The 71,421-nt window shown below is 43.6% G+C and overlaps 2 protein-coding genes and 1 pseudogene across 2 annotated transcripts; 2 read left to right on the top strand and 1 right to left on the bottom strand.

Annotated features, from left to right (window-relative positions):
• Positions 1-12,183: 12,183 nt before the first annotated feature.
• LOC138070740 (non-histone chromosomal protein HMG-14 pseudogene) lies at positions 12,184-12,481 on the top strand (annotated as a pseudogene).
• A 24,027-nt stretch (positions 12,482-36,508) lies between these two features.
• On the top strand, positions 36,509-52,818 carry NKAP (NFKB activating protein). The gene is made up of 9 exons (XM_068962744.1): positions 36,509-36,987; positions 39,611-39,691; positions 41,682-41,752; positions 42,060-42,200; positions 43,951-44,014; positions 45,408-45,517; positions 45,616-45,691; positions 46,757-46,906; positions 51,979-52,818. The coding sequence occupies exons 1-9, from the start codon at positions 36,602-36,604 to the stop codon at positions 52,151-52,153; spliced, it is 1,254 nt and encodes a 417-aa protein (XP_068818845.1). The 5' UTR covers positions 36,509-36,601; the 3' UTR covers positions 52,154-52,818.
• A 2,736-nt stretch (positions 52,819-55,554) lies between these two features.
• Positions 55,555-64,713, bottom strand: AKAP14 (A-kinase anchoring protein 14). The gene is made up of 5 exons (XM_068963106.1): positions 64,557-64,713; positions 64,381-64,472; positions 58,955-59,134; positions 56,808-56,821; positions 55,555-55,684 (listed from the first exon to the last, which is right to left on the bottom strand). Exons 1-5 carry the CDS (start codon positions 64,711-64,713, stop codon positions 55,555-55,557), a joined length of 573 nt encoding a protein of 190 aa, XP_068819207.1.
• Between the last annotated feature and the right edge of the window lie 6,708 nt (positions 64,714-71,421).

The following is a 71,421-nucleotide window of genomic DNA, read 5'->3' as shown; positions in this document are numbered from 1 at the left end:
TCTCCCTGCAGTCCAAGGGACTCTCAAGAGTCTTCTCCAACACCACAGTTCAAAAGCATCAATTCTTTGGCACTCAGGTTTCTTTATAGTCCAACTCTCACATTCATATGTGACTACTGGAAAAACCATAGTCTTGACTTGACGGACCTTTGTTTACAAAATAATATCTCTTTTTAATATGCTGTCTAGGTTGGTTTAACTTTCCTTCCAAGGAGCAAGTGTCTTTTAATTTCATGGCTGCAGTCACCATCTGCAGTGATTTTGGAGCCCAGAAAAATAAAGTCTGACACTGTTTCCACTGTTTCCCCATCTATTTGCCATGAAGTGATGGGACCAGATGCCATGATCTTCGTTTTCTGAATGTTGAGCTTTAAGCCAATTTTTCACACTCCTCTTTCACTTTCATTAAGAGACTTTTGAGTTCCTCTTCACTTTCTGCCATAAGGGTGGTGTCGTCTGCATATCTGATGAAGGAGTCTTTTGGGCCTAGAAAAGAAAACAACAGTTTCAAAGGCCCTTGCTGAATCATCTAACTTCGGAGAAAACAAAACAGAGCTTTAGGTCTCGCCCTGATGCTCTAGGCCGGTTGCATCTATCTGGGACTTATCACTCCCTGTCCAGAAGCCTTCCACCCCCTACACCTGCCCAGAAAACTTATCACCCCCTGCCCAACTACAAATGCCATCTCAACTAAAAAATATCCAAAACATCCCGCCTGATTAACGTTTCCCTTATCACTTCCACAAGCCTCCCTACAAATATGGAGCCTCCCTTATCCCTCTCCACGCTCAGCCTGGTCGTTAGGCCAACTGTTGCCCCTCCTTGCCTGAATAAAGGTCATCTTTCCTCTTTCTGCCTTGGCCCAAACTCTACCTTACATCTGAGGTTATTGATATTTCTCCTGGCAATCTTGATTCCAGCTTGTGCTTCTTCCTCTTTCACTTTCATCAAGAGGCTCTTTAGTTCTTCACTTTCTGCCATAAGGGTGGTGTCATCTGCATATCTGAGGTTATTGATATGTCTCCCAGCAATCTTGATTCCAGCTTGTGCTTCCTCCAGCCCAGCGTTTCTCATGATGTACTCTGCATGCAAGTTAAATAAGCAGGGTGACAATATACAGCCTTGACATACTCCTTTTCCTATTTGGAACCAGTCTGTTGTTCCATGTCCAGTTCTAACTGTTGCTTCCTGACCTGCATACAGGTTTCTCAAGAGGCAGGTCCTGAATCAAGTCCCAGATTATTCTGTGTCAGTAATATATTACTAGACTTCCCCGGTAGCTCAGCAGTAAAGAATCTGCCTGTAATGCAGGAGACCAGGATTTGATCCCTGGGTTCAGTAGATCCCTTGGAGGAGGAACTGCAACCCACTCCAGTATTCTTGCTGGGAAAATCCCATGGACAGAGGAGCCTAGAGGGCCAAAGTCCTCGGTGTCACAAAGAGTCAGACGTGACTGAGCGATTGAGCATGAGCAATATATTTACTAACGGCAATATCACTAATTTCCTTTTGATGACAATAGTTTAAGTTTTAATACTAGCAGTAAAAATATAATGGTAGCTAATGTTTTTGCATGTTACTGCTCTAGGTGCTTCATACATTAAAATTCTTAAACTTAACTACTCAATAATATATTAATAGGTACTATCATAACTTTCTCTTTTGTTTCAGGAAACAGCTTTATTGAAATATAATTTCTATACTACTACTTATCAGTTTTTCTTCTATTTTTATTTCTGTTCATCTGTTCCTTCTATTTCCTTCATGTTCATGTATTTGGTGTTTTTTAACCTTACATTGTGTAAAGGTCAATTTTTTGGTTTAAAATAAATTGAAATCTTTGACAAATCAAAATCATACCACCAGTCTAAAAAGAAAAAGAAAAGCATGAGAAGGAATGAGGGCAGTGTCTAGTTGCAAAAACTGACTCCCAGCTGACAGACAAGAAAACGGGGTCCTCAATCCCACAACCACAAGGAAATGACTCCTACTAACAATTTGAATTTGACCTTGGGAGCAAATAAATCCCCATAGCCGCCAGGAAGGAAAGCAACTCTGCTGACACCTTGATTTCAGCCTTGTGACACTCTCAACAGAGGATTCAGCTGAACGACATATTACCTGCGCTACCAAACTACACAATTGAAAAGAATAAATTTGAATTACTTTAAGTCACTAGTTAGTGTTAGTTGCTCAGTCGTGTCTGACTCTTTGTGACCCCATGGACTGTAGCCCTCCAGGCTCCTCTGTCAATGGAATTCTCCAGGCAAGAATACTGGAGTGGGTTGTCATTCCCTTCTCCAGGGGATCCTCCCAACCCAACGACTGAATCCAGGTCTCCTGCATTACAGGTGGTTTCTTTACCATCTGAGCTACCAGGGAAGTTCTTCAGTGACTAACTTTGTGTTAATTTGTTTTGGCAGAAATGGCAAATGAATACATGGTGTTCAAGAAGATTCCAAGACTATCTCTGGTTACTGTGGGAAAGTGCTCGATGATTAATCAAAGATGTGCACCATGGACACAAGGGAGAGGTGGCTTTGGGGCTTCCCTGGTGGCTCAGTGGCGAAGACTCTGCACTCTCAATGCAGGCGGCCCAGGGTTTGATCCCTGGTCGGGGAACTAGATCCCACATGCCACAACTAAGAGTTCCCATGCTGCAGCTATTAATATCTTGGGTTCCAAAGGGAAGATCCCACATGCTGCAACTAAGACTCAGCACACCAAATAAATAAATATTTAATTTATTTAAAAGTTACCATTAAGATGAAGAGGCTTTTTTCTGGCTCCTCAAGTTCACACATTGTAACATCTTATATGCAGAAAATCTCCATATAATTGCAGCTGGCACACATTCCCATGGTGGAGCCTGGCTCTCCTATCAATAGCTGGCAGCACAGCCAGGAGCAAGTCACCATATCCCTCAGAAGGTCCAGGGAAAATGGGAGGAAAACATGGTCATGAGATGCACATGATTCTTCCTCCACTAGTTCTTTTAAAAAAAATATTCATTTAATTTTTGGCAGTGCTGGGTCTTCGTTGTTGTGTGTGGGCTACTCTTCGCTGCAGTACACCAGCTTCTCATTGCAGTGGCTTCTCTTGTTGCAGAGCACAGGCTCTAGGTGCTCAGGCTTCAGTAGTTACGGCACCTGGGCTCGGATGCTCCGTGGCACATGAAATCTTCCCAGACCAGAGCTCGAACCCGTGTCCCCTGCATTGGCAGGTGGATTTCCAACCACTAGACCACCAGGGAAGCCCCTGCACTAGTTCTTTAACCTGGGAGGAAACTGAACAAATTGAAGGAAGAAACAGAACAGGCTCTATCTTGAAAGCAGGACTTCATCTTGGGCCAGACTGTGAGCTATATGCCCAGTATCTATGGAAACGACATACCAACTGGAAAACCAGGCCCCCACTCTCCATCGCCTAAAAGAATATCCTAATTATCTGTGTAACTGAATAGAATCATACATTTGATTATGCTTATTGGGGAATGACCACAAGCCTATTAATAATTATCCACTACCTAGGCTTAAGGCATATGAATCACAAGTTAACTTTGATTGTATCTTTCTTTTTCCTTTGTTCAGACTAGTTTCAGGGAACCTTATACACTTAGGGTATATAAGGTTGTCACAAAAACTGGTCAGGGTCCTTGGCTAACAGGAGACTCTGCCTTGGGCCCGCCGGTGTAATAAACTGCGCTCCACTATCTGCATTGTCCTTCTGAATGAGTTTGTGTCCCGGAATGCGTGGCTACAACAAAATAACAGGGTTTGGTTTGGTAAATTGTTTCAAGCACACAAGAAAGTTGAAGGAATACCAAAACAGTGCGCTGGCACAACTCTCACCTATATTTCAAACATTTGTATATGTTCTCATGTTTGCTTTCTCTGTCTCGTGAACTTTGAAAAAATACAGTTACAGTTATCATGACATGTATGTTCTAAATACTTCCACTATCTCCTTAAAAAAGGAAATACATAACCCCCAAGCTATAACCTAGGTACCACTAGATGTCTGTGTCACTTGACTTGTTAGTCAAACAATAAAACTGTGAGCTGAAAAAATATTTGTTATTTCTAGTTATCTCTTTGTTGTTGCTGTCCAGTAACAACTCATGTCCAACTCTTTGTGACCCCATGAACTACAGCACACTAGGCTTCCCTGTCCTTCACTATCTCCCAGAGTTTGGTCAAACTCATGTCCATTGAGTCGATGATGCCATCCAACCATCTCATCCTCTGTCACCCCCTTCTCCTCCTGGCCTGAATCTTTCCCAGCATCAGGGTCTTTCCCAATGAGTCAGCTCTTCTCGGAGAAGGCAATGGCACCCCACTCCAGTACTCTTGCCTGGAAAATCCCATGGACGGAGGAGCCTGGTGGGCTGCAGTCCATGGGGTTGCTAAGAGTCGGACACGACTGAGTAACTTCACTTTCACTTTTCACTTTCATGCATTGGAGAAGGGAATGGCAACCCACTCCAGTGTTCTTGCCTGTAGAATCCCAGGGACCGAGGAGCCTGGTACGCTGCCTCCTATGGGGTCGCAGAGTTGGACACGACTGAAGCGACTTAGCAGCAGCAGCAGCTCTTCTCATCAGGTGGCCAAAGTATTGGAGCTTCAGCTTCAGCATCAGTCCTTCCAATGAATATTCAGGGTTGATTTCCTTTAGGATTGACTAGTTTGATCTCCTTGCTGTCCAAGGGTCTCCCAAGAGTCTTCTATAGCACCACAGTTCAAAAGCTCCACAGTTATCTCTAGTTCACGACTTATAGTACTACTGAAATATCTATATGTCATTATCTAGAATAATCATTGATAATTGAGAAGGAATTTTCTCAAATTCTCAAAGGCGTTTTCTAGGTCTCTGTTATGCCCAGTGTCCAAGTCCCCAAAACTGAGAGAACAAGACATCCACAGCAATGCAAAAGCATAAAGGGGTTTATTGCTAGCTCAAGCCAGAGCTCTTGTCACATCCAACACAGTGGAGTAGAACAAGAGCCCCAAGCCCAGATTTACAGCAGTATTTATAAGTTTAGAACAAAGACAGGGAGTTGGCAAGGGTTGATTGGCTGCAGGGGTTTCCTGGTATTTACTGATTGGCCAGTTATCATCCCTCTGATTGGCCAGAGTTATCATCTCTCTGATTGGCCAGAGTTATCATCCCCGGAAGCCCGGGAAGCATGACTCAGGGATTATTTTTGGCCTAGTGCACCTCTCTGAGCCTGTCATGGCTCTGGTGAGGTTGTAACAGTCTCACCTTTAACGACTTATTCTACTTCTCTCTAGTTATCCATAGTTAACTATACACCTAGTTACCACTATTTACTTATAGTAATAGCACGTTCCTCCAAGAAAAACAAAGATTTTAGGCGTGAAAGTTTTCAGTTTTGGAGTCTTAAGTAGGTTTTTAGTTGTTTATAGCTCTCTCGTTACATATTTACATAGGTACCACTAATTACCTACCTTTAAATAATTTCTTCCAGAAGAAATATTAATTTGAGAATATTTTCAGCATCCTGACTTCAAGTAGGTTTCTAGTTGTCTCCAGTTATTCCTAGATAGGTAGTTACCTAGGTACCACAAATTGTCTATAGTCCTAACTTATTAATTCTATTAGAAATATGATTTTGAGTTCGACAAAAAAGGGTTTTCCAGCTTCCTGCCTTCACCTACTTAGTCTAGCTACAGGTAGTTATCTCTATATAAATCTTCCCTAGGTGAGTTTATTTAGAGGGCTGCATCCACATTACAAAAAGCTGTCACACGACCTGAATAGTAACGGATATCCTAACTAGGCTAGGGAACACCAGGACCATAACCGTTAGAGGTTTCTCCGGTTATAACTAATCCCAAGCCCAAACTGTTCATTGTAGGTTAGGTGAGTAGGGTGGAGAACAAGAGTTCTGGAAGATGGTCCCAAATAAAGGGAGCGAGATGAGGAGAAAGAGGAGCGTGAGCAGGGGAAAGGTGGGCGCTAAAGAGGGGACTGCTGCTGCTGCTGCTAAGTCGCTTCAGTCGTGTCCGACCCTTAGAGGAGGCAAAGAAGAAAAAGAGGCATTTAACCCAAGTCCAGGGGCTTTCCAGGTGGCTTGGCGGTAAGGAATCCGCCTGCCAATGCAGGAGACGCAGTTCCATCCCTGAGTCGGGAAGATTCCCCCGGAGAAGGGAATGGCAACCCACGCCAGTCTTCTTGCCTGGAGAATCCCACGGACAGACGAGTCTGGCGGCCTATAGTCCAGGGGGTTGCAGAGTCGGACACGACTGAGCGACCAAACAACAGCAACCCAGTGCACACAGCGCCCAGCATAAGAACCCCGTGCACTTTTGCAGAGGGCCGGCAGCCCCAGACGCGGTAGCGGAGCACAGCAAAGCAGATGCTGTATCCTCCACAATCGCGTCCAGGGCCAAAGCAAGGGCCGCGCGCAGTGTTCTACACGTGCCCTCTGACGTAGGTTAGTACAAATTTGGATTACTTGTTGCATTTGCAAGGAACAGGCTGGATTTCTCGCAGCAGGCATCCGAGGACACTGTGTGCTCTGCAAATACAGCCCCAATTTCCTGCCCCCAGTACCTCCCAGGGAACAAGACCGGCTCTGCTTTTAGTGCCTTATTGCAAAAACCCAGCAAGTAGGCTCCCACCTAATCTTTCCGTCTTTATGACTAGCCCGTTTCATGGACTTTGAGACCGAATGGAACAGAATCACAGTCCCATCCATTAATTACCGACTTCTCAGAAGGGAGTCGATCTCAGAGCTCACGCGACAAGGGGGGACGACTGTCGTCTCAGCCGGCTGGGGTTGCTGGGGCCCCACGGTTTCTCCAGTCCCATCTCTGCGTCTCCCGCTCCGGGGGCAGGGGGTTGGGGGTGGGGAGGAACTAATGGCAACAAGCCTGAGCCCATCGAAGGCCAGGCGGAGAGACGTTCTCCCAACATTTCTCCCAGGGTCCCGGGACGCCACATTGAGGTCTCATTCCCAAACCCCCTCTCCCGCCCCAAGTCAGCTCGCACAATCCGGAGAAGCCCCTAGTTCAGGACCGCCCCAAGGCAATAGCCGGGAGTATTCAGCTCAGCCACAAGTGGGAGCTCGCGCGCCCCCACCCGCTCGCCCCCTGCCAGGACTCTCCCCACGCGCATCCCTCTACTCTATGGCCATGCCCCGTCCACGTGCATGCCCCAACGGCTACGCCCACCGCACGCGCCGTTCCTGGGGAGTCGCGTAGTCGACGCCGAATAGCTAGCGCGTCGGCGTGGGCGTCAACGGCCGCAGATCAGCTATAAACTCCCAACGCCGCGAACCGGACCTCTGGATCGCCACCGTCAACAGCGCGGAGTTGGCCGAGCCACACAGCTGGTCGGACGGCGCTAGCGACATGGACCGTGAGCCCAGAAGCCACCACGAAGACTCCGGTTACCTCAGCCTGGGAGTCGACGAGCTCCAGGAAAAACCTGGTCAGTGCCCGGAGCGGGATAGGTGCTCTGGCGAACTCGAGGGAAAGGCCCTTTCCCTGGGCGAGGCGAGTGGACGGGACGCGGCTGCGGCACGGTCGCCGTCGCCTCTCAGGTCGCGGGCCTGCTCCTCCCGCCGCCCCGCACACTCGGCGCTCCGACGCCCAGACTTCTTGTCTTTTTCCTTTCCAGAGACGAACCCCACCGAGGTCTCGGGCATCGCAACAGGTGCCGCCGTCGAGGAGGAGTCGGGATCAGAACCCGAGCCGGGAGCGGCGACAGCAGAACAGGGCCAGGTTGGGGCGGGAGCTCCCGAACCCGTGGTCGACGAGATGCTGAAGGGCGGCGGTGGCGGCGGCGACGGCGACGAGGAGGAGTTTCCACAGGAGCCGCTGCAGGCGGACGGGGAGGATCCGCAGCCCTCGGACAGGCAGCCACGCTTCCACCGCTGCTCGTTCCGCCGGCTGCAGCTGAAGGAACTGGAGAGCGTTTTCCAGCGCAGCCAGTACCCCAATGTGTTCGCTCGGTAAGTGGCTTGCTCTAGAGGCGCCCAAAATTTTCTGCGACGTTAGGGCTCTTCTCCCGACGCCTTTGGCGCTGTCCCTTACCCCAGAGCCTGAACTCGGTGGGGGGCTCGAGGCCCTTGGAGGCTGCCCGCCCTTGGGCTCCCGGTTTGGGGCGGTGCGGTGAGTGAGTGAGTGAATTAACTCCGGAAACGTAGGTTTCGGTGAATAACGTTTCATTGGATCGGGGTTTAGGTCAGTGGGAGGCGAGTGAGACCCCGTTGTGCAAACGCAGGATTGAATCTTGCCTTTATTTAAAATTTTAGATAATTTGGTGGTCGTACAGTTTTGCGCGTTTAGTCTTTAAATATTCATTTGGTTTCACCTGGTCTTGGTGGCAGCATGCGCGATCTTTAGTTTTGGCCTGTGGGATCTAGCTCCCTGACCAGGGATTGAACTGCTCCCCCTGCCTGGGGAGCGAGAAGTATTAGCCACTGGACCACCAGGGACGTCTCTGTGCATTTAATCTTGATTCTTAAATAGTGCATTAAAAACGCTTAATATTGAATACTGAGTTTTTCAGCGCTCCCATAAATTTTGCGCACAAAGGAAAATTCTCCCTAAAGAGACCCTGAAACTATGTTCCCTGGGCATTTGAGAGAATACACATTTTAAAACAAGCATACGTATATCTCATTTGGTCCACAACTCCAAATACTGAATATTTGCCTTTTTCTCCCCTTAGGAAGGAGCTTGCGATTCCAATCGATGGGAGCGAAACCAAAGTGCAGTTCAGCAAGCCTGAAAACAACAATTTGTGAGGGCAGCAATTATAAAACCTGCTTCAAGTCTTGGACACTTTCGTCCTAGACATTCTCAAGTTTGTTTTTCTTTTTTTGATGCCTTTTCCGTGTTTAGCAAATAAGTTTTGAACTTTGGGGGCTTTGGCAAGTGGAAATGGGATAAGTAAACACCAGTTTATGGAAATTGCCAATTATCAGAAGTAATGTGATTTCCTAAAAGAGCAAGAAAAGGAAATCACTGTTGTTCCTATTTCCTGTGAAAAATAAAACATAATAAAGTTCAATTTCCTTTACTGAACTGATATCCTTTTATTATTTATCCTTTTATTCCTGGTATCCTTTATTGAGCACTTTGTGGGTCATGTTGGGGCTGGGTCTGATTTGGGAAGCGCACATTAATGCATTAAGGATCTAGGTTATGAGAGAGTTCAACTCTATTACTTAAAATACCAAAAAGTTCTTAGCTAAATGAGTGAATTTATAAATATTCAGGCACTAGAGTTAGGGAATAATTCACATACACTATATGAGTAAGTGTCTGTTTAGTTAGGCTGCGACTGATATGGGGAGACAGGTTAAAAGTCCAAGTGCAGGGGACTCCTGCCATTGTTTTTAGTCTTCAGTAAAGCAGTGTAGAAAGTGATAGCCCTACATCTTTTTAAAAAATATTTATTTGGTTGCACCAGGTCTTAGTTGGGGGTATGTGGGATCTAATTCCCTAACCAGGGATTGAACCCAGGTCCCAGCATTGGGAGTGGGGAGTCTTAGCCACTGGACCACCAGGGAAGTCCTAGCCCTACCACTTAATGTTTGGTATGCTATGATGTGTCAGCCTGAAATCATTGCTAAAATAGTGACATTATGGTGGAGGGTAGGAGCAAGGTATACAAACTGGAAATTTGTCTAAAATTGAAACAATTGTAAATAAAGTGGCACTGAGCTAAGAGTGAACAGTTTAAGAGAACTGCATACAGTCAAACCATACACCTGGTGGATGGGGTTCAAATTGAACTTTATGAGTGAATATCCTCTTGAGGACTTTCTAACATCAAAAGATATATTTTTGACGGTATTATTTTAAAGAGGTGGGTTTTGTGGAATCTGTTTGGTGTGGGGTGGTGGGGGAGCATTCAGTTCAGGCCAGATTCTTTACCTGTGTTCACTTGAAATACTTTTTTGTTTGCTCGGGTAGTGATGACTGATTTGTAGGTCACGAGATTACCATTTGAGACTGTAGAAAACCATAGGCTGTATTAGAGTATTTATCCAAAAATCTCAGATGAGTTTATTAGCTTTGCTTCATGGTGCCTATGTGAGTGCAGTGATGGATACAAGCTGCCGGACTGGTGGTGGTGAGTTGTAGTGAACTTGGACCCAGGTAAGCTAAATTTTCCTCACCTCTGTAGGCTGAAATATCAAGGCAGTGTCCAGGGTGTCAGCAATTCTTATGTCCCAGTAAGACAAGCCACAAGCCTCCCTGGGCCCTCCATAACCAGGCCTGCCTTGTCTTGAGGGAAACCTGTTTAAAAATCCAACTTGCTCATATTGAATATCTCCTTCAGACAGAAGGAACTTTTTTTTAATTTTTTTTACTTTTTAAAAAAAATTATAATTGGAGGCTAATTACAGTATTGTAGTGGTTTCTGCCATACATCAACATGAATCAGTCACGGGCACACATGTGTTTCACATCCAGAACCCCCCTCCCACCTCCCTCCCCATCCCATCCTCCAGGGTCCTCCCAGTGCACCAGCCCTGAGCACCCTGTCTCATGCATCAAACCTGGACCAGCGATCCACTTCACATACGATAATATACATGTTTCAACGCTACCCTCTCAAATCATCCCACCCTCTGCTTCTCCCACAGAGTCCAAAAAACTGTTCTTTACATCTGTGTCTCTTTTGTTGTCTTGCATATAGGGTCATCGTTACCATCTTTCTAAATTCCATATATGAGTTAGTATACCGTACTGGTGTTTTTTTCTTTCTGACTTACTTCACTCTGTATAATAGGCTCCAGTTTCATCCATCTCATTAGAACTGATTCAAATATATTCTTTTTAATGGCTGAGTAATACCCCATTGTGTATATGTACCACAGCTTTCTTATCTATTCATCTGCTGATGGACATCTAGGTTGCTTCCATGTACTGGCTATTGTAAACAGTGCTGCGATGAACATTGGGGTACACGTGTCTTTTTCAATGCTGGTTTCCTCGGTGTGTATGCCCAGCAGTGGGATTGCTGAGTCATAAGGCTGTTCTATTTCCAGTTTTTTAAGGAATCTCCACCCTGTTCTCCGTAGTGGCTGTACTACTTTGCATTCCCACCAACAGTGTAGGAGTGTTCTTTTTTCTCCACACCCTCTCCAGCATTTATTGTTTGTAGACTTTTGAATCGCAGCCATTCTGACTGGTGTGAGATGGTACCTCATTGTGGTTCTGATTTGCATTCCTCTGATAATGAGTGATGTTGAGCATCTTCTCATGTGTTTGTTAGCCATCTGTATGTCTTCTTTGGAGAAATGTCTGTTTAGTTCTTTGGCCCATTTTTTGATTGGATCATTTATTTTTCTGGAATTGAGCTGCAGGAGCTGCTTATATATTTTTGAGATTAATTCTTTGTCAGTTGTTTCGTTTGCTATCATTTTCTCCCATTCTGAAGGCTGTCTTGTCACCTTGCTTATAGTTTCCTTCATTGTGCAAAAGCTTTTCATTTTAATTAGGTCCCATTTGTTTATTTTTGCTTTTATTTCCATTACTCTGGAAGGTGGGTCATAGAGGATTCTGCTGTGATTTATGTGGGAGAGTGTTTTGCCTATGTTCTACCCTTGGAGTTTTATAGTTTCTGGTCTTACATTTAGATCTTCAATCCATTGTGAGTTTATTTTCATGTATGGTATTAGAAAGTGTTCTAGTTTCATTCTTTTACAAGTGAAAGGAACTTTTAGTATGCTCAGCTTCCCCCACACCCAGGGTGACTCTATCCCTGGAAGGTAGGGGGTAGAGGCAGTTGGACCACTGAGGATCCACTGTCAAGATACATTTCTCCACCCTGTACCAGACATAGCATTAACAGAAGGGACTGGATGCAATCCATCAGCTGGACTAGCATCTAAGAACTGGAAAAACCACTAACGAGTGTTCAGAGTGGGAGGAAAAAGTGGAAGGCAAAAGTGGAAGCAAAAATGGAAGCCAAAAGATATCTGGTTATCGGGAAGCTTGGCACTTAGTACTCACTAAGGGTAAACTGAAGGGAACGGGGCTGTGGTGGAAACTTTCCTAAGATATTTTATCAATAAAGAAACAGCTTCTCCTAGTGGGCAGCGGGAAGAGTGGCAGCAGTCAGGCTACTCGGCCTCGTGAAGGCTCTTGGCGCGCCACAGCCCTCAGGCTTCCAGCTCTCGCCTGCCCTGCCGCCATGATGCCCAAGAGATAGGTCAGCTCTGCAGAGGGGTCAGTGAAGGAGGAGTGCCAGAGGAGATCGAGGTTGTCAGCTAAACTGGCTCCTGCAAAAGTGGAAGCCAAAAAAGGCTGAGGGAAAGGATAAATCTTCAGACAAAAAAATGCAAACAAAAGGTAAAAGAGGAGCAAAGGGAAAACAGGTGGAAGTGGCCAACCAAAAGACTAAAGAAGACTTACCTGCAGAAAATGGACAGACTAAAATTGAGGAGAGCCCAACCTCTGATGAAGCAGAACAAAAAGAAGTCAAGTCTGATTAATATGGCACACCCAGTCTGGTCAGTGGTCCCTTCTTATACAATCCAGAGGAATATTTTTATCAACTATTTTGTAAATGCAAGTTTTTTAGTAGCTCTGAAACATTTTTAAAAAGGAGGAAATCCCACCTCGTCCCATTTTTTAAGTCTAAATGCTTTTTTTTTTTAAGAGGTGAAATCATTTCAGTCAGTTCAGTTCAGTTCAGTCACTCAGTCGCGTCCGACTCTTTGCAACCCCGTGAACCGCAGCATGCCAGACCTCCCTGTCCATCACCAACTCTCGGAGTCCACCCAAACCCATGTCCATCGAGTCTGTGATGTCATCCAACCATCTCATCCTCTGTCATCCCCTTCTCCTCCTGCCCTCAATCTTTCCCAGCATCAGGGTCTTTTCAAGTGAGTCAGCTCTTCGCATCAGGTGGCCAAGGTATTTGAGTTTCAGCTTCAACAGCAGTCCTTTCAATGAATATCCAGGACTGATCTCCTTTAGGATGGACTGGCTGGATCTCCCTGCAGTCCAAGGGACTCTCAAGAGTCTTCTCCAACACCACAGTTCAAAAGCATCAATTCTTCAGCGCTCAGCTTTCTTTATAGTCCAACTCTCACATCCATACATGACATTTGCTCATTGTTTATTTTTTGGTACAACCAGAAAATAGTGGGATATTGGATATGGGAGGCTTTGATTGTCTTGGGTGTCAGCTTAACATTCCATACATGGGGGTAGCTTTTATATCCTATAATACAAAAGCATACTAAATGGCAATTTGGAGTCAGTTGTGCATTTAATGTCTTGAAAACTTTAAATTACTTCTCTTCCCATATTGTTTTGGTAGAATTATTTCCTACAGCAAACTACTCCTTGATCTTGGCTCTCCTGGCCAGAATTTTGTGCCCTCTATAATATCTTTGGTCATGGTAATTCAGGTTTCCTAGTAACTTGGTTAATGTGCTGTGAACGATTGACAGTTTGAGTATATAGTGTATATGATATTAAATTGTGAATCAGTGAGACGTATGATGTAACAGAATATCAATATTTGAAGATAATTGGTACTTGATATCCTGTTAAGGAAAATTTGCTCCGAATTTTAAGCTGGAAAGTCACTGGAATAACTGTTAAGAATCACAATTACATGATTTTTTCAATTTCTGGTATGTATGTGAAGAATTGTGTACTAACTGAAATGTCTGTGTAGTGATCCTCAAAACAACCAATAAAAATTATAAAAGAAGAAAAAAACAGTGACATGTTGTGTGGGGGGGAGTGGTTACTATGACATAAATTGCTCAATATAGTAAACCAATCCCTATTTTCCTCTCTAACTGAAGGTTTGGTTTAAGAATATGAGGGTCAAAAAAAAAAAAAGAATATGAGGGTCAAGGGGAGGAGACGCCAGAGGGCATTAATGTTCAGAAATATGCCTCCCCCGCCGGGCCCCTTGTGGGCATAATCTCGGATGGGCCCTGTAATCCCATCCTTGTTCTGGAGCCTGATTGAAGAAGGGTTCTTCTGGAGCCACTGTCGTGCAGGCGGCCTGTGCCATCCATGCCTCCTCTGCCCTTGCGTCCCTCTGGCAAGGCTGAAGTTGGCCCAGAATCATCCCCTGTCACCTGCAACCATGCTGTAGTCCCTCATGACTAAGATATGGTCTCTATGACAGTTTTTCTGAAGTATTTTTCTGCCAGGTTCCCATTATGCACAGCACAGTACCAAGACCACTGCACCAAACGCCTGTTAAATGAGTTGAATAAATGCAAAAAGTCAGTACCCCTCTTTTTAAAGTAGGACACATTTTTGTATTTTTCAATAAAGAGGTGAATTCTCAGCATCATTGTTTTTGTGTGTCAAATGGAGTTAAGTGTGAACAGATGGGAATTTCTAAGGGAATGTCATTCACACAGAATGGCAAGGAGGCCTTCTATCAGGAGGTGCCATTCTCCAGTCATTGGCAGTGGGCCTGTGTGCATGATAAAAGTTTTCCAAGTACCCAAGGTATGTTTATACTGACTTATACTTTTTTTTTCCTCCACTTTCCATTATCCCATCCTCACCCTCACCCTTTGGTATTGCATGCACATGCAAGATGGGGTGGGATGAGGTCCCAGTGAGAGAACAGTGTATTTCCAGGCAGAGTAGAGTCCCACCCATGGTAATTTAAACATTCAGCCCAATGCTAGACACAAGGGAAGCTTCCTAAGAGGCTACATTACAGGAATTCATGGGAAGGTGGCAGCCGAGCATTCATCCCACATGCTCCAAATTCTGTTCACTGTCCTCTCTGGGGAGAAGATGGGGGAATTGGAGTCCTGCCACACGGGTTCTGCTGCTTCAAAAGCAACACAGAGGAGACCCCATAAGGACAGTGAGGCATATTGCACCTTCCTCAAAAGCAATCACACCTTCAAATGTAGTATCTTCCTTGAAACTTGATTCTGCTAATTCAACACCAAAATGAATTATTTTGGTTTAGTGCTCTGCAAAGCAAGAAGAGCAGCTTCCCGAGTAGCGTCCTCAGGCCCACTTTTTAAAAAGCATTAAGGTCTCGGTACAACCTTGGCTCAGAGCAGTGCAAGCCTTCTTTAATGTTCAGTTCAGTTCAGTTTAGTCGCGCAGTCATGTCTGACTCTTTGCGACCCCGTGGACTGCAGCACGCCAGGCTTCCCTGTCCATCACCAGCTCTCAGAGCTTGCTCAAACTCATGTCCATCGAGTCAGTGTTGCCATACAACCATCTCATCCTCAGGACTGATTTCCTTTAGGATTGACTGGTTTGATCTCCTTGCAGTCCAAGGGACTCTCAAGAGTCTTCTCCAACACCACAGTTCAAAAGCATCAGTTCTTTAAGGTGGTTTCTGTTAAATGTGTTTAATTGTGAACACTGAGGTCCTACTATGAAGTGATTGCTGGAATAAAGTGCCTTGATTACATTGGAATTTCCTCTCACAAGGGTTCATCCCAGACCAGTTTCACAGCTTGGATGCTCCCAGTGGAAAGAGAGGCTCTGTTTTGGGGGGAAAGCATGTGCTTTCGGTTGTGCTTCCGCTACTTTCACTCCTCTCTTCTCTGCCTTTGCACTTGTGGCTGTGTGTCAGACATCAGCACCATGGTTGTGTGTGATGTGGGCCTTCTGCACAGAGAGGAGGGGAGTGCACCCTGAGGCCCAGCCTCTGTTGGGAGAGAGGAACAACTGGGCCCCAGTGTGCGCACATTGCCATCCTCACTAGATGTTTTTGAAAACAGAATTTCTCATTTCTGAGTATTGACCCCTGACCTTCTTTTTAAACATCAGATTCCTCAAACTTCAAAAATACAACTACAGCATCTTGTATAAACAAAAGCCACCGGACACTATCAGGCCGAATTCTGAACCCAGCTGGTCTCTGTTGACAGTTGAGCAGGTGGCTTTGCCATACAGAGACCGGAAGTCAGACAGTATTCAGCACAGATCCTGCAGTTAACACACATACCTAGTCTGACACACTTGCAAAGACTCAGACTACCTGGAAGAATAGCCGATACCCTTCTCCATAACTGACGGGTTTTAAAAAGACAAATATACTATTTTTAATGCATCTATACTTCTTCTTGGTTCCAGAAGAATTAAGGCAGGATGGCGAGATGAAGCAGAGGAAATATCCAAAACATTGCTACAGAGAGTAATTCTCCCTCAGTCTAAGGTCTAAAATGGACAGGTCTTTTAAAATGAGTCCTACAGAAAAGCATTTCTCTTAATGTGTACTTCAAATACCACAAAGGTAAATTAATTCTTTTAATATAAGGAAATTAACACTGATTTGTAAAAACAGTCTTTAACACTGCTGCTGCTGCTGTGTTGCTTCAGTCGTGTCCGACTCTGTGTGACCCCATAGACGGCAGCCCACCAGGCTCCCTCGTCCCTGGGATTCTCCAGGCAAGAACACTGAAGTGGGTTGCCATTTCCTTCTCCAATGCATGAAGGTGAAAAGTGAAAGTGAAGTCGCTCAGTCGTGTCTGAGTCCTAGCGACCCCATGGACTGCAGCCCACCAGGCTCCTCCATCCATAGGATTTGCCAGGCAAGAATACTGGAGTGGGGTGCCATTGCCCTCTCCGGTCTTTAACACTGGCTACCATCAAATAGTTTACTCAAGATCGGTGATCTTTCTTGAGGTTACTTTTGGCTGAAAAGCTATAAACAATCTCGAAAAGACAGGAGTAGTTTCAGCATCTTACAATAATCTAAAAATTACTAAAAAAAAAACACCTTTATATCTTGCTTTCTAAAGCTTCTAAAGTTGTTTCACATCCAATAATATGTCTCCTTTGAGACAGCTGTGAAAAGTGAATTTTTAAATAAAGAGTTACCTTAAATGTACACAAAGAAGGGGAATGGAGTTTGTTCTGAGGTGTTATTTTTTTTTTAAGAATAGAAGTATGCTTACTTGAGTTCTGATCATGGGGTGTTAGGCTTATAATTGGGCAGCTCTGAGCACATAAACTGTTCTAAACCAAACTGAGTGACACACCAGCAAAGAACAGATTAAGGGTTGTATCCTCCCCCAGCATCCTAGCTTCCCAGGTGGCTCAGTGGTAAAGAATCCGGCTGCCAACGCAGGAGATGCGAGTTCAATCTCTGGGTGGGGAAGATCCCCTGGAGAAGGAAATAGTAACCCATTCCAGTATTCTGGCCTGGAGAATCCCATGGACAGAGGAGCCTGGTGGGCTACAGTCCATGAGGTCACAAAGAGTCAGACGCTACTGAACAACAGCTGAGCACATACACGGAAGTACTATTTTACCAGGCAATCATTTGGTGCTGACGTGATCCCTGTAGGAAATGTTGGAATCCTGGAAGTGGAGCTAAAATAGAGTTCTTCACTGGATTTCCGGACTGGTAAGCCCAGTTGGTCTCATTTGACTTCGTGTAGCCCACAACATGGACTGGGGTTTTGAAAACCTTGAGTGGACACCTCAGGAGTCAGTTACTATGACAACATAACCCTCATTACATAACCTTCATCCTAAGAATGCTGCCTGACATTACTTTCACTTTGGGATTCATTGGAGACTTTCCTTACACTTCCTTCTGTTAAACCAAAGCACTAAGGTGTTCCAGTGAGGCAAGTGTTTTCTTTTCTTTTCTTTTTCTTTTTTAATATTTATTTATTTTTAATTGATTAATGCTTGTTTTACAGTATTGGTTTGACTTCTGTCATACATCAACATGAATGAAAGCCAGGTTGTTTTTAAGAGAAATTTTTTAATAATTTTATTTATTGGCTCTGCTGGGTCTTCATTGCTATGTGAGCTTTGCTCTGGTTGTGTCAAGTGGGGGCTACTCTCTGATTGCGGTGTGCAGGCTTCTCATTGTGGTGGTTTCTCTTGTTGGGGAGCACAGGCTCTAGAGCTCATGGGCTTCAGTAGCTGTGGCTTGTGAGCTCAGTAGCTGTGGCGCACAGGCTGAGTTGCCCTGTATCAGCCAGGTCGTTTTTCTCAGAAAGCATATTCTCATTTTCCTTTGTGTAACCCTCATGCGAGATTTCTTCATTTCAGGTATAACTGATTCATTTTGCTGTACACCTGAAACTATCACAACATTGTTAATCAACTATACTCCAATATAAAATCAGAAATTTAAAACAAAAAGATATCTTCATTTGACAAATGAGACAAATATTCCCAGAGCCCTTCAGTAATAATCAATCACAGAGAACCAGTCCCATTGGATCCTGTGGCTCTTCCAAGCAAAGTGCCTTTGTCTTCTGTACCCAGCGTAAAGGAAGAAACCCTGGTGGTCTCCACACTACAAGGGTCATCTGTTCACACCCTTCATTTTACAGATTTGGGACACAGGCCCAGAGCAGTGGAGTGGCCAGCCCAAGAAAGCACAGAGTTCATCCCAGAGAAGACCAGCCTCTCGGTGGCCATGCTGTCTGCTGGGCCTTGTATCATCCAGTATGACCAGTGCCCCCCTCAAAGCTCCCACCAAAGCCTGATCACTGAGTCATTTTACCTCGAAGAAAAGTAATCAACCTCCCCTGCAGAGGCATTTGGCCTCCTGGTGTCCACAGTTTCAGGTCCTGAGAAGGATGCAATTTGTACCCTCCTCACAAAAGCCCGAGTGTGCTTCCACTACAACAGCCCTCATTTCTCGCAATCTCCTTACAAAGCCAAGTCTGCCAACCAGTGGCACGATGCATGAGCAAGAGCCAGCCCTGAGCTTATGCTGAATTAGCTTTTTTAGGAAAGTAATATTAATATAACAGCATGGAAACTGTCATTGTTGTTTAGTTGCTAAGTTGTGTCCGGCTCTTTTGCCACCCCATGGACTGTAGCCCCCAGGCTCTTTCCTCTGTCCATGGTTTCCCAGACAGGAATATTGGAGTGGGTTGCTATTTCCCTTCTCCAGGGGATCTTCCCAACCCAGGGATCGAACCTGAGTCTTCTGCCTTGGCAGGTGGATTCTTTACCACTGAACCAGTGCTCCGAAACTATCACTAGAGAATTAATATTCATTTTGAAATTGATAATTTATGGTTTGTCTTGATCAGTGTCACACTTGCTCCTTCTCAGACATCAGCATGAAGCTATGGGGCAGGGACATTTGGTGTGATGGTGTAAACATAATATTCAACTGCAATGAGCTATATCCACATACCCACCCCCCACCATCACCACACAAAGGGTAGGTCTGCAGGTAAATGTCTAATATTTACATGCCAATCTTTTATTATTTTAAAAATTAATTTATAAATTTATTTTTGGCTGTGCTGGGTCTTCATTGCCGTGCAGGGCTTTCTCTAGTTGCGAGGAGTCAGGGCTACTCTCTAGTTGCAATGCACGGGCTTCTCTGCGGTGGCTTCTCTTGTTGCGGAGCACAGGCTCTAAGGCCCAAGGCTCTTGGGCTCTAGAGCACAGGCTCAATAGTTGTGGCACATGGCATGTGGGATCTTCATGTCCCCTGCATTGGCAGGCAGATTCTTTACCACTGAGCCACCAGGGAAGCCCCAACATACCAATATTTCAGACTCTAGACATACAAAACACACCTCTTACATATACTCTCGCTTTCAAAATCAAGGGCCACCAGACACTGACATGGTGGCATTCAGACATGGATACATAACTGATATGCCTAGACTGTTTGAAGCACAGGCCCCAGACAAAATTAGAGCTGTTATGAGAACTGCAGCTTCTTTAGCATAACCTCCTCCTATTTCAGGCCCAAGAATCTTGATCTAGGGGGAAAAATGAGATAGGTAAGATCCAAAGAAAAGTAAGTCTCTGTCCACCTCTCCCTTGAACAAAAGACACAAAGGATGTGTTTTCATAGTAAGTGGAAAAGGAAGCTCCAGAGGAAAAAGAAATCTATGTCAACAGCTGGGTCCAGAGCTACTGATCTGGGTTAGGGAGCTGGGTATTGAGGCAGGCTGGCAGCTCGGCGCTGCCTCTGGATAGAAGTCAGAAGGGTACAAGAAGATGGCTCTGGCCAGCTGGGCTTTATAAGAGAAAAGAGAAACAGGACTCAGGTTCATGTGCAAGTGAGTTCCTTACATCTCCTTCCACAGCACTCATCACAAGGTCAAGCAACAGAGCTCTTTTTAATTTATTTATTTGGCTGCCTCAGGTCTTAGTTGTGGCATGCAGGATCTTTGATCTTAATTGCGGCATGAGGGAATCTTTAGTTGTGGCATGTGGACTCTAGTTCCTCAAACAGGGGTTGAACCTGGGGCCCCCTGCATTGGGAGTGAGAAGTCTTAGCCACTGGACCACCAGGGAAGTCCCCAGAGCTCTTTTTTCTTTTTTCCTCCATTGCCTCAGCTCAGTTCAGTCACTCAGTCGTGTTTGACTCTTTGCAACCACATGGACTGCACCAACTCCTAGACCTTGCTCAAACTCACGTCCATCGAGTCGGTGATGCCATCCAACCATCTCATCTTCTGTCCTCCCCTTCTCCTCCTGCCTTCAATCTTTCCCAGCATCAGGGTCTTTTCCAGTGAGTCAGTTCTTCGTATCATGTGGCCAAAGTATTGGAGTCTCAGCTTCAGTATCAGTCCTTCCAATGAATATTCAGGACTGATCTCCTTTACGATTGACTGGTTTGATCTCCTTGCGGTCCAAGGAACTCTCAATAGTCTTCTCCAGCACCACAATTTGAAAGCATCAATTCTTCGGTGTTCAGACTTCTTTATGGTCCAACTCTCACATCTGTACATGACTACTGTAAAAACCATAGTTTTGAGACTATACAGAACTTTGTTGGCAAAGTGATGTCATTGCTTTTTAATATTCTGTCTAGGTTTGTCATAGTTTTCCTTTCAAGGAGCAAGCATCTTTCACGGCTGTAGTGACCATCTGCAGTAATTTTGGAGCCAAAGAAAATAAAGTGTGTCACTGCTTCCATTGTTTCCCCATCTATTTGCCATGAAGTGATGGGACCAGATGCCATCATCTTAGTTTTTTGAATGTTGTGTTTTAAGCCAGCTTTTTCACTCCTCTTTCACCTTAATCAAGAAGCTCTTTAGTTCCTCTTCACTTTCTGCCATTAGAGTGTTGTCATCTGCATATCTGTGTGTAGTCCCTCAGTCGTGTCCAACTTTTTGCAACCACAAGGACTGTAGCCCACCAGGCTCCTCTGTCCATGGAGATTGTCCAGGCAAGAATACCAGAGTGGGTTGCCATGCCTTCCTCCAGGGAATCTTCCCAAACCAGGGATCAAACCTAGGTCTTCCACATTACAGGTAAATTCTTTACTGTCTGAGCTACCAGGGAAGCCCTTGCATATCTGAGATTGTTGATATTTCTCCCAGCATCCTTGATTCCAGTTTGTGATTCATCCAGCTCGGCATTTCACATGATGTACCCTGCATATAAGTTAAATAAGCACAGTGACATTATACAGCCTTGACATACTCCTTTTGCAATTTTGAACCAGTCAGGTGTTCCATGTCCAATTCTAACTGTTGCTTCTTGACCTGCATACAGGTTTGTCAGGAGACAAGTAAGGTGGTCTGGTATTCCCATCTATAAGAATTTTCCACAGTTTGTTATGACCCACCCAAAGGCTTTAGTGTGATCACTGAAGCAGTGAAAGTGAAGTCACTCAGTCATGTCCAACTCTTTGGGACCCCATGGGCTGTAGACTGCCAGGCTCCTCCATCCATGGGATTTTCCAGGCAAGAATATTGGAGTGGTTTGCCATTTCCTTCTCCAGGGGATCTTCCCGACCCAGGAATTGAAGCCAGGTCTCCCACACTGCAGGCAGACTCTTTACCATCTGAGCCACCAAGGAAGCAGAAGTAGATGTTTTTCTGGAATCTCCTTGCGGTTTCTATGATCCAGTGAATGTTGTCAATTTGATCTCTCATTTGTATGCCTTTTCTAAATTCAGCTTGTACATCTGGAAGTTCTCGGTTCATACACTGCAAAAGCCTAGCTTGTAGGATTTTGAGCTGAAAGATTGAGTGCAGCACTTTAATAGCATTGACTTTTAGGATTTGAAATAGCTCAGCTGGAATTCCATCACCTAGCTCTGTTTGTAGTAATGCTTCCTAAAGCTTACTTGACTTCACATTACAGGATGTCTGGCTCTACGTGAATGACCACACCATTGTGGTTTATCTGGGTCATTAACATCTTTTTTGCCTAGTTCTTCTTCGCATTCTTGCCACCTCTTCTTAATCTCTTCTGCTTCTGTTAGATCCTTGGGTTTTGCTAAAGCTGAGCTGACCAGGAGGCAGGGAAATACCCAATTCAAGCTCCTTCTAGCCTTCTTGTCTCTGCTAAAGGGAAGGATGCGAAAGTTGAGAGGCACTAAAAGACTGAGATCCAATCATAGGACTACAGACTGCTTTCCCTCCCCCCAAGCTTACCACCACATCAATAGTGCTCCTGTATAATAGAAGTGGATTACAGCTGAAAGAACTGCAAGCTCTGACTCTGTTTAAGAAGCCTCTAGGGACTTCCCCAGTGGCCCAGTTGTTAAGAATCCACCTTGCAATGCAGGGGATGCAGATTTGATCCCTGGTCAGGGAACTAAGATCCCGCATGTCTCAAGGCAGCTAAGCCTGAGTGCCACAACTATTGAGACCAAGCACCACAATAAAAAGATCCCCCATGATCCATCAAAGATCCTACCATAGCCAAATAGTAAATAAATAAATTTAAAAAAAAAAGAAGAAGCCTCTAAGGAAATACAAAGATGACAGGGGAGATGAATAAGGATGCTAGTGGAAATTTTAGACTCTGACACCTACCACTAACAGTAAACGCAGCCTAATTCCTAGCCAGATAAACAGAAAAAAAAAAACTCACAAGAAAAAAATATCTACTCCAGTTCTTTTATCCAATACATCATGACTGGCTTTCAATAAAAATTTACAAGGCATGCTAAAAATAAAAAGAAACATTCAAAGGAGAGAAAGCAGGCATCAGAGCCAGACTAAAATATGGCAGAGATTTTTGTAATTATTGAATCTAGAACTTAAAATAACTATGATTAATATACTAAGGGTTGTAGTGAAAAAAGTGGACAAGATACAAGAACAGATGAGTAATGTTAGCTGGAGATGATAAAAACTCTAAGAAAAAATCAAAGGGAAAAGCTAGAAATCAAAAACACTGTGACAGAAATGAAAAATATCTTTGATGGGTTTATCAAAAGACTGGATGAGGCAGGTAAAAATTAGTGAGGTAAAAGATAAAACAATAGAAACATCCCAATATGATAATGGAAATATCTGAAAATGATAAGCAAAGAGAAAAAAGAATTTAAAATAACAGAAAAGGATATTCAAGAACTGTAGACAATTTAAAAGGTATGGGACTTCCCTTGTAGTCCAGTGGCTAAGACTCTGTGTTCCCAATGCAGGGGGCCTGGGTTCAACCCCTGGTCAGGGAACTAGATCCCACATGCAGCAACTAAAGATTCTACATGCCATGTCTGAGACCCATCAAAGACAAATAAATAAAAATAAATATATATATATTTAAAAACTTAACCTTAAAAACAAAACCCTACACACCATTTATATTAGCACCTCAAATCTGAGATACTTGTGTATAAACCTAAGAAAATATATACAATATCTCAATATCCACATGTGGAAAACTATAAAAGTCTGATGTAAGAAGTCAAAAGTAGATCTGAATAAATGAAGAGATATTCTACATTTATGGATAGGAAGACTTGATAATGTTAAGAAGTAAGTTCTTCCCAACTTGATCTATAGATTGAACACAATCCCAATCAAAATTCCAGCAAGTTACCTTAGAGAAATTGACAAACTGATCCTAAAATTTATATGTAAAGGCAGAAGACCCAGAATGGCCAAATTAATACTGAAGAACAAAGCCAGAAGACTGACACTATCCAACTTCAAGACTCACTATAAATCTACTATAATCAAAATAGTGTGGCACTTCCAAATTCAGTTCAGTTCAGTTGCTCAGTCATGTCTGACTCTTTGCAACCCCATGGACTGCAGCATGCCAGGTGTCCCTGTCCATCACCAACTCCCAGACCTTGCTCAAACTCAAGTCCATAGAGTTGGTGATGCCATCCAACCATCTCATCCTCTGTCATCCCCTTCTTCTCCCGCCTTCAATCTTTCCTAGCAACAGGGTCTTTTCCAGTGAGTCAGTTCTTCGCATCAGGTGGCCAAAGTATTGGAGTTTCAGCTTCAGCATCAGTCCTTCCAATGAATATTCAGGACTGATTTCCTTTAGGATTGACTGGTTTTATCTCCTTGCAGTCCAACAGACTCTCAAGAATCTTCTCCAACAGCACAGTCCAAAGCATCAATTCTTTGTATTAAAAGCAATGCCTTTGATATGAAACATGTTTCTTAATTGGCCTGGCCAGGGTTGGGTTTGAGGTGTTGAGTAAACGATGGGTCAGATGTAAAGTTATGAATAGGTAGACAAGGTTTTGGAGAAGGAAATGGCAACCCACTCCAGTATTCTTGCCTAGAGAATCCTGTGGACAGAAGAGCCTGGTGGGCTGCTATACATAGGGTCGCATAGAGTCAGACACGACTGAAGCGACTTAGCATGCATGCATGCATTGGAGAAGGAAATGGCAACCCACTCCAGTATTCTTGCCTGGAGAATCCCAGGGACGGAGGAGCCTGGTGGGCTGCCGTCTATGGGGTCAAAGAGTCGGACACGACTGAAGCGACTTAGCAGCAGCAGCAGGCAAGGTTTGGGGCAGGGTGAGTTATAGATAGGGTATTAATGTGAAGTTTGAACTGTAAAAGAAGAGGGATTAAGAGTAAAATCATGATGTGGTGTCTCATGTCTAAGGCGAAAAAATGGTAAAAATAAGAATCCAGGTGTAGAAATCAATTTGGGTAGGTGTGAACGCTATGAAATCTCCCTGGAGCCAAAGATCAGTTATAAAGTCAAGGAATAAGGGGAGATCAGTAACAGTGGTGTTTCCAGGAAAGGTAAGGGCTTGTGTTACTATGTGAAGGAAAGTGGATAATGAATTCATCTAGGCTGATCATAGTAGAGGAGGGCCACGCCCAAAAAAACAAGAACTATGGAGGAGTAGGTAAAACAGAGGGAAAGTTTTAGAATGATAGTCCACTCAGGGGGAGACACAGAATAAAGTCCTATTGTGAATAAGGTAAGTAGGGGAAATCCCAGTCCAATTAGTAACCAATACATCTATTTTTGTTTTACTTAGCGATATTTGTTTTTCTGCCACAGGGACAGGGGCTCTGTGTACAGCAGACTTGGGTATAACATAAGTCCTCTTGGAGGAGGTTGCCATTAACTGCACCATAGAGCTGCCAGAACTTACACAGGACTGGGAAATAGACTCTTGGAGGGCACAAACAGAACCTTGTGCACCAGGACCCAGGAGAAAGGAGCAGTGACCTCACAAGAGTGACCCAGACTTGCCTGTTTGTGTCCGGGAGTCTCCAGTGGAGGCATGGGTCAGTGGTGGCCTGCTGCAGGGTTGGGGGCACTGAGTGTAGCAGTACATGCATGGGATCTTTTGAAGAAGGTCACCATTATCTGAATGGTCTAGTGGTTTTGCCCACTTTCTTCAATTTCAGTCTGAATTTGACAGTAAGGAATTCATTATCTGAGCCACAGTCAGCTCCCAGTCTTGTTTTTGTTGACTGTATGGAGCTTCTCCATCTTTGGCTGCAAAGAATAGAATCAATCTGATTTCAGTGTTGACCATCTGGTGATGTCCATGTGTAGAGTCTTCTCTTGTGTTGTTGGAAGAGGGTGTTTGCTATGACCAGTGCATTTTCTTGGCAAAACTCTATTAGCCTTTGCCCTGCTTCATTTTGTACTCCAAGGCCAAATTTGCCTGTTACTCCAGGTGTTTCTTGACTTCCTACTTTTGCATTCCAGTCCCCTATAATGAAAAGGACATCTTTTTGGGGTGTTAGTTCTAAAAGGTCTTGTAGGTCTTCATAGAACCATTCAACTTCAGCTTCTTCAGCATTACTGGTTGGAGCATAGACTTGGATTACCGTGATGTTGAATGGTTTCCCTTTGAAATGAACAGAGATCATTCTGTCGTTTTTGACACTGCATCCAAGTGCTGCATTTTGGACTCTTTTGTTGACTAGGATGGCTACTCCATTTCTTCTAAGGGATTCCTGCCCACAGTAGTAGATATAATGGTCATCTGAGTTAAATTCACCCATTCCAATCTTAGTTCGCTGATTCCTAGAATATCGACGTTCACTCTTGCCATCTTGTTTGACCACTTCGAATTTGCCTTGATTCATGGACCTAACATTCCAGGTTCCTATGCAGTATTGCTCATTACACCATCGGAACTTGCTTCTATGACCAGTCACAACCACAACTGGGTGTTGTTTTTGCTTTGGCTCCATCCCTTCATTCTTTCTGGAGTTATTTCTCCACTGATCTCTAGTAGCGTACTGGGCACCTACCAACCTGGAGAGTTCATTTTTCAGTGTTCTATCTTTTTGCCTTTTCATACTGATCATGGGGTTCTCAAGGCAAGAATACTGAAATGGTTTGCCATTCCTTTCTCCAGTGGACCATATTCTGTCATACCTCTCCACCATGACCCGTCCGTCTTGGGTGTCCCCACATGGCATGGCTTAGTTTCATTGACTTAGATAAGCTGTGGTCCATGTGATCAGATTAGCTAGTTGTCTGTGATTGTTGTTTCAGTCTGTCTGCCCTCTGATGCCCTCTTTCAGCGCCTACTGTCTTACTTTGGTTTCTCTTACCTGATAGACAGAGTGTCTGATGAACTATGGACGGAGGGTCATGACATTGTAAAGGAGACAGGGATCAAGACCATCCCCAAGAAAAACAAATGCAAAAAAGCAAAATGGCTGCCTGAGGAGGCCTTACAAGTAGCTGTGAAACAAAGGGAAGTGAAAAGCAAAGGAGAAAAGGAAAGATATACCCATTTGAATGCAGAGTTCCAAAGAATACCAAGGAGAGATAAGAAAGCCTTCCTCAGTGATCAATGCAAAGAAATAGAGGAAAACAATAAACAGGAAAGAATAGAGATCTTCAAGAAAATTAGAGATACCAAGGGAGCTTTTCATGAAAAGATGGGCTCAATAAAGGACAGAAATGGTATGGACCTAACAGAAGCAGAAGATATCAAGAAGAGGTGGCAAGAATACACAGAAGAACTATACAAAAAAGATCTTCAGAACCCAGATAATCACGATGGTGTGATCACTCACCTAGAGCCAGACATCCTGGAATGTGAAGTCAAGTGGGCCTTAGGAAGCATCACTATGAACAGAGCTAGTGGAGGTGATGCAATTCCAGTGGAGCTATTTCAAATCCTGAAAGATGATGCTGTGAAAGTGCTTCCCTCAATATGCCAGCAAATTTGGAAAACTCAGCAGTGGCCACAGGACTGGAAAAGGTCAGTTTTCATTCCAATCCCAAAGCAAGGCAATGCCAAAGAATGCTCAAACTACCGCACGATTGCACTCATCTCACATGCTAGCAAAGTAATGCTCAAAATTCTCCACGCCAGGCTTCAGCAATTCGTGAACTGTGAACTTCCAGACGTTCAAGCTGGTTTTAGAAAAGGCAGAGGAACCAGAGATCAAATTGCCAACATCCTCTGGATCATTGAGAAAGCAAGAGAGTGCCAGAAAAACATCTATTTCTGCTTTATTGACTATGCCAAAACTTTGGACTGTAAGGATCACAATAAACTGTGGAAAATTCTGAAACAGCTAGGAACACCAGACCACCTGACCTGCCTCTTGAGAAACCTGTATGCAGGTCAGGAAGCAACAGTTGGAAATGGACATGGAACAACAGACTGGTTCCAAATAGGAAAAAGAGTACATCAAAGCAGTATATTGTCACCCTGCTTATTTAACTTCTATGCAGAGTACATCATGAGAAATGCTGGGCTGGATGAAGCACAAGCTGGAATCAAGATTGCCGGGAGAAATAGCAATAACCTCAGATATGCAGATGACATCACTCTTATAGCAGAAAGTGTGGAAGAACTAAAGAGCCTCTTGATGGAAGTGAAAGAAGAGAGTGCAAAATCTGGTTTAAAACTCAATATCCAGAAAACTAAGATCAAGGCATCTGGTCCCATCACTTCATGGCAAATAGATGGGGAAACAGTGGAAACAGTGAGAGACTTTATTTTCTTGGGCTCCAAAATTACTGCAGATGGTGATTGCAGCCATGAAATTAAAAGACGCTTACTCCTTGGAAGAAAAGTTGTGACAAACCTAGACAGCATATTAAAAAGCAGAGACATTACGTTGTCAACAAAGGTCCATCTAGTTAAAGCTATGGTTTTTCCAGTAGTCATGTATGAATGTGAGAGTTGGAGTATAAAGAAAGCTGAGTGCTGAAGAATTGATGCTTTTGAACTGTGGTGTTGGAGAAGACTCTTGAGAGTCCCTTGGACTGCAAGGAGATCCAACCAGTCCATCCTAAAGGAGATCAGTCCTGGGTGTTCATTGGAAGGACTGATGTTGAAGCTGAAACTCTGATACTTGGGCCACCTGATGCGAAGAGCTGACTCATTTGAAAAGACCCTGATGCTGGGAAAGACTGAAGGCAGAGGAGAAGGGGATGACAAAGGATGAGATGATTCGATGGCATCACCGACTCAATGGACATGAGTTTGGGTAAACTCTGGGAGTTGGTGATGGACAGGGAGGCCTGGCGTGCTGCAGTTCATGGGGTCGCAAAGAGTCGGACACAACTGAGTGACTGAACTGACTGACTGACTGAGGTCCCTGTGTATGAGTGTTAAGACAGCTGAATTCGTTTGATGAGGCTTTGGGAGAGAGCGATCTGCATGTTCTCTCATGATGCATCTAATAAGGTTAAGGATGGGAAGATAATCTCCAGCAAGGGGCTGGCAGTAGGGAACTGACCTAAGAGAAAAGGGAGTCCATGTGGCATAGCCCTAATGTGAGCCAGAGCCATGGGAAGGGGTTCAGTCCATGGCCTTTGTAGTTCTAGTGTTTGCTTAGGTCCGTTTTGAGAATAGAATTTGCCTTTTCTACTTTTCCCGTTGATTGGGTTCTGTAAGGAATATGTAATTTCCAGGTTATGCCAAGGGATTGGGCTTCCTGTTGAGTGATTTGGGAGATTAAAGCTGGCCCATTATTGGATTGGAGTGTGGGAGGCCAAAGCGAGGGATGATTTCTCGTACGAGAAATTGTGTTTACCTCTGAGGCAGTTTTTGATCTCATAGGAAAAGCTTTAATCCACCCTAAAAATGTATGTACTAGAGTGAGCATGAGTTTTATTTTTCGTGTTGGAGGCATGTGAATGAAGTCAATTTGCCAGTCCTCTCCTGGGATATGACCTCGAGCCTCATTTGTTGGGAATGAGGGAATAGGCTTTAGGGCTCTCTGTGGTGAGACTGAGGGGCAGATAATGCAAGAGTGATTTGTTGTAGGAGTGAAAGAAGGTGATAAGAGGTTTTAGGAGATGATAAAGAGGTTTAGTGCCTATGTGTAGGGCCTGATGAGGAATCTTTGTGCTGAGATTGGGGAAGGACATGGTGGCCCTGTTTTGTAACCAGTCTCCTTGTGGTTGTGCTCCCTCTTGTAATAATCTTGTAGTAATTGTTTTTTCTTCAGGGAGGTAAAGGGGTTTTAAGTTGGGGATTACTATAAGTTGTTGAGCTGGTGATCGGAGTGAGGCTTGTTTTGCTTCTCTGAGTGTGGCATTGTTGCCCCGTGAAATGGAGCCTGAGGCCACCTGGTGACCTCAGCAATGTATGATGCCTACTTCACTTGGCATGTTAGCTGCTTTTAAAAGTTGGAGTATAAGCGGGGCATTAGTTATGGGAGAGCCTGTAGTAGATAGGAGCCCTCATTCCCTCCAAATGGCAGCATGTAAGTGTATGATGTGGAAAGTGTATTTAGGGTCAGTGTATATATTTGTTCTCTTGTTAGCTACGAGTGTAAGAGGTCTAGTTAGTGCAATAAGTTCTGCCTTTTGGGAAGGGGTTCCTCAGGGGAGAGGTTAGGATTCAATAATTTCGGTGTCAGAGACAATTGCATATCCAGCTACTTTTTTTTCTTTTGATGTCATAGAGGAGCTGCCATCAATATACCAAGTAAAGTCAGGGTTATTTAAAGGGGTTGAGGAAATGTGGGGAAAATGGGGCATCAGGTCTTCTAATGCTGCTTTGCAAGTATGAATAGGGGGCTCAGAAGAATTAGGGATAAGTGTGGCAGGGTTTAGAGTAGGACAGTGTTCAAAGGAAAACTCAGGAGATTCGAGAAGAGTGACATGAATTAGTTGAATGCCTGAAGGAGATAGAAGGCTCATGGATTTGTGAGAAAGTAAGTCCTTAAAGTCATCTGGTGAATGAATGACAGTGGTTCTCCAAAAGTAAGTTTTTTACTTTCCTGAGCGAGGAGTGCAGCTGCTGCCAGAGCATGTAGGCAGGTTAGCCATCCTTGAATTGTGGTATCTAATTGCTTTGACAGATGAGCAACAGGGGTGAAGAAGGGCCCTGATTTTGTCCCAAAACTCCTAGGGCAATTTTGTTTCTCTCAGTAGTGTAGAGTATAAAGGGGCGAGAAAGGTCAGGAAGCGTTAGAACTGGGGCCGAGAGAATGGCTTGCTTAAGGTTGTTAAAGGCTGAACATATATTTGATTTTAACTCCAGGGGTTCTGAAAGATCTCCTTGGCTTGATATAGGGGTTGTGCCAAGAGGGCCAAATTAGGAATCCAGAGGCGTAGATATCCAGCTAACCCCAAGAAGGACTGGGTCTCTGTTTCTGATGTAGGGAGTGGTAGGGTGGATATAAGGGACTTTCTATTGGTAGTACTATATCTTTTTGTTGGTGTTAAAAGGATTCTGAGATAGGTGACTCTAGGAAGAGAGAGCTGAACCTTGATGGGAGATACTTGATAGCCTCGATCAGCTAGAAAATTAAGGAATTGTATAGTGTGTTGTTGAGAATATGTAAGCAAAGGACTACAAAGGAGGAGATCATCCACATATTGGAGGACAGTACTTGGAGTAAGGTCAAGAGAGATTAGGTCTGATGTTCAAGCTTGGCCAAAGAAATGAGGGCTATCACAAAAGCCTGTGGGAGGACTGTCCGTGTCAGCTGTTGGGAGCGATGATTGTCTGGATCAGTCCAGGTAAAGGAAGAGGTCTTGAGAGTCTGGGTGTAAAGGAATAGTAAAGAAGGCATCTTTGAGGTCTAAAACAGTGAAGTGGGTAGTGGAAGAGGGAATGAGAGAGAGAAGAGTATAGGAATTTGGAACTACTAAGTGTATAGGGATAACAGCCGCAATGATAAGTCTCACGTCCTGGACCAGGCAATAGGAGCCATTTGGCTTTTTGACAGGTAGGATAGGGGTGTTATAGGGAGAATGAGTTGGGTGCAAGAGGCCCTGACGTAGGAGTTTAGTGACGATAGGCTTTAACCCTTGTTGATGTTTTTGGGAGATGCAGTATTGTGGTTGATTGGGGAATTTAGAGTGGTCTTTGAGATGGATATGAATTGGAGCATGGTGAGAGGCAACAGATGAGTTGTCTGTATCCCAAACTATGGTGTTTATGGACGAGGAAGGCAATGGGGTGGGGGAAGAAGAGGTGGTGTTAAGAAGCAGTAGCCAGGCTAGATCAGAGGGTGGACTTGGGATAGTAATAGTGGCTTTGAATTTTGAGAGAAGGTCTCTCCCAAGAATAGGAGTGGGGCATTTTGGGAGTATGAGAAAAGAATGGGATAATGGGGTATCTTGAAGTGTGCAAGGTAGAGGCTCGGTTATTCATGGTGCAGATATTAAACCATCAACCCCCATAACAGAGACCTGAGAGACCTTGGTTTTTCCAGATTGGGCAGGCATAGCAGTGTAAGTGGCCCCTGTGTCAATGAGAAAGGAGATTGGCTTACCTGCCACAGTAAGAGGTACACTGGGCTCCGTAGATGTAATGAGAATTGGGGCCTGGTGCCCTGGGCACCTTCAGTCTTCAGCGGTGAGGAGGCTGGGCAGAGCTGGGTCAAAGGACTCCTGCTCAGGACCAGGAGGGGATGTCCAGGTCCCCTGGAGGGGGATTTGGGCAGTCGACCTTCCAATGTTCCTTTATGCCACAGCTGGGACATGGACCTGGAGGGGGCCTTGGCTTTAGGCATACGCGGGCCCAGTGGCCTTCTTTGCCACATTTGAAGCAGAGCCCAGGAGGCTTCCTTTCTTTGTTGGTTGATGGAGGCTTGGAGCCATGTAGGGCAGTGGCTAAAAGGTGGTATTTGGCATGATCTCATTGGGCCTTCTCTAGTTTTGCCTGTTCTTCCTGGTTATTGAAAATCTTAAAGGCTAAATTTAAAAGGTCTCGTTGAGGGATTTGAGGGCCTTCTTCTACCTTTTTTAGTTTCTTTAGGATATCTGGGGATGACTGGGAGATTAAATGGGTGCTAAGGACAATGGTGCCCTCTGCTGAAGTGGGGTCTAATTTTGTATGTTTGTGTAGCACTTCCTTTAACCTGGCTAGAAATTGTGCTGGGTTTTCATCTAATCTTTGAGTTCTTTCCCAGAGCTTATCAAAGTTGACGGCTTTATGCCTTGCCTCTTGAAGACCCACAATGAGGCAAGCAATCATATGATTACAGGCTGCTTGTCCAGGGCTCCCTGCCTGATAATCCCAGTTGGGATCATCTTGGGGAACAGCCGTTGCCGCTACAGGCTTAGTGTCCTCTGTCCTGTGTATCTCATCAGCATGCGCCTGAGAGGCTTCCCATACTCATTCCTTCTCTTCTGGGAGAAGAGTGGAGGAAAGTATGATGTAAATATCATGCCAGGTTGTCATAAGACTGGGTAAGATACTTGAATTCTTTTAGATAATTATCAGGGTCTGAGGAGAAGGAGCCAAGATACTTTTCAATCTGAGATAGATCAGTGAGAAAGAATGGGACATGAACCCGAACAATGCCTTCTGCTCTGGCTACTTCCCATAAAGGGAGCAACGAATTAGGGGAAGGAGCAGGGTCCTGCGGTGAAGTTTCCTGTTTTAAAGTTGTTCAGGGCCATTATGGGAAGGGATCTAGGGAGGTTGGGGTAAAGCCTTGGGACCCTCAGGGTAGAGGTTGGGGCTGAGGTCTCAGAGCTTATCTCGGGCACAAGCTGGGGAGGGGAATTGGGAGCTGCTGTGGCGGAGGCCTGTGCTTGGGAGGAGGGGATGTAAGGTGGAGGTTGTGGAACTGGATCTGGAACGGCTGCAAGGGGATTGGGAATGCTAGGGGTGGGCTGTGGTCGGAAGGGTTGAAGGAAGAAGAAGAAAAGTCTGAACAGGGATCAGGAGACATTGTATTAGGAGGATGTGGCCCAGAATTGGCTAAGAGTATATGAGAGGTAGAACAGTATTCACAGAGAGAGGATCAAGAGTGGAGAGCTAAGAAAACCTGAACATAAGGGATTTCTAACCACTTGCCTTTGTGGAGGCAGAAGTTATCGAGGTCCCATAGAGTATTATAATCAAGAGTTTCATTTTCTGCCCATTGGGACCTGTTATCAAGTCTGTATTGTGGCCAGACAGTGTTAGAATAGTAAATAAGTCTTTTTGGTCTGATCGCCTCTTGGAAGCCCAAAGCTTTTAGGTTTCGCAGAAGGCATCCTAGAGGAGTAGATTTTGAGGGCTGGGATTGAGAATTTCCCATTGCAGCTGAATAGGGAGGTTAGACAAGGGCGAGAGAAAGTGAGCAGAAAGGTCCCAGAGAAAAGGCATCCTTGTACTCAGGAGTTTCTCAGAGAGTAATAATAGTCTGCTTTGAAATGGGTGTCCCCTATTTCAAAGTCAGACAGGGCACAAGGCCAAGGTCACAAGGGCTGTGGGGATCCTCCCGCCTAGCGCTAGGACTTGGAAGTGAGGCGAGAGACACAGGATCCAAGAGAATGGGATTTCACTCTCCCTTGTAACCAACGGATACAATGTGGGCCAGTGTGTGGATGTCAGTCCAGCAAGGCAAGTGGAAAGTCCCATTCCCGAGCTCGCCTCAGTTTCTCGGCAAGGTCCAAGGGAGGGGACCACCGGAGGTGGGCTCATGAGAGGAGCCCACCCAGTTGCGTTGGATCTTCCCTCCCGGGTTTCAGCACCAGAATGTAAGGCGAGTGCAGAGAAAAAGAGAGCAAGCTGGGGAGTCAGGCAAGAAAAGGGAAATTTTATTAGAGGGAAGAGAGAGGGTGACTGGCCCTTAAGGAGAACCAGTGTCCTCCCTTTCTGATGGAGTCCTTCTTATACCTCACCAATGAAAAATTCTCTGAAGGGATGGTCATATAACCAGAGGTCTGGAATCTGGTGGTCTCCCAGCTTTGAGAAGATAGGTACCAGTGCGATAACAGGATACCATTTGAGCAATTTGGTCAGTCTCAAGGATCACTGTGATTTATTATTTGATTGTGAGGTCAACACAACAAGCCATCTTATCAGTGAGACCCCCCATGTGGACTCTATCACCTTGATTCATGGACCTAACATTCCAGGTTCCTATGCAATATTGTTCTTTACAGCATCTGACTTTACTTCCATCACCAGTCACATCCACAACTGGGTGCTGTTTTTGCTTTGGCTCTTTCTCTTCATTCTTTCTGGAGTTATTTCTCCACTGATGTCCAGTAGCATATTGGGCACCTACTGACCTGGGGAGTTCATCTTTCAGTGTCCTCCTAGCTTTTTGCCTTTTCATGCTGTTCATGGGGTTCTCAAGGCAAGAATACTGAAGTGGTTTGCCAGTCCCTTTTCCAGTGGACCACGTTTTGTCAATTTAGATAAATCCCCTTTAATTTGCTTGGAACTGGAAATTTAAAAAACGGTGTGTGTGTTTGTGCCTTCTAAGTCACTTCAGTCGTTTCCGACTCTTTGTGACACTATAGGCTGCAGCACACCAGGTTCCTCTGTCCATGGCATTCTCCAGGCAAGAATACTGGTGTGGGTTGCCATGCCCTCCTCCAGGGGATCTTCCTGACCCAGGGATGGAACCCACATCTCTTATGTCTCCTGCACTGGCAGGTGGATTCTTTACCACTAGAGCCACCTGGGAACTTATACTTACATGCATACATACATAGACATACAATTGTTTATTTACTTACTTAGTTACACAGTACTTATTGTTCATACAGCTGTTTAATGACACATGTCCTGTGGCCTGTCGTCCTTCCCTTTAGGTTTTTCAAGTCAAAGATGAAAAAAGTACAGTCTCATGTAGAGGTTTTAGAAAAGGCAGAGGAACCAGAGATCAAATTGCCAACATCCTCTAGATCATCAAAAAAGCAAGAGAGTTCCAGAAAGACATCTATTTCTGCTTTATTGACTATGCCAAAGCCTTTGACTGTGTGGATCACAATCAACTGTGGAAAATTCTGAGAGAGATGGGAATGCCAGACCACCTGACCTGACTCTTGAGAAATCTGTATGCAGGTCAGGAAGCAACAGTTAAAACTGGACATGGAACAACAGACTGGTTCCAAATAGGAAAAGGAGTACATCAAGGCTGTATGTTGTCACCCTGCTTATTTAACTTATATGCAGAGTACATCATGAGAAACGCTGAAGCTGGAATCAAGATTGCCAGGAGAAATATCAATAACCTCAGATATGCAGATGACACCATCCTTATGGCAGAAAGTGAAGAGGAACTAAAAAGCCTCTTGATGAAAGGGAAAGAGGAGAGTGAAAAAGTTGGCTTAAAGCTCAACATTCAGAAAACAAAGATCATGGCATCCGGTCCCATCACTTCATGGGAAATAGATGGGGAAACAGTGGAAACAGTGGCTGACTTTATTTTGGGGGGCTCCAAAATCACTGCAGATGGTGACTGCAGCCATGAAATTAAAAGACGCTTACTCCTTGGAAGAAAAGTTATGAACAACTTAGATAGCATATTCAAAAGCAGAGACATTACTTTGCCGACTAAGGTCTGTCTAGTCAAGGCTATGGTTTTTCCAGTAGTCATGTATGGATGTGAGAGTTGGACTGTGAAGAAGGCTGAGCACCGAAGAACTGATGCTTTTGAACTGTGGTGTTGGAGAAGACTCTTGAGAGTCCCTTGGACTGCAAGGAGATCCAACCAGTCTATCCTAAAGGAGATCAGCCCTGGGATTTCTTTGGAAGGAATGATGCTAAAGCTGAAACTCCAGTACTTTGGCCACCTCATGCGAAGAGTTGACTCATTGGAAAAGACTCTGATGCTGGGAGGGATTGGGGGCAGGAGGAGAAGGGGACGACAGAGGATGAGATGGCTCGATGGCATCACTGACTCGATGGACGTGAGTCTGAGTGAACTCCGGGAGTTGGTGATGGACAGGGAGGCCTGGCGTGCTGCGATTCATCGGGTCGCAGAGTCGGACACGACTGAGCGACTGAACTGAACTGAACTGAACTGAACATGTAGATCTTAGAATTGAGCAGCCTCATTCGGAACCCGAAGGATGAGGGAACCTTGTTGCCCCACCGGCTTCCTTACACGGCTACACACATCCCGTCCCTGAGTCAGTAGGACCGCCTAGGTCTGGGGAAGGAATTTGCCGACGTACCCGGAACTGTTTCCAAGGTTTCCTCGGGTTCTGGCGGAGGTACGGCTGCCGGTCCTGGGAGCCAAGGCAACGGAGAATTTTCCCAGGCTCGCGCGAGCGCCCCCTTCACCCACGGATTCAGGGACCCAGCAATAGCGATGGCTCCGGTGTCTGGCTCCCGCAGCCCGGAGTGGGAGGCCTCGAGCTCCGGGGGGAAGCGTCGCAGTTCTTCGAAGAGCCCTAAGCCTAGCAAATCCTCTCGCTCCCCGCGCGGCCGCCGCTCTCGCTCGCGCTCTTGCTCTCGGTCCGGGGACCGGAATGGCCTCAGCCATCAGCTGAGTGGCTCCAGCCAAGGCTCCCGAAACCAGTCCTACCGTTCGCGCTCGCGATCACGCTCTCGAGAGCGGCCCTCCGCACCGCGCGGCGCCCCTTTCGCTTCTGCCTCCTCGTCCGCCTATTATGGCGGCTACTCACGCCCCTACGGGAGCGACAAGCCGTGGCCTAGCCTCCTGGACAAGGAGAGGGAGGAGAGCTTGCGGCAGAAGTGAGTGAGACGAACGCACTTTCTTTCGCAAGCCCACCAGCCTTTAGAGTCCGATTTATCGTTCATTTCGCACCCGACTGTTTGCATTTCGCTCTCTCCCTGACTTGCGCGCGTTTTCGTCCCTTCCGTCAGTCCACCCACGATGACGCCGTATTCATCCCTTTCCATCGTTAGGTTTTTCTGCTCATCCTCCGGCCCCTTCATCTAATGCCTTGGTCTCCCTCCCGCTACCCCTTCCAGCCTCCTGGCTTGTTGCGGGCATGGTCAAGAGCCTCGGACCTGCCGGAATTACAGCATTTACTTGGTTGTGTCGTTGTCATTAGTGATCACGTTTTCATTCCCCAGTAGACTGAGCCCTTGGAAGAGCCCAGATTATTGATCACAAAATTTACAGTGCAGAGCACTTTGTAGGTGCGCAACCATTGCTTGTTGAATGATCAAACAGGTTTGAGACAATAGGATAAGTGAGTGGAGTTGTTTTGCAGCGACTTGGGAAAGGTTGAGATATAAGGTTTAAATTGGAGGGGAGGAGAACCTCTGAAACAAGATGTTTGACTAAATGTAGGGAAAAAATGATGTGTAGGAAAAAATGATCTGTTAAACTGTAAGGTTGGACTACATTGAGAAAGATCTTAAGCGGTCTCAATCTTCAGCATGAAAAATGAGGTCAGATTGACATCAGATCTTCTTTAATGACTGAGTATTGGAGAGGAAGATTAATAGTTTAAGGAGAAAGGAAAAGAATTATAATTACTGTTTTGTAAGCTTTAATTTTTTTTACTTAAGAAAATTGAAGTATAGTAGATATACAGTGTTTTTAAGTTACCAGTGTACAATAATATAGTGATTCATTATTTTTAAAGATTATACTTCATTTATAGCAGTTATGTGCTTTGTAATTCTTAATATCTAATGCTTATTGAGTGTTAAATTGTGTGTCAGACACTGTACTGATCATACTGTATGTGTTTAAAAATAAATAAAATTTAAAAGTGTAACAGGCATTGAGGGGCAGGTTAAGGTTTCAACAATTGGGAGATAGCTTGAGTCTTTTTCTTCCAAAAGTGGGGGCCACTAAAGTCTAGTGATTAAGAGAACAGGCTCCAGAATCAGACTGCCTGAGTCTGAAGCCCTCCTTTGTTGCTTAATACTTGTGTGACCTTGGGCAAGTTACTTAACCTCTCTTAGTTTCATTTCTTCACCATGTAAAAGGGAAAAATTAGTACAAAAGCTTTTTAGAGATGTAATGATTTAGTGCCTGGAACACAATAAATTGCTCTTAAGTGTTAGCTGTTAGTATTTTGTGCATGGGAACAGAAACAGTAAAAACAGTCCTAAAATAATAGATTGGAGACTGACTTCTCCAAATTAAAATTTCCAGAAGGTAACCCCCAGGCTGTGTCCATCAAAAAGCATCCAGTTTCCATACTAGACATTCCTTACCCAAAGATGTCAGAATTCCTTGGATGAAATTTGCGTTTGTACATTTAGGAGGTAAATAATTTTAAAGTATCCACGAAGTTGGGTGGCAGGAGGGATAAGAACTTTACTGCTTGGTCTTTTTAGCCTGTCAAGCATTCTTCATCCTGTATGTATGTATTCAAAGTTTAGCTATAAGTATGTCCTCTATTAGATTTTATGTTACTTCAAGTAGGAAACCGGAGTCTAACTCTGCACAATTATACCTTTTCCCCTGAATAAGGAAGAAAAAAATATTTTGTTTTAAAAAATCAAAAAGGATTTTATTTCTTTAATAAGGTTCTTTTTTTAAACAAGTGGAGTCACAGCAGCTGAAGTTTGAAGAAGTAAACCTTAGTTTTTGTTGTGTATTGTTTGTGTGTTTATAAGGAATATCAAACTTTAAGAAATCACAAACATAAAACAAAATAATTTTGTCTTCCAAGGGTAGATAGAGAATTTACTCCTTTTTGAAAAAAAAATTAGGGGAAAAACAGAAAACAAACGCTATATCTCATTAAGTAAAGTTTTGTCAAAACTTTTCTTTTACTTTCAGAGGTCCCTTTATTTTCTACTTCTAATGGTTCACTTTTATTTTCTTCATTAATTCCTGACTTTTTGAAAACGAAGGTTTGACCTTGTCAGGAGTAGAGAATTCTCTTTACTTTCATAAGGATACATAAACAAATGAAGTTATTTCCAAATGTAAGACCATTTTTGTCACATATTGCAGAAGATGAAATGAGCAATTGGGAGCTGTGTGATGCATGTACTAGAAAAGACACACTGGACAGCCTCCCAGGCTGAATCTCTGGCCAGGCCTATCGGGCTGTCTGTAGTTTGCACTATTTGATAGAACATCAGATACATCAGAATATTAGATCCTAATATTGAGTTAGATCCTAATGTTCAGTTTACTTTAAAAAAAAAATTGGCCACCTCTTGTGGCATGTGGAATCTTAGTATCTGAACCAGGGATCAAACCTGTATCACCTGCAGTGGTAGCACAGTGTCTTAACCACTGGACTGCCAGGGAAGTTCCTGAGTTTAAACCAAGTTTTTATTAGTTTAAAGTTTAAAGTGTAGAGGGAAAACAGGACTTAACTGGACCCCTTTGAATCTTATAATACATTTAGGAAACAGTTTACCTGCCTATCTCTTCTAGGAGACTAAGTGAGAGAGAGAGGATTGGAGAATTGGGAGCTCCTGAAGTGTGGGGACTTTCTCCAAAGAATCCAGAACCAGAGTAAGTGATTAAAAATGCTTCTTTTATATGGCAGAAACCAACACAATATTGTAAAGCAATTATCCTTCAATTAATAAAAATAAAATTTAAATATATATATATTTTTTTTTAATGCAACATTTGTTTAAATCCAGAGTCTATGGTCAAAATTTTTGTTAAGTGAAGAACTTTAACTACAGCTCTTTTTTTCCCTCTTTCTTGTGATTTATGCTATTCTGTGCCTTGAGTTTTAAAAACATTAAACATACCTTAGTATTAAAACATGCTCCTAGTGGATTTTAGCATGCTAATTGTTCTCTTTAAATTGTGATTCATGGGATGCTAATTTCCTATTCATAGAAGGGTTCAGTGTTGAAACAAATACATTTATATTGTTTTGAATTATTTTTTCTCAATCCAGTAACTGATTAAATGTCAGACATTAACATTACAAAAAGTTTTTAAAAATGAATATACTGAGTCTGTTTAGTTTCCTGTATTCAGTATTATTAAAGGCCTAATGCTTTTTCCTTTTCCTTATTTTTTTTCCTCTGTGTTGTTGTTCAGTCATGTCCAACTCTTTGCGACCCTATGGACTGCGGCTTTTCTCTCTTTGGTGCCATTCAGAAGCTGCATCTACCCTCTGCTCTATTTCTGTGTTTTCTTTAGAGTTGAGACAAGGTGCTTGACAGGTAAACTTGTAATTTGCGACAGGGTGATAAAGCATTATTATCTGAAAGTTCTTTTTTCTTCTTAAAAAAATGTTATTTTTTCCCACCCCCTATAATTTTTTGAGATATATTTGACATACAATATTAGTTTCAGGCATGTTATAACATGATTCAATATTTGTATATATTGCAAAATGATCACCATAGTAAGTCTAGTTAGCATCCATCACCATATATAGTTATAAAAAGTTTTTTCTTGTGATGAGAACTTCTAAGATTTACTTTCTTATCAACTGTCAGATATGCAATGCAGTATTATTAACTGCAGTCGCCATGCTGTACATCACATCCCCATGACTTCCTTATTTTATAACTGGAGTTTGTACTTCTTGATCCCCGTCGTGTGTTTTACCCATGCCCTGCCCCCACCTTCTCTGCACTCTGGCAACCATCACTCTGTTCTCTGTATCTGCGGTGTGGTAGTTTTTTTGTTTTTTAGATTTCACATGTAAGTGAGATCATGTCTTATCTTTCTCTGTTTGACATTTCATTTAGCAAATGCCCTCACAGGCTGTCCATGTTGTTGAAAATGGCAAGCTTCATTCTTTTTTAAAGATAAATAATATTCTGCTGTGGGGTATGCATGTGTGTTTCTCATAGTTCCTTTATCCATTCATACATTCATGGATATTTGGTTGTTTTAACATTTTGGCTATTGTAAGTAATGCTGCAGTGAGCATGAGAGTCCAGATATCTCTTTGAGATATTGATTTCAGTTCCATCAGATATATATCCAGAAATGAGATTGTTAGGTGATATGGAAGTTCAATTTTTAATTTCTTGAAGAACCTCCATTCTGGATTCTATAATAGCTGTACCATTTTATATTCTCACTCTGTTATATTATAACAGTGTAAGTGTTCCCTCTTTTCCATATTCTCACCAACAGTTGTTATCTTTTGTCTTTTTGATAACATTCATCCAAACAGGTGTGAGGTGATACCTCATTGTGGTCTTGATTTGCGTTTCCCCAATGATTAATGATGTTGAACATCTCTTCATTACCTATTGGCCATCTATGTGTCTTCTTTGAAAAAATCTCTATTCAGATCCTCTGCCTATTTGTAAAATCACATCATTTTTGGGGTTTTGCGTTTTTTTTTTTTAATATTAATCTCTTCTCAGATATGATTTGCAAATGGTGTCTCTCATTCAGTCCATGCTGCAGTCCCCCGGGGTTGCAAAGAGTCAGACACAACTGAGCGACTGAACAACAACAACATTCAGTAGGTTGCCTTTAACACTCTTCTGATTCTTATTACCATTTTCTTTAAATTCAGCTCTGATGAACACACACCAGTAGAGGATGAAGAGCCAAAGAAAAGCACCAGTTCAGCTTCTACTTCAGAAGGTATTTTTTTAATTGAGAGCTTTTTATTGAGAAATTTTTAAAAATACATTTATAAATAGTTGAACATTACACTTTACTTGTATTCAAATTGCCTGTCATCATTTCCTTTTCAGTATTTCAAATACAATAAAATTGATACTCAGAAATACTTGTGATACTTGTATATGTATGGCTGAGTCCCTTCACTGTTCACCTGAAACTATCACAGCATTGTCAATCGGCTATACCCCAGTACAAAATAAGTTTTTTAAAAAAATTTAAAAAGAAATACTTCTTTAGAAGTAATTTTTATTTGTATTTTATGTAGAAGAAAAGAAGAAGAAGAAGAAGTCTAGTCATTCAAAAGAAAGATCCAAGAAAAGGAGGAAGAAAAAATCATCTAAAAGAAAACACAAGAAGTATTCTGATGATAGTGACAGCGACTCTGATTCTGACACAGACTCCAGTGGTAAGAAAGCCAATATCATTCTGCCCGCCTTACTTCAAAACTAGTTTTACTTCTTAAAGTTTATTTTAGTTTTATTTATTTTTGGCTGTGCTGGATCTTCGTTCCTACGTGGGGGCTTTCTCTAGTTGTGGCAAGTGGAGGCTATTGTTCATTGCGGTACACAGGCTTCTCTTGTTGTGGAGCTCAGGCTCTAGAGCGTGCAGGCTCAGTGGTTGTGGCGCATGGACTTAGCTGTTCCCTGGCACATGGGATTTTCCTGGACCAGGGATTGAACCTTTTTCCCCTGCATTGGCAGGCAGATTCTTAACCACTGGACCACCAAGGAAGTCCAAAGCTTATGCTAGAAAAAGGTTCTTTAAAATAATAATAACCAAGAGTTTTGAACATGCACTGACTTTGTTTCGTGCACCCTGCTAAGTGCCTGATAGGCATTATTGCTGTTTAATCCACACAGTCACTGTCAGACACATCTTAGAGTAGGGGAGACAGAGGACCCGAGCAGATTATAAGTACCGCTCATACCCAAGGTCACACAGTTGGGATTCAGAGCTAAGCGGTGTGACTCCAGAGTGGTTGTGTGTAGCTGCACAAGGCGTGTGGCACCGAACCAAGTTGGGGTCAGTCTCTGAGACGTGTGGTGCCAAACCAGGCCATAGGGGGCTGCATCAGCCCATTGGAGCAGCTCTTTGGAGAGATTCTCACACTCAGCGGTCAGCTTTGTGTGATTTTCAGAGGTACAACACAGGGGACCCTTCAGGCCAGCAGTTGATTTCTGGAGGACACTTCCTGTGTGGCTGCATCACAACAAAGCCGTCTTTTGGTGTCCTCCCATGGCTGGTGATTGACAGAGGGTGCCTCCTCTGGGGACACATTTCTGTGGATTTCTCATCACAGGTACCCTGTCACTCTCCTGCAGGGTCCTGTGTGGCTTGAGAGTGACTTTCATCTCCACGTATTGCACGTCCTTTCTCCTGACTCTGCCATGTAGTACAGAATCCGGCTGCCTACAGTGCCAGTCTCCTTTCATGTGGCTTGGCCTACTCACTGCATGGATGGACATGCATTACTTTTGTAATAAAACTGACTTTAGAAAGAACTAGCTTAAGAGTCACCTTTTCACGGTCAACCATTCCTCACCCACCCTCTCCAAACCAGCCTGATGGTGAGACTCCTGTGTGCGCCCAGAACACCGCCCCCCCACTTCCCTGTCACTCGGATTCTACTGACCCCCTTCCCTCTGTCTCCTCCACTAGACTGAGCTCCTGGAAAGTATCGCCCAAAACACAAACATCATGAGGATACTCAAACATTCAGAAAAGTGAAGGGAGAAGTGTCATTAATGCCATATACATTGCTTGTCACTCAGGTGTACCATCTGTTAGCATTTTGACATGTTTGCTTCAAATATGGATTTTTTTGTTGTTGAGATATTCAAGGTAAATTAAAATATCACACTGCCACCCTAAATATCTTTGTGTACATCTTTAAACAATAAGGAAATTTCCCTGTCTAATCACAATACTATTATCTCATGCAATCAAGTTAATAATAATACCCTATAGAACCAAATGCTTAGTGCAACTTTAATTTCTATGTCCCTCATTCCTTGCACATTTCCTAACAATAAATGTTTGAATGAATTAAATTCTCTGTAACAACAAATAGAAGAGTTATAAGGTATTTAACTACTCAAAAGTATTAAAGTTTTAGGGTTAAAATTCTTTTAATTATAATATGCTTTAATTTGCAGATGAAGATACAAAAAGGAGAGCAAAGAAAGCCAAGAAAAAGGAAAAGAAGAAGAAACACAGATCGTCAGTTTTTTTCTTTAATTTTTATTATGGAAAATTTTAAAAATATGTACAATTATATAAAATGGTATAATGGACTTCTGTGTAACCATCACTCAGCTTGAACAATTATCAACTTATTGACAGTCTCTGCTGTCCACCCTACTGTTATATTGAAACCAGTCCCAAATATCATTTCATCCATAAAGCTGCAAGTTTCTCTAAAAGATAGGCATTCTTTTTTTTTTAAAAAAAGTACAGTACTATTAATCCACATAAAATATTTAATAATAATTCTTCATTCAGGTCTCAGCAGTTTTTTGAATAGTTTCCTCAAATTAGAATCTAAACAATGTACATGAATTGTGATTGGTTGATCCGTCTTTTCCATCTCTTTAAATAGATAGCTTTCCCTTCCCTTTTGTTCCTGCAGTTTAGTTGTAGAGGAAACAATATCATTTGCCCTGGAGAGTTTCCTGCAGTGTGGATTTTGCTGGTTGTATTCTTATGGTGTCCTTTTAACATGCTTTCTGTCCTTTATATTTCCTGTAGATTGATAGTTAGGTCTAGACACTTGATAAGGTTCAGATTTGAGTTTTTGGTAGGAATACTTCATAAGTAGTACTGTGTACTTCCAGCAGGAGGCAGATAATGTCTGGTCATCTCTTTTTGTCATATTAACCTGCATCAGTAGTCTTTGTTTAGGTCCCTTACTTCATTAGGGATTGCAAAATGATTCTTCATTTATTAGGTAAAATAATTCTATATGAGAAGCCTACCCTCATTACCTATTTGGTTACCCTGAAGTATAGTTGGTATAGGAAGGGTGAAATAATGGCTTACTTGTTTTATGAGTTTTCAAAATAATGAGTTGAGGTTTTTTGAGGTTTTTATCATCATGAGCCCAAGGATTCAAGCATATTTGATGTATTTTAATCCATTATACTGAAAATTACTGATGTTCAAATTGATAAGAGCTGTTTTCTTAAACTGCTTTATTTCTGCTCTCTTTCTACAACATGAGAACTATATTTTATTGTTCCCTTGAAAGTGAAAGTGTTTGTCGCTCAGTCTTATCTGACTCTTTGCGACCCCATGGACTGTAGCCCACCAGGCTCCTCTGTCCATGGAATTCTCCAGGCAAGACTACTGGATTGGGTTGCCATTCCCTTCTCCAGGGGATCATCCCAATCCAGGAATCGAACCTGGGTCTCCTGCATTGCAGGCAGATTCTTTACTGTCTGAGCCAGTTTATAGTGAAATAAGTTAAATTTTTTAATACAAATTCTTCTCTAACACATTTGAATAAGCTGAGCATCGAAATCATTTCAATCAATCTTTCGTTGCCTTGAAAAAGTAAGATGCCCTTTAGCCTGGGAATATTAAATCAATTTATATCAAATTATAATCAATGCAGGAAGAAATATAAGAAAAAGAAGTCTAAGAAGAGCAGAAAAGATTCCAGTGACTCAAGTTCTAAAGAGTCCCAAGAAGAGTTTCTGGAGAATCCTTGGAAGGATCGATCAAGTAGGTTCTTTGGATAGAGTTTGACTTCAGAACAGATAAAACACTAAATTAACTGATTAGTCGAAATGTGAATATGTTTCTGAATATCTTTCCTGCAGAGCCTGAAGAACCCTCAGATTTGATTGGCCCAGAGGCTCCCAAAACACTTGCCTCTCAAGATGATAAACCTCTGAAGTAAGTAAGAGCATGTTTATAATCTCTAAAGTGCCTTCCCAAAAGTATGGTCCTAACTTACTCTTCCAAGTATATCTTTCACTACTCCCTTATTTAGACTCAAAGTTTCTGTGCACTTTCACCTTACTTCTTCCTCCAACACGCCTTCCCTTCTTCCCTAGTCCTGGTTTCTTCACTAACCCCAATTCCTTCCTGTTAAAATCCTTAACATTTCCCAAAGCCCTTTTCAAAAGGAGGGGCATGTGCTGATTCCCAATACCTTCCCTCCACAGGTAGGTGTGATTCCTACCCCTCTTTAATTCTTTAGTACTCACAGCATTTTCTTTTGTGTATTGTAATATATATTCTACATCGTATTAGTGTTATATCCTTATTAATATATAAATTCCACAAGAACAGAGATTATTTTTACCTTGTGTTACAAGCTTTGAGTTTAATAGATACAAAGAATTTAGTGAATTGAATGAAGGGGTGGTAGTTTTTGTTTCTTGTTTTAAAATTTTTTTTCTTCAAGTGTATTAGGTCTTAGTTGTGGCATTTGGGGTTTAGTTCCCTGACCAGGGATCAAACCCAGGCCCCCTGCACTAGGAACGTGGAGTCTTAGCTACTGGACCACCACGGAAGTCCCAGGATGGTAGTTTTCAAAGTCCCCTTGAATGAAAGTTAATAGAGAACTGTTACTGTATAGCATCATTATTGCCCGTAAGTCTGAAAAATATGTTAATTTGAGATATATTATTTCTCTACTTTGTATTTAAAGGGAAAAGGAATTCACTGGAGGCAGAAGCAATAAAGACAACAGCTGTAGGGAAAATTGATCCATAATTGTAAACCATGAATATATGCTCACTAACATCAACCTTTTTATTCTTCCAAAGTATCTCTGCATTTCTGGGTTAGTAATATAGGTCACAGTGCAGTGTTCCCTAATTAAATTAAGGTAATTTACATTAGGCTTCCCAGCATGCTGCCCAGCAACTGTTATTCCTACTGTTTTCTGAGAGAAATGTTTTTTGTGCTTTTCTTTTATAATGAACCTTTTCTTAATTCTGTATTACTTTGTAGCTATGGCCACGCTCTGTTACCCGGTGAAGGTGCAGCTATGGCTGAATATGTAAAAGCTGGAAAACGTATCCCACGAAGAGGTGAAATTGGCTTGACAAGTGAAGAAATTGCGTCATTTGAATGTTCAGGTTATGTAATGAGTGGTAGCAGGTATGTTCTTGGCAATGAGGTCAGTTTCCTTTATAACTACCAAAATTATATTTTGGTGATAGATTTCATTAAGTGCCCATTTCTAACAAAAAGTAGATTATAAATGTTGGTTTTTTATTGGTTTTATTGGTATAAATATAGTTGTCTAAAATTCCAAGTAGGTATGCAACTCAATTTTATCTCCAGCTTCAAAGAATTAGTCTTTCCAGTGTCATTTTCTCGTTTATAGTTTGATACAGATAGTTTATCTTCTGGAGGAGATAGTGAAATTTGGTTACTTATCAGTGTCCCATGAGCAAGGTGGCATTCTGGTAGTTAAGAAAGCAGTTTCATAAGACAGTAAAAGTTTCTGAGTTTGCCTGTAGTTCTCTGTGGAGAACGTGCACTCTCTAGTCCTTTGGACACTGAGAATGAAGAGTGAAAAAGGATATGACAGAGGTCAGTTTCAGCATGAGAAAAGGAATATAAAATGGGGAAGAAAAAGCAAAATACCAGGAAGAACAAGGAGAGTGAACTAATAGGGCCTCAATACCAAGATCAAGCTGAATTTTAAAACTTCATAAACTTTTAAAAGTGGGCAAATATTTGAAGGACCCTGGAAGCATCTTCAGAATCTTGGAATTCTGAGGACTGACATTTGAAAACATTATATCTAAGAACCAATAAGACAAGAAAAAAAATGAGAGGCATAAGAATTGGAACAAAGGATGTAACACTGTCACTTTTTGTGAATAATAGAAAATCCTGAGGAATCCTCATATGAATTATAAATAACAGGAATGTTTAACAAATGGTTAGATATAAAGTTAATACACAAAAATCAATAGGATTTCTGTGTGCCAGCAACAAACAACTAGAAAATATAATTAAATGAAAGGAAAACATTTATAACAGTATCATCAGAGAATATGAAGGACTTAGGAGTAAATCTTAACAAAAGAAGTCTAAGATCTTTACAGGCAAAACTATAAAACACTGAGAGATTTAAGAAGACCTAAATAAATAGAGAGATACCATGTTCATGAATAGGAAGGCAATACTGTAGAGTTATCAGTTCTTGCAGAATTAAAATGTTAGACTAAAGGGCTAAGAGTATCCATCTCATTTCTGAAGAAGAGCAGGAAGGTGATTTTTCCTACTGATATGAGGGCTTATTATGAAGCTTACAGCACTTCATTTCAGAAGGAGTGGGGAAACAAATGAACTGTTCAGTGGAATAAAATACAGAGCCTGGTAGAGTTATGCACGTATGGAACTTCATTACATGAAATAGCTGCTTTCTCCAGTCAGTGGGGAAAGAAGGAACTAGGCAGTAAATGGAGCAGGAAGAAAATGGTCACCTGTATGGAGAAAAATGAAAGTAGAACCCTTTATCACTATTTAAAAGTCAGTGCAGCTAGATTATGGACTTAAATGTCAAAAACAACTTCATTACTCTTAGTATAGAATATGAACAGATATCTATTAGATCTTGGAGTAGGGAAGTATTTCTTAAAGTAGACCAAAAAATGCACCAACCACACAATAATATATTGATAACTTTACCTGAGGTAAAAGCAACAACTTTGGTTCATCAGAACATCTTAAAATAAGTGAAAAGACAAGTTGGGATAAGATCTTGTAATACACACAACTGATAAAGAGTCAGTACTGAGAGTATTTAAAGAATTTCTGTAAACAAAAGGAAAGTGAGAAAATTACACAAACAGGCATTTGTCAGAAGAAAAAAATATATGGCTACACATAAAAAGATGTTCGTGATCTTGATCAGATCATGAATTCCTTATTGCCAAATTCAGACTTAAATTGAAGAAAGTAGGGAAAACCACTAGACCATTCAGGTATGTCCTAAATCAAATCCTTTATACTATACAGTGGAAGTGAGAAATAGATTTAAGGGACTAGATCTGATAGACAGAGTGCCTGATGAACTATGGATGGAGGTTTGTGACACTGTACAGGAGACAGGAATCAAGACCATCCCCAAGAAAAAGAAATGCAAAAAGCAAAATGGCTGTCTGAGGAGGTCTTACAAATAGCTGTGAAAAAAAGAGAAGTGAAAAGCAAAGGAGAAAAGGAAAGATATACCCATCTGAAGGCAGAGTTCCAAAGAATACCAAGGAGAGATAAGAAAGCCTTCCTCAGCGATCGATGCAAAGAAATAGAGGAAAACAATAGAATGGCAAAGACTAGAGATCTCTTCAAGAAAATTAGAGATACCAAGGGAACATGTCATGCAAAGATGGGCTCAATAAAGTATAGAAATGGTATGGACCTAGCAGAAGCAGAAGATATTAAGAAGAGGTGGCAAGAATACACAGAAGAACTGTACAAAAAAGATCTTCACAACCCAGATTATCATGATGGTCTGATCACTCACACTCACCTAGAGCCAGACATCCTGGAATGTGAAGTCAAGTGGGCCTTAGGAAGCATCACTACGAACAAAGCTAGTGGAGGTGATGCAATTCCAGTTGAGCTATTTCAAATCCTGAAAGATGATGCTGTGAAAGTGCTGCCCTCAATATGTCAGCAAATTTGGAAAACTCAGCAGAAACCACAGGACTGGAAAAGGTCAGTTTTCATTCCAATAAAGAAAGCCAGTGCCAAAGAATACTCAAACTACCGCACAATTGCACTCATCTCACACACTAGTAAAGTAATGCTCAAAATTCTGCAAGCCAGGCTTCAGCAATTCGTGAACACAGCAATTCGTGGACTTGCAGATGTTCAAGCTGGTTTTAGAAAAGGCAGAGGAACCAGAGATTAAATTGCCAACATCCTCTGGATCATCAAAAAAGCAAGAGAGTTCCAGAAAGGCATCTATTTCTGCTTTATTGACTATGCCAAAGCCTTTGACTGTGTGGATCACAATCAACTGTGGAAAATTCTGAGAGAGATGGGAATGCCAGACCACCTGACCTGCCTCCTGAGAAATCTGTTTGCAGGTCAGGAAGCAACAGTTAGAAATGGACATAGAACAACAGACTGGTTCCAAATAGGAAAAGGAGTACGTCAAGGCTGTATATTGTCACCCTGCTTATTTAACTTCTATGCAGAGTACATCATGAGAAACGCTGGGCTGGAAGAAGCACAAGCTGGAATCAAGATTGCCAGGAGAAATATCAGTAACCTCAGAGATGCAGATGATACCACCCTTATGGCAGAAAGTGAAGAAGAACTAAAGAGCCTCTTAATGAAAGTGAAAGAGGAGAGTGAAAAAGTTGGCTTGAGGCTCAACATTCAGAAAACGAAGATCATGGCATCCAGTGCTATCACTTCATGGGAAATAGATGGGGAAACAGTGGAAATAGTAGCTGGCTTTATTTCTGGGCTCCAAAATCACTGCAGATGGTGGCTGCAGCCATGAAATTAAAAGACGCTTACTCCTTGGAAGGAAAGTTATGACCAACCTAGACAACATATTAAAAAGCAGAGACATTACTTTGTCAACAAAGGTCCATCTAGTCAAGGCTATGGTTTTTCCAGTAGTCATGTATAGATGTGGGAGTTGGACTGTGAAGAAAGCTGAGCACAGAAGAATTGATGCTTTTGGACTGTGGTGTTGGAGAAGACTCTTGAGAGTCCCTTGGACTGCAAGGAGATCCAACCAGTCCATCCTAAAGGAGATCGGTCCTGGGTGTTCATTGGAAGGACTGATGTTGAAGCTGAAACTCCAATACTTTGGCCACCTGATGCGAAGAGCTAACTCATTTGAGAAGACCCTGATGCTGGGAAAGATTGAGGGCAGAAGGAGAAGGGGACGACAGAGGATGAGATGGTTGGATGGCATCACCGACTCAATGGACACGGGTTTGGATAGACTCTGGCAGTTGGTGATGGTTAGGAGGCCTGGCGTGCTGCAGTCCATGGGGTCACAAAGAGTCTGACATGACTGAGCAGCTGAACTGAACTAAACTGAAAAAGATGTTCATAATCATTGGAAATGGAAATCAACTTATGGACATATGGTTTTACATCCATTCAGTAGAAGTTCAAAGTTCTAACAACTGCAAGCATTTGATAGGATGTGGGTCTATAGGATCTCTTAAGTATTGCTAGTGGTGGTATACATTGGTAACAACCATTCTGGAAAACAGTCTGATGTTGTCTTGGAAAGTTGAGCATTCACATAGTTTATGACCCAGCAATTCCATACCTGTGTACCTAAGAGGGTCTTTCCCATGTACCGGGAGATGTGTATATGGATGTTTACTACAGCATTATTCATACAGCACTTTCTGTTCCAGATCAATTCCTATACTCACTGTACGCTGAGCAACCTAAATACATTGTCATCTCCTTGACTTCTTGACCTGCCACTCCCCCACGTTCACACTAACCTGAAATGAGTCTCCCCTCTTCGCCTTACTCATTTTGCTCTGTTTTTCTAGGTGTAGTTCAAGCTTCATCTGTAATTGATTGTGTAGGTTTGCATACATACACATAAAGGCATCAGGTTTTCATGAAGTTTTCCTTCTAAATAAGCAGACCTTTTGAAGACGATCTAAGAGTTTCCCTCTTCCACAGAGCCTATACTTTCCTGATTTGGCCCTTGGGCTAAAATCCCTTCTTTCTTTTCTGTGAGCTGCTACTGGATTCTAAGGAAGTTAAATCCACCCACAAAACATCCAAAGATTCAGTTGTAGATTTAAACCTAGTTCTTTTGGTTATAGGATAAATTAGAACTCTGAAGAAGTTCTACCAGCTAGATAACAACTTAAATCTTATCTGTCCTACTATCAAGTCTGCACACCACTTAAGAAGTTTAATAATTTGCCTGTTTGCTTGCCTTACTGGAAACAACAGAACTAGACTTATGCCCTTAGAATTTGAAATTAATAACTTCACTCTATTGACAGAACCTCAGAGATCATTATTTACATACTAGAAATTAATCAAAGGACATGTCAGCGGATAAAATGAATGATCCTTGGAAAATCTAACCCATTAGAGAAAGTTTCTATTTGTTAGCATTTTAAATCGACCACTCTGTATTAGGAAAGGATTAGTGAGGAAGCACTATGAGAATAACTACTGAGAAATTAAGCCAAAAATACAATTATCTCCAGGCATCGCCGAATGGAAGCTGTGCGTCTGCGAAAAGAGAACCAGATCTATAGTGCTGATGAGAAGAGAGCCCTTGCATCCTTTAACCAAGAAGAGAGACGAAAGAGAGAAAACAAGATCCTGGCCAGTTTTCGAGAGATGGTATACAGAAAAACTAAAGGGAAAGAGGACAAATAAGGATTTTCTGATTGTTCATCAGACATTTTTAACAACAAAAAAGAAAGTTTGGGTTCCATATATACACACAAAAAAAGATTATGATCTGAAAAAGCTTTACAGTGCTACTGTGCCTTCTATTTAATTCTTTCAGTCCTATAAAAAAAAGCTGCGTATTGATATAACTTTAGCAAGCTCTTTGGGTTATTTTGGATTAACCAAAACAACTTTCTGGTTTAAAAATCCAAATTATGAGTGAAATTCTACTGTGTTGGGGGAGGAGGCATTGAGAGAAAGTGCTGGTGAAATGAGGAACTGAACTCTTACATTATGGGACAGTGCTGCTGCGAGTTCTACATGATGCCCACCCCAACTGAACTTGTGGAAGTTATCATTCCTCTATGTTGAATGTCATAAGGGGACTTGATAGAAACCTACAGGAGGCCACTTTTGTTAACAGAAAGAAGGCATGGCTGAAAAAAAGCAAATTTAGAATTTGAAGATTGACTTGTTTATTACAATATGTTGTCTGCTCTGGAAATAATGTATTTCGATTTTAGTCCCTACCTCCACCCCCAGACCAACCAACAGACCAAACAGCAAACTAACCCACAGACTTACTGAATCGAAAATGTGAACATTAAGTTTAAAATTCTTAACAGGTTACTTAAGAATGGCTCTTTCAAATATAAAATATTGGGAAGTCTATTGTGTAAATGTAAGTACATTATTTCCATCTGAACTGTGTTTAGATCATTATTTGAACACTGTAAATGAATAGGAATCAATAATAATCAGGAGTTTAATAAGGAAAAATGTAATGAATCATTGCTTTAACTTCATTATGTCATAAGGATGAAGATAACGTGATATTAAAATTTTTTTATGTCTGTACTTCATGTAAATGCAGATTTCATTTTAAACATTCTTAAACTTTTCAGTTTCTCTTTTACATCTGTCATTCAGGTTAACTTCTCACTTTATCACTTTTTTATGGCTACTGTTGACTTTTGACTTTGGGAAAAATGAAAAATTCTGGGACTATGAGATCATGATCTTTTTCTTCCCTCCTTTTGTTCAAGTTTAGTTGTTACGACATAGGAGGGAAGTGGGAAGGGGATAGTAGAAGTTTTGGCTGTTTTTGTTAAGGTTGTTTTGAACTGCATTATTATGTGCCTAAGATAAGTATAAATTATCTGAATGATGGGGAATTTCAGACTCTGCTGTTATAAAATGCCCTCTCTCTTTATAAGCTAACTTCCCAGATGACTCAGATGGTAAAGAGTCTGCCTGCAATGCAGAAGACCTGGGTCAGGAAGATCTTCTGGAGAAGGGAATGGCAATCCACTCCAGTATTATAATAGTTGAAAGTTTTTTTTTAAGTTTTAAAACAAAACAGTGAAAGTATACTTGATATACTTTATTAAAGTATAGATAAAAAAATTTACTACTTAACATATATTCTAGGAAAATGTCTACCTTTAACCCACAATTAATGAACTAAACAGCCAGTTGGCACGTGGCAACATTTATGATGCCTGAATTTGAAGTGATTGTGATTTATCATCATTGTTGCCTAGCCTAATCTATTATTTCCAAAAGTTGAAACTAGGTCCCAAATTTGTGAGTCATAATCTGTCCATTTCCCTGTGTAGTAAAACATAAATTTTTATTTCCCATTTAAAAATTTTATTCTCAGGAATTCCCCAATAGTCCAGTGGTGAGGACTCCATGCTTTCACTGCCGAGGGCCCAACTGCAGTCCCTTGTCAGGGAACTGAGATGCCACAAACTGCAAAAGTGGGCCACATTTTTAAAAAATTTTGTTCTCTAAGAACATTAGTTTTTGTTACTAGTTCCTAGAAACTGAATGGGGTTGTTCTCTGATTTTCATTCAGTAGGCAAGGTAGTTTAAATGCAACACTTGTTAAAAACTTTTTATTTTGTATTGGACTATAGCTGATTAACAATGTCATGATAGTTTCTGGTGGACAGCAAAGGGGCTCAGCCATAAATAAACATGTATTCATTTTTCCCCAAATTCCCCTCCCATCCAGCCTGCCACATAACATTGAGCAGAGTTCCCTGTGCTATACAGTAGTCCTTGTTGGTTACCCATTATGAAATATAGCAGCGTATATGTGTCAGTTCCAAACTCCCTAACCCTTACCCCCATCCTTCCCCCTAAATGTAACAATTTTGTGATATGTGAATATTATGAATTTCCATTGGATTCTCCTGTATCCTCCACAGAGTAGATACTCAATAAATGCTTATTGAGTAAATGAAAGAAAATATATTAATTTATTTCAGAATTTTATCATATCTTTCATTAAGATTTTTTCAGGAAAGATCTGCCAAAGAATAGCTTTGGTAGCATATTCTTTGGGAAAGAAGAGGGAAGAATAAAAGGGCTAAGAGTATTTTATTTTCAGCCCATTAGAATTACTGCTTCAAACTGTGTTTTAGTCCCCTGAGCCATAAGTCAAATGGGAGGGCTCTTGTATTTGAAATATATTTTTTTGTTCTCCAAGGAGACTTACCTAGTTCTCCCACCTCCTCACCTGTTGCTCTGATAAGATTTTTCCCTCCTTTTCAATTTATTTCACAAATGTAATAGTTGAAGAAGAAAGAAAAATTACCCACAGTTTTACCCCATCAATCGTCTTTAGTATTCTGTGTTCCTTTCCAGTGCTTATCTACATAAATACGTATTCTGATATACCTGTAAGTAATCACTCGTAATGTTGTCTTTGATGTTTTAAAATCTTGCAGCCAGGCAAGACAGCTTCACAGGATGGTAGGAACAAATGATCTGGTGTGAGGATGGAAGAAGGCCAGAAATAGTAAGGGTGGTGATTGAACCTTCCCTGTTTCATCAAGCCAATCCTCAAGCCACCCTGGTGCCATCACAGTTGTGACGCTGTGTTGTGGTAGGCAGCGTGCCCAGTTGCAGAATTTCAGAATGTATTGTTTAACAATGAGGCTTAAGTTGCATTAAATAAAGGGAGCTGTGAGTAGGGAAACCCTTCAGACTGGTTATATTATGAGCTGTAGAACTGTTGCCATTTTACTGTTCCCCAGTTGTGCCCATGAAAGAGGTATGTTCAGGCTGGAGACTCAGGCTCACATGGGGGAACAAAGAGCCAAGGACCAATCTCAGTTTGGTCTGACGTGAATTTTATCTACTCCCTAAACTCAGCTTTTGTATCTGAAAGACTCTGAGCAATACAGATAGTGACGGGAAAAACCTTTTAGAAAATAGAAGACAACTTAGTGGTCACTCTGCTAATGTAATGGAAGTTGCCAACTGGAAAATGAATGCAAAAAAAACCAATGCAGCTAGATTGTGTGCCACAAATTTATTATTCAATAAATATTCTGTGGTTTGATGTACAGCATCATATTTTTAATATGCTCTGATTAGAAATCTCCTAAAATATTCTGGAAGATTCCCATACTGTTGAATTGGAAGATATTTGGATTCATTAAAACATATTTGGCCTCAATAATGTCCCTTAGCCATTTTTCTCGAAAGCGAATCTCTCCTGGTCTGCAGAGGAGGAAAAACAAATACAACAAAAGCTTTTAAAGGGAAAGAAAACACTGAGCCAGGGATCCATTGATTCCCTGTTTACTTTGTTACAATTCCTAGTGAGCAAAATGCCTTTTGTGGGTGGAGGCAAAGATTGTCTCCATTCCTTGGGCCCCAACAATAAAAGGGTGAGTTTATATGTAAAGATTCTGTAAGAGACCTGCTGTACAAATAAGAGGAATCATTGAATATTATTTATAAGTGAGTTCCATGTGATTGTGAAGTTTCCCATTGAAACAATAGACGGGACCTGCTTTGGCCGCACCCTAGTCCAGCAACTAACCTCAAGTTGTTAGTCACTGAAAAGCAAGACATTACAGATAAAATCCATTTTCTAGAATAAAAGCAGAATCTTACTTTCAGCCCATCTTAATGGAGTAGGTGGTCCAAAGAAGAAAAGTGACCATTACATAAATTATCTGCCGCTGAGGGCTTCCCAAGGTAGCTCAGTGGTAAAGAATCTGCCTGAAATGCAGGAGACTCAGGTTCAATCCCTGGGTTGGGAAGATCCCTGGAGAAAGATTTCCCAGTATTCTTGCCTGGGAAATCCCAAGGACAGAGGGGTCTGGAGGGCTACACTCCATGGGGTTACAAAAGAGTGAGACACGATGTAGCAACTAAACAGCAGCAACAACAAAACAGGCCCGCTGGCTTCTTGGAGTATGATGACCTTGTCCTACTACCCTTTTAAAATCTCTAAATTTTCTTTACCTGTGAACTAATGAATGACCCTCAAAGACATAAGAGACATCAATGGGTGTGTCCTAAGAGAAAAAGACAACTGTCAGCCAAGACCAGTCATACCAACTCATGATTCTTTACATTGCTACATGTATCCATAAGTATACTCCTTAATTTCTAGAATTCATCTTCCCTGTGAATTGGAGATCTGTGGGTGGTAGTTCTTTGTCACTTCAAACCTGTGTTCGCCCAAAAGATCTTTTAGGCAATGAATACCTTAAGAATCTCCACAAAATTGAAAACAAGTCAGGGGAGGCTGTGCTCTCATTACTAGGAGCATGAGGAAGTCATGTGCCTTCTTTACGTGGTCCAGTTTACTCAGCCAACAGAACCAACTTACCTTGTAGGGACAGCCTAAGAATGAAAAAATATAGATGAACACGGTTCAAAGACATTTTAAAAATGTCTTTTACAGTTATAATTCTGTCTCAGTGACCCCCATCCAGTGTCCCCTCCAAAATTATATTTGGAATTCTGAGCCAGGCTCTTGCTCAGCCCCAAGTCTTCTCTCTGCGTGGTCTCGTGTACCTCCAGCAGCCTCCCTTTTCAATCTTAGAGCTTGCCAGTTAGCAAGATAGCTGATGGTGGACTGTATGACCAGGAGAAATGAGAACTCCTTGTAGTCTACCTCTTTAGATCACTCCAGGTTCCAAACTCTCCAAATAGGTAAGTTTGTACTAGGATAGGATAAATATAGGACATGGTTGGCTGACTATGGTGTGGTCATCTATAAAGCCTTAGAGTCAGGAGAGCCTCAAATAGCTTGTGAAAGGATGAAGGCAAAGGGGAAGTAACACTTTTATGTCTCCTGTATTCCAGGCATCATGGTTAGTACCACCCTGGTTCTAAGGATCCTAACCCTGGATTCATGGGTGTCATTTGGACTCCTTTCACAGCAGCTGTCAACATATTTCATATTCACAGTCAACCTAGTGGTGACAAGCAGTCATTCCTTCAAATACTCAGTGCCAACTATTTGCCAGGTCTTGTTTTACAGCAGCAGCAAAATCCGTGCCTTCATGGAGCTTACATTCTGGTGGGGTTGCAGAGTGTAACAAGGTAAGAAATTACATAGACGATCAGAAGATGGTAAAGTATTAGGGAGGCAAGGAGGGTTCCAGTCAAAGAGAACAGCAAGTACAGAAACCCTGAGGTGGGACTCTACCTGGCTTATTTGAGGAGTAGCAAGATCAGAATGGCTGGACCAGAGTAAGTGAAGGGGCAGGGGTAATGGGAAAGCAGAAATAACAAGGGACCAGGTCACACAAGGGCTGTAGGCCCTCACTACTCAGGGTGTCATCTGCGGATCTGCAGCATCAGCAGCTCCTGGGAGCTTCTTAGTAATGCAGAAGCTCAGACCTGCTCAATCTGAATCTTCCTTTTAACAAGATCCCTGAGTAATTCACATGCATTTTGGAGTTGGAGAAGCATGTTGGAACATTTGAGGTGTGACATAACTTCATTTTTCCAAGACTCCCTCTGGCTAGCTGAAAAGAGACAGGATGCAGGTAAAGGTGGAAGCAGAAAGACTGGCTAGAAGGCTATTGAAATAACTGGTGAGGGATGATGGTGTCTTGGCCCAAGGTGGTAGAGGTGCAGTAGGAAGAGAGGCTTGGATTGAGCGCCTACTTTGAAGGTAGGGCCAACAGGATTTCCTAATGGATGTGACTGAAAAAGAAGAGTCAAGGAAGATGACAGGGATTTTGGCCACCAGCTGAAATGAGGAAGGCATAGGTAGGTCAGACTTTGAAAGGAAAGTCAGAAGTTCAGCTTTGGATACAGTAAGGGAGATGTTTAAATATCCAAGTGACAGAAGTCTGGTCTGGAGACAGAAATTTGGGAATCATAAGCTAGAGGTGAGGCTTCCCTGGTGGTGTAGTGGTTGAGAATCCTCCTGCCAATGCAGGGGACACAGGTTCGATCCCTGGTCCAGGAATACACACACTGCAGAGCAACTAAGCCCATGCACCCTAGGCCTGTGCTCCGCAATGAGAAGCCTGCACACCACAATGAAGAGTAGCCCCTGCTCACTGCCACTAGAGAAAGCTCACACATAGCAACAAAGACCCAATGTAGAAAAAATAAATGTTTTTTAAAAATAAGCTAGAGGTAGCATTTAAAGCCAGGAGACTGGATAAGATTGTGCAAGAAAAGAGGCTAGAGAAGATACCCAAAGGCTGAGTTTCAGGACATGCAAACATGAAGAGGTCAGTGAGAGAAGAGACCAGAGGACCAGTAGAGTAAACAGTGGTCAGTGAGGCAAGAGGAAAACTAGGAGAGAATGTTGTTCTAGAAGCCAAATGGAACATTTCACAGGGGAGAGCGTGATCAGCGATGGCAAGTGCTACAGATGAGCTCCACCAGATTGAAGACAGAAATATGACTGTTCAGTTTCACAAGGAAGGGGCCATCAATGGCCTTGACATGCGAAGTCTGTTCTCATTGAAGTCTCACTGAAGGGAACAGGGCAGCCAAGGAAGCGCTTACCAGAGGTTTGTTTTTGTTGACCTTGATGGTGAAGTACACACTGGCAGTGATTTGGGCTATGGGTCTCCGAGCAGTTGGGATGCTCCACCGTACACAGTAGATGTAGTAGAAGCTGTGAAACATATCTTCCTTCCTTAAAAACTCTGTGTAGTGCTTCCAGCGGTCTTGATACTCCCAGTTCTATTTCACAGGAGAAAAGAAAAAGCACACAGAGGAAGAAAAGCAGACTTCTGTTCAAGTCCTCTCAGCGCACCCCAGCCTTTTTGGCACTAGGGACCAGTTTCGTGAAAGAGTTTTTCCACGGCCAGGGTGAGGGGGATGGTTTGGGGCTGATTCAAGTGCATTACATTTATTGGGCCCTTTTATTTCTAATCTAATGCTGCCGCTGATCTGACTGGAGGTACCTTCCAGTCTGTAGCCTGCATGTTGGGGACCCCTGCGATGAAGGCAGCACACAACAGTAGAGATTATAGCCCCACTTCTGGAATCTATTTCTAACCTTTTAGACCAGGGTTCAAACTACAGTCAACTCTCACTTATCTCCAAGGGTAGAGGAGAGAAAAGGTGGAGCTAAAATGGGAAATAAGCTAACAGTGCAGACATTGCTTGAGATTGGACTTTGCAGTGCAGGGGCTCACACTCAGGTGTGTGTACATACACTGCATGCACATCCACAGTGACTTCCTTCCGGACCCTTACTTGGAAGGCAAGTTTGGTTAATTGGCAGATAATTAGAAAGTGCTTAGAACATGTGTTCTGCTCACTCCAGGAGACCTAAATGTGTGACTAGGAAGTAATGAGGCTGGGACTTCCCTGGTGGTCCAGTGGGTTAAGACTTCACCTTCCAATGCAGGGGGATACAGGTTCGATCCTTGCTCGGGGAGCTAAGATCCTATGTGCTTTGTGGCCCAAAACAAGACATAAACAATATTGTAATAAATTCAGTAGACTTTTTAAAAAATAAAAGGAAAGCGATGAGGCTGATTTCATCACCTGTTGGGAAAACCAGACTCACTTCATTGCAGCCCTAGGTGGTAAGTAAAATAAGGTCAGAAAAGGAATAGGTCAGGATCATCCAGATGGCTTGGAGAAGCTTCCCCCTCCAAAGCACACACCTTAATAACACCTCAAGTCCACACAAGTCACATTGCACCCTTGAGTCTTAGCACCAGGCCTTGAAAGCCGGAGATAGTCATCAAGTTCAACGAAATCCCCTTGCTCTGGCTGTTGGGCACAGAAAGCTTCCAAATTGGAAAAGATCCTAAATTAAGATGAAGGTCCACAGAAGGACAGGAGTAGGATTCTCTAACAATCCCAGTGATATCTATCAGAAGAGAGTTTGGGAGGAGATAGTAAAAAACTTCAGGGCTTCCTTTAAAAAAGATAAATATTGGGACTTCCCTGGTGGTCCAGTAGTTAAGAATCCATCTCCCAATGCAAGGGATGTGGGTTTGATCCTTGATTGGGGAACTAAGATGCCACATGCTGCAAGGAACCTAACGCCTGTGCGACTGCATGCCACACGAAGAACCCGCACGCTACAACAAAGACCCAGTGCAGACAATAATAAAAAGAAACAAAAACTGTAGGCTGGCCTTCTGCCTCAGCTGATTTTATTTCAAACTTATACCCAATTGGCTGTTAGAGTTGGCCAGAGAGGAACATCAGACTCTAAATTTCTTGAGATCAGGTCTGTGTGTTCTTACATAGATCATTATTCCTTTGAATTAAGGAGTTCACAGTCAACCCTATGAGGACCATTGGAGCATGCCTTTTATTTTCAACCTTTCTGTGTTATGCTTGATACACTTTTTTAGGCCTAATGTTTAATGTCACAGAGACTTTTCTGATGGTCCAGTGGTTAAGACTGTACTTCCAATGCAGGGAGTGTGGTTCAATCCCTGGTCAGGGACTAAGATCCCACATGCCTCTCAGTGCAGCCAAAATTTTTTAAAAAGTCTGTCACACAGTCACAGGCTCTGTAGCATTGGAGCGGTCCCTAAAGATCATCTAACAGAGCCCCTCGCTTTGCACATGAGGATCCCGGGACCTAGAAATAGGAAAGGACAAACAAAAACAGCTGAGACTGGGACCCGGGCTCCCAGGCAGCCAGCTCAGTGCTCTCTCCACCCTATCAGATGTCTCAGCTCTAGGATATTCTAAAGCAGGTTTAGAGACAGTAAATTCAGCTGTCTCCATCAAACCAATCTTCCCATTTTTATCTCTATGCTGTGAGTGTGTGTTATCCCATGTTTTGTCATTTCTATATAACATTGCTTTATATACTCACTTCCAGGAAAAGAGTATCTCATTGTGCTATTCTGCCATGGATGGCTTAGACAATTACATACTATTGACACTCAAAATCAACAGGCACCTGGAAGTATATGCACAAAACTGTTATCCCTGGTAAGTGACATCTGAGGGAGTAGAACTGGATATTGTGGGGTTAGAAGGGGGTTTTCATTGTCTACTTTGTGTCTTTTTGCTCACTGAGTTTTTTTTTAAATAATGATATCTTAATTTTATTATGAAAATATTGTGTGTGATAGGCATGAGGAATTTTCCAGGTTTTCTTGTATAAAGAACTTCTTTGTGTATTCTTGGGACTTCTCAGTGGTCCAGTGGTTAAGACTCCATGCTGCCAATGCTGGACGCATGCGTTCAATCCCTGGTCAGAGGACTAAGATCCCACATGCCGTGAAGTGCACCAAAAGATAAATATAAATTTAAAATAAAATTTTTAAAGAACTGTTTTTTGTGTTCTTGTTACCACATTGCATTGCTGAAGAAAATAAACCAGTTATGCCCACTGGTAGTGTATAAGTGTACCCGTTCCCTCCCCACAAACACACAAGCCTTCTGATACCAGATTGAATCATTCTTATTCACATTGTAATACCTTAAAATCTTTTGAATTAGCATTTTTCATTGATAGTAAACTGTATTATTTTTGGCATCAAAAAGGACTCTTCCTATTATGGTGAGAAAAGTATATCAGATAGACCTACAGTCAAAACTTCATTTTGCTGATTAATCAGAAAGACTTTGGACAAATGCCCAACCTCTCTGACCCTCAGGGTTCATCATCTGTAAAATGGGTACACTGAGGTTTGTTGTGAGGATTAAATGAGATAATGCATGTGAAGTGCTTAGTGGTGCTTGGCACATTGCAGTGCTCGCTCAGTAAATGGTAATAACTCCTAATTTGCCATCCTCTGGTGTGTGGTGAACTCTAAGAAATCTTCAGTAAGCTTGAGAAAGCGCTCCATTAGAAATGCCTGGCACTTAGATGGTAGACTTTACTTCCAGAGCTTGCTGCATTAGTAGGACTGGAAATGGTGGTTTTATGTCAGGAGTTACATAGAGCTTCTAGCTTTTCCATCACCTTCTACTTTCTAATTTGTCTCTGTCCTCAAAACAGTCCTACCAATGAGTAAGACAAATACTTTGACTTAGCTTTTCATCTGTGAAGAAATAATGGCACAGAGAATAAGTCTGTTCATATATTCAACACATATTTATAGAGCAGCTACCCTGGTGACTCAGCTGGTAAAGCATCTGCTTGCAATGCCGGAGACCTGGGTTTGATCCCTGGGTTGGGAAGATCTCCTGAAGAAGAGAACGGCTACCCACTCCAGTATTCTGGCCTGGAGAATTCCATGGACTATACAGTCCATGGGGTCACAAAGAGTCGGACATGACTGAGCACCCTTCACTTTCACTACTATGTACCTGACCTTTCTAAGGCCTGGAGACATGACAGTGAACAAAAATCTCTGCCCTCATGGACCATGTGTTCTGATGGCGGATAAAAGGCAATAGGGTAAATAAAATCTAATATCCTAGATAGAGCTGAGTTCTGATGGAAAAGAAAGAAGTCAGAGGAGAAATGGGTGCAATTTTAAATCAGGTGGCGGGGAAAGGCCTCTGAGCATAAGGCGTCTTAACAAAGACCTGAAGGGGAAAACATGACCCATGAGAGTAGATCTCAGGGGAGAGGGAACAGCAAGTGCAGAGACCCTGAGGTGGGAGTATGCCTAGCAGTTGAACTGCAAGAAGAACTTGAGTGAGAAAAGTGACCAGGGAGAAGGTGGTAGGTGATGGGGTCTGAGCAGTCAGTTGGGAGGAGGTGGGGATGGAGACTCGGATCACATGGGGCCCTGTAGCCCAGGCAGGAATGACTTTTAGCCTTTCACTCGGGACCAGTAGGATCTCCAGAGGCACGTTTTCCTGCCTGTTCTCTGTTCCATTCAGTCTGATGCATAAGCCCTGGGTGCAGCAGGCAGAACCTTTGGCCCAAACCCAAATGGGAGATGTTCTCCGAGTGGGAAGGCCCAAGGGGAACCAGAACTTTTCACCATTTGTCTTCATTGTGTTCCTGGTACCCCTTGCAACGGCAACAGCAGTCGTGCCCCTGGATCACAAATGGAGGGTGTGGAGTCCCGAACTCCTGACCTTTCCTCTTTCCCACTTGACTAGGGCCTTTCTGGGCCTGGGAAAGTGCCCTTAGGCCAGAAGGCTTGGATGGACTGACCAGAGGAACAGACACAGCTGGACACTTCTTCCAGGCTCCGGGAGTTTGCCTCCACCAGTTTGAACTGCTTTCTCTTCCAAGGAAATAGAGCAAGTAGGGGTTTCAGACCAGTCTTTTTCCTCCACCCCGCCAGTACACAAAGCAACCCAGGGCCTTCTCCCCAGAGCTGCCAGGATAAGCCCCACAAATAGGTCAGAACCAGGACCAGGAGGAAAAAGAAAAGGAGTTCGGAGCATGTGCATCTGACTGTACAGTGAATGCATTCCAGAGCTAAGGCAGAATGCCTTGTGATCTCTCTACATCCCCTCTGTTAACATGAGAACTCGAGCTGGGACTACAGAACCCCTGTTTTTAGAGGCATCTCCCTCCTTAGAAGGGCTTCTCCAGTGGCTCAGTGGTAAAGAATCTGCCTGCCAATGCGGGAGATGGAAGTTCAATCCCTGGTTTGGGAAGATCCCCTGGAGAAGGGAATGGCAACCCACTCCCATAATCTTGCCTGGGAAAACCCATGGGCAGAGGAACCGGTGGGCTACAGTCCACAGGGTCGCACAAGTCAGACACAACTTAACAACTAAACAATTCCTTCTTAGGCCATTAGGCCCCCATTTGGGGCAGTGGCATGGGAAAATAGCTTAGCTGAGAATCTGATTTTCTTAGGGAAGTGTATGGTGAAGACAATACAAACACTGGGAATACGATTGTGCTGTTCACCTTCAAAGACTATCCCATCTTGATTTTGAAATCCAGATGAGACAGTTTTTATTTATTCAAGTCGCCTGTGGTATCATCACTTAGGCTTTCTAGCAGGACTTCCAACTTTTCATCAAACAGGAGCCTTTTTGTCATTCTTCGCCCTTGTGTGCAAAGCTGGAGTGGCCAAAGGACTTACCAAAACAAACTCCTCAACTTGTTGACGGCCCTTTTCTTCTGTGAATTCACCATGGGTGATCCAGTCGATATTTTTGACAGGGTTTTCAGCTTCTGCAAACAAAGTAAGAATGTATTAGTTACTTCCTTGTGGAGCATTACCTAATGAGACCACAGGGACCCAGACAGGTTTACTACCTTCTGCAGATTTGACAGCAGCAGTGATGGCATCCTTGGCTAAAGTTAGAGCTATTTTTGTTATGTCTTGAGGGTCTTCTGTAGCCATCGCCTGGCTTGTAGAAGCTTTATCCTCATTTGCTTCCTTCTCAAATTTGACATTTTTGGTCACATTCATTTTCTTTTCACTAGAAAAAGAAACTCAAGAAGTTACTTTGTGTGTGTGTGTGTGTGTGTGTGTGTGCATGCCTGTACAAACTCTTCTTAAGTACAGACTATCTCTTGAAGAATCACAAGACACAGGAAACGGTTGTTGCCTCTAGAGAGGGTATTAGGTGTTAGGGTAGGAGGGGTCTCGCTGTTTACCTTCTGTGCCTGGATGCTGAGATCCACTATTCCTGAAAACCAAGGATTTTCCGATTCTCATAACCATGAAGACTTAAGTCAAGGAAGGTGTAGCCAACTGATTCCTAACTTCCTTATAGTTCTAACAGTATTGATTTCTAGTTGAGTCTTCATTAGAACTTCAACCCCCAGGTTTCCCTGGTGACTCAGTGGTAAAGAATCCGCCTGCTAATGCAGGAGATGTAGGTTCAATCCCTGATCTGGGAAGATCCAACATGCCGCGGAGCAACTAAGCTCCTGGGCCACAACTATTGAGCCTGTGCTCTAGAGCGCAGGAGCCGCAACGACTGAGCCCACGCGCTGCAACGACCGAAGGCCCTGGAGCCTGTGCTCTGCAACGAGAAGCCACCACAATGAGAAGCCCGTGCACTGCAACAAAGAAGAGCCCCCACTTGCAGCACCTAGAGAAAGCCTGTGCAGCAACGAAGACCCAGCACAACCAAAATATATAAATGAAATTATAAAATAACAACAACAACTTCAAACCCTGCTTTAGGCTACTGAGGGCATGTGGCTCTTTGAAGATAAAGTGAATTAAAAGGATTCAAGGCAGTACAGTAGAGGAGGGGTTTGCTTTTCAGTTTTATTCCTCTTGGATTTTCCAGATATGCAATTATCTGTCAGAAACTATCTTTTCTTTTGCCATCTCTTTCCCTGCAATATATGTGTTAGCTTTGGGTAACACTTCCAGAAAAATGGAAGGGAAACGAGACAGTGGCTTCTTTTGCTTCAGGCTTCAAGGGGTGTTCTTTTTGGTGTGGCACCAGTAAGTATGATGCTGGCTCAGAGCTTGAAATTTGTTAAGAAAATATTTGTCTGCCATGGGGTCGCTAAGAGTCGGACACGACTAAGCGACTTCACTTTCGCTTTTCACTTTCATGCATTGGAGAAGGAAATGGCAACCCACTCCAGTGTTCTTGCCTAGAGAATCCTGGGGACGGGGGAGACTGGTGGGCTGCTGTCTCTGGAGTCGCACAGAGTCGGACACGACTGAAGCAACTTAGCAGCAGCAGCAGCAGCTCCTATTTTAGTAAGATGTTTGTGTGTGTTAGTCACTTGGTCATGTCTGACTCTTTGCGACCCCATGGACTGTAGCCCGCCAGGCTCCTCTGTCCATGGAATTCTCCAGGCAAGAATACTGGAGTGGGTTGCCATGTCCTTCTCGATGGGATCTTCCCGACCCAGGGATCAAAGCCACGTCTCCTGCATTGTAGGCAGATTCTTCACCATCTGAGCCACCAGGGAAGCCCAAGATGTTTGTAAGAGATAATTAAATTTTTCCAAGTGTGTTTAACACTTATCCAGACTGTGAAAATTAGTTATTAGTACTATAAAGGGTTCATCACAGAGCTAGAAGTCTTTGAACATTTTCCATCTTTTTCCCTTGAGTCTTAGAGTCTTTCTTTCCCTGTTATGCTGAAGTCTCCTCACTGAGGTGCACTCATTTCTAGCGTAGTTATAAACCCCATGCAGGCAATCCCTGCTTGGCCAGTGCTGCCTGAAAGTGGCTCTCTCGCTCCTAAGGAAGCTATTTATTTCTCTATAAATAGAAACTCCCAATTTGGGGGGTTTAATGTACAGAGACATTACTTTGCCGACTAAGGTCCGTCTAGTTAAGGCTATGGTTTTCCCTGTGGTCATGTATGGATGTGAGAGTTGGACTGTGAAGAAGGCTGAGCACCGAAGAATTGATGCGTTTGAACTGTGGTGTTGGAGAAGACTCTTGAGAGTCCCTTGGACTGCAAGGAGAACCAACCAGTCCATTCTGAAGGAGATCAGCCCTGGGATTTCTTTGGAAGGAATGATGCTAAAGCTGAAGCTCCAGTACTTTGGACACCTCATGCGAAGTGTTGACTCATTGGAAAAGACTCTGATGCTGGGAGGGATTGGGGGCAGGAGGAGAAGGGGATGACCCAGTATGAGATGGCTGGATGGCATCACTGACTCTATGGACATGAGTCTGAGTGACCTCCGGGAGTTGGTGATGGACAGGGAGGCCTGGCGTGCTATGATTCATGGGGTCGCAAACAGTCGGACACGACTGAGCGACTGAACTGAACTGAATGTGCCTCATTCCATTTAGCTCTCAGCATGGCTGTGAGATCATGGCTGGACACCTATCTTATGCCTTCCAGGCCCACTTTCCCCACCTCCCCTGCTCTCCAGCCGGGAACACTGAACTGCCAGGACTGTATCAGTGGGCTGTCTGTGCCCTCTGGCTTCCAGGAGGTGCCACACAATGGGGAGATCAGGCTGAAAGGAGAGTGAGCTCCAGGCAGGTATTCCCCCGGGGCTCTCTGCCTCCCGGGTCACCCCTGACTGGCTGCATGGAGGAGGTGGCCACCAGTCCCAGGGCAGCTCGCTCACTTCTCAGTCTGGTGAGGGTAACCATCCTCTCCCCTCAACGTCATGGCCCCACTGTTACCAGCCCCAAGGAGCCGTCCTCACCCTCCTTTCCCTACCCTCTGCCCATACCTTTGTAAATATTCCCTTTACTTAACCCTTCTCTCTGACTTTCTGTATGCCAGCAGTTTCCCCACTGGGGCCCTGAATCATAAAAAGGACTCTAGTTACCACATGAACCAGGAAGCCAACCTCACACCAGGCCATCCAGCTCCACAGCCTGCCTCTTCTCCACCCTGCCTCCTTCCTCCCCTCCACGCTTCACAATGAGTGATGACCTCATCACTGTGAGCCTCTTTCAAGAAGGTCATCCTTTGTTCCCTTTCTGGATGTCATCACTGGTCCTAGGCTGTGGTGGGTGCTGTACTAGGCAACCCAGCTCCCCTGGGTGCAGTGGAGGGGTGGACAGGGTCATCCTTTGGGGGGAAATGGAATCTTCCTAGGCAGCCTATCCTAGAGTGAGGAGGGACTGAAGGGTCGGGGTAAGGGTGTCTGGAGGCCCTTAGCCCTCGAGAACTGGCTCTTCCACCCCGAGGCCCATGCCAATTTGGCCAAAGCAGTTTGTCATAAACCCCATCCAGCAACGTGATCCTTCAGAAAACGGCCCATTTGGCTACTTGGTCATTTGGTGACTTGACTTTCAGTAAATTGCCTCTTGATGAATTTACTGGAAGCCAAATCTGTGCCCTTCAAACCCACCAAATTAGCAGGGGCCTTGTCTATAGAAGGACCCCAGGAACCCTGTGCTCCAGTGGGGAGCAGGGCTCAGGAGGCAGTTCCCATCTTATCCTCACATGCATGTGGACCACAGACCCAAAGCCTCCCTCCCACCGGCCTCTTCTAGCCCTTTCTCTCCCTCCCCTTCCTAATGAGCAGCCAGAAGGCAGAATGGCTATGAAGGGTTGGGGTCAAGTTTGAGATGTGAGTGACAAATGGAGAAAACAAGTGCAGGCCCCTTTTGCAGAGCCCTCCCACCCTTCATAACCCTCAATACCTGAGTGACTGGATCCTCGGATCCTGGATCCTCGTATGAAACAGCAGTGGCCCAGGAAGCCTCAGAAAGAGTCGCTGGGCAGCTTTCCCCAGGCTTGCCGGCTGGAATGTTTACATGTGCTACCAGGACAACACCAATTTCAGCCAATAGAAACCAAAGCCCAAATGATTGACTTCTTCTGTTAGTGAGAGAAGGGGCTAGTCCAGTCACAGCAGCAATCTGACCTATGGACCAGGACTAGGCTGTCCTGTCCAAGCTAGCTTCCCCCCAGCAGGTGGGATTGCAGGGCTGCTCCAGTAGTGAGCCTCGCAGCTGGTATATACTGGGAGTCCTTATTGTGTGCCAGCCACTGGGAAGCGATACATCACAATAGCCCCAAGAAGTAGGTGTTGGTGTTTTCATTACAGTTGAGGAGGGGCACAGAGTATATTACATAAGTTAGCTAAAACTCAAACCCAGAGCTGTCCACCTTCATTGACTGAGCTTTCACTTATTTATTCCCAACCTCTGAGGTTAGGATCTCCCTTGTGTGCCTGATTGTTTTCAAAGATGTCTTTTATGAATCCAGGATGAGCTTATATTGTAATAGTTATCAGCATATACCCAGGAACAATTTACTTAACATTTCTTAGTTTGTCTATAAAATGGGGGTGACAGTGCCTGTGGAATAGGATTCTTAATGAGGATCAAATCACAGTTTTACAGAAAAGGCTGAGAACAGTGCTTGGTACATCAGAGCCAAGGCAGGAGGAGGGCTCGTGTGGACACTGACATTGGGGAGCACAGAGGTTTCTGAGCTGTGAAAACGCTGGATGATGAGGACTGGCCTGAGTTCTGTTTGTTGATCTGACTCCCATACGGCCCATGGGACCAACTGCCATGAACCTTCTAGTGCCTCAGCAGGCCCTAATCCACAGCCCTGCCCTTCTCCTGGGTTCCCTGGGAGAAAGAGGGGGAACTGGAAACACTGGGCTGCGAGGCACCAGCACTCCAAAAGGACAGAGCTCCAGCCGCCTGTATGCGGCAGGGGCAGCAAGACCTAAGAAGCCCTGGGGCCATTGGTGAGGCCCAGGGTGAGCATGGAAGGGTGGGCAGTGGGATTCTTAACTGCCCAGAGGAGAGAGACGTGCAATCCACCGATGAGACGCTCTTAGAAGGTAAAAATGTTCTCAAGGGGAAGCCAGGAAAGATTTCCCAGCTGATTAGAAAGGCTCCTTCCTCTTTGAGGCAGAAGCTTCAAGTGGGTGGCCAGAACGTCACCTTCTACCCCCAGCCAAGCCCCTCACTGAAGCGACAAACTCTGGCCTCTGGGCCTAACAGATTGAGAGACCTTTTGAACCCTCATCAGCAACGAGGACAGGGTCTTCCAAACCATGCCCTCCTCGGATGCCTCCTCCCCGGGCGGCGCCGCACAAGAGTGTTCAGGGGAGGGTGCGGTTTGTAAGTGGGGGCATAGATGGGAGAGAAGCAGGTAGGGCAGGAGGAGAAAGAGCAGAAAATAAGCCTGTGGCAGCTCCCCTCTCACACACCCCGGTCCCCAGGCTCTTGCCCTGGAGCTGGGGCCGGGCCCGGGGAGAGCGGGGGCAGCGCCTGCTCCAGCCGCGCGCCAGCCTGCGCCTTCGAGAACATGGAGCCTGTGTGCCAAGACATGCCCCGCGGCCCCGCCTCGGGGCCCTTCTAGACCCTGCGGGCAGCCTGGTGAGTGTGCGCGGTCTGCTTAGGGAGTACCTTGGACACGGGGTCACACGGGGTCAGAAACGTGCCGTCTCCCAGTCTTCGTCCCTTGCTCCAGCCAGGGGAGAGAGAAGGGGCGGGGCCTCGCTTGCCCCGCGTGTGGAAAGTGGGGTGAATTGGTACCCAGCATGTGGTGCTCTGTGGGGGGTGTTGCTTTGGCCGCTGTCAGCTTCTTCCTGACTTGAGGATAGTTAGGGGAGGAACAACTTGGGGAGGGGGGCAGAAGAGGGGAGGGGGGCAGAAGCGGGCAGGGGGTCCCGCAGGGACAGTTGACATCAGCGCAGGAGAAAGGACAGCCACACCCTGGGCCTTGGCTTTTCTTCCTTCCCACCTGTAACCTGTTGAGGCTTATCCCAGGCCACAGGTGCGAGGCCTTGCACCAAGGCCACAGAATCGAAGCCCAGAACCAAAGACACCTCCCAAGCTGACTGAGCCCCTTTGTAATGGTTGCCAAAAGCCCCCCTGATCATCGCTAAGAAGTTCCTGACTCCCAATTAGGCCAAGGTGCCCACTCCACTAAACACCCCATAGCGCCCCAACCCATCACCTAACCCCAGCCTTCCAGCAGGAATTTTCTTTGTCTTGAGGCTATAAAAATTGGCTATTAACTCATGAAAACTGTCAGCTTTCCCTCCTCTGTCAGGAGGTCATTCCACTGTATTCACAGTGCCCACATTATCTCTGCTCTTTGTTCTTAATAAAAACTCACTCCCTTCTGAAATGCCCTGTGTCTGGAAATTCTTTTCCAACCTGCGATCAGACAGGCTCAACTTAGCCCTTCAGTCATGTTCGTTCCCTCTCAGCTCCTGCCCTCACCTCTCCTGGTACCTTCATGCTCAGCCTGTCACCCCCTTCCCTTGTTTATCTTCTTACTCCCCCAACCCTGGCCTATGCCCCACAAGGCTGTTCTCAGAGATGAAGCTCATGCTATATGCTGATGATCCCCTGGCAAGTGATCCCAGTCAGCTAGCACGGGTCTTCTGAGTGCTGCAGGCCCTGAAGTGAAGTGAAGCTGAAACAAGTTTCCCCACCTCAGTGCACCTACAGACTAGTTGGGAGGATAAACTGTGCTTACCTGAAAAAAAGAAGCAGTGAGTCAAATGTAGCAAGGCACCATGGGTTTGGGCCGCTTCTCAGCAAGTGTGGCTGACTGACTTCATTTCCACCGTAAAAGGCCTGACCAGACTGTCCTGGGAAGGGAGAGGAGGTGATAGGAGCCCAGGGCCTTTCCTAAATGGGGGCCTGTTGTCCATCCATAAAGTACACCCTGAGTACTGTGCCTGTCAGCCCCAGGTAGGCAGATCCCTGAGAGCTGTGATGTTACAAAGACCTCTTGCAACATTCCAGCGG

The sequence above is a fragment of the Capricornis sumatraensis genome, chromosome X, assembly GCF_032405125.1.
Source record: "Capricornis sumatraensis isolate serow.1 chromosome X, serow.2, whole genome shotgun sequence".
NCBI lineage: Eukaryota > Metazoa > Chordata > Mammalia > Artiodactyla > Bovidae > Capricornis > Capricornis sumatraensis.
Note: the sequence above shows the minus strand (reverse complement) of the source record. Positions and strands in the feature narration are given on the sequence as shown.

Bases quoted from the DNA above. Each gene is read 5' to 3' on its own strand.
- NKAP (XM_068962744.1), top strand. From the start codon at position 36,602: ATGGCTCCGGTGTCTGGCTCCCGCAGCCCGGAGTGGGAGGCCTCGAGC. The intron at 41,753-42,059 runs GTATTTTTTTAA...TATTTTATGTAG, and splicing joins TTCAGCTTCTACTTCAGAAG to AAGAAAAGAAGAAGAAGAAG. The intron at 45,692-46,756 runs GTAAGTAAGAGC...ATTACTTTGTAG, and splicing joins CAAGATGATAAACCTCTGAA to CTATGGCCACGCTCTGTTAC.
- AKAP14 (XM_068963106.1), bottom strand. From the start codon at position 64,713: ATGAATGTGACCAAAAATGTCAAATTTGAGAAGGAAGCAAATGAGGAT. The intron at 64,473-64,556 runs GTAGTAAACCTG...CTTTGTTTGCAG, and splicing joins TGCTGTCAAATCTGCAGAAG to AAGCTGAAAACCCTGTCAAA. The intron at 59,135-64,380 runs GTAAGTCCTTTG...CCTGTGAAATAG, and splicing joins AAGTTGAGGAGTTTGTTTTG to AACTGGGAGTATCAAGACCG.